The 71,841-nt window shown below is 36.3% G+C and overlaps 5 protein-coding genes and 1 long non-coding RNA gene across 8 annotated transcripts; 3 read left to right on the top strand and 3 right to left on the bottom strand.

The window, feature by feature from the left end:
- Positions 1–31,264: 31,264 nt before the first annotated feature.
- Positions 31,265–31,786, bottom strand: LOC118437135. The gene is made up of 2 exons (XR_004835892.1): positions 31,610–31,786; positions 31,265–31,536 (listed from the first exon to the last, which is right to left on the bottom strand). It is a non-coding gene; the product is annotated as an uncharacterized LOC118437135 (long non-coding RNA).
- A 4,467-nt stretch (positions 31,787–36,253) lies between these two features.
- LOC110855298 lies at positions 36,254–40,982 on the top strand. The gene is made up of 11 exons (XM_022103720.2): positions 36,254–36,462; positions 36,544–36,726; positions 36,998–37,277; positions 37,356–37,582; positions 38,053–38,148; positions 38,221–38,406; positions 38,486–38,798; positions 39,713–39,876; positions 39,965–40,060; positions 40,204–40,383; positions 40,464–40,982. Exons 1-11 carry the CDS (start codon positions 36,457–36,459, stop codon positions 40,737–40,739), a joined length of 2,007 nt encoding a protein of 668 aa, XP_021959412.1. The 5' UTR covers positions 36,254–36,456; the 3' UTR covers positions 40,740–40,982.
- Positions 40,983–42,299: 1,317 nt separating this feature from the next.
- On the bottom strand, positions 42,300–45,120 carry LOC110855297. Its single transcript, XM_022103717.2, has 5 exons — positions 44,915–45,120; positions 44,256–44,556; positions 43,236–43,897; positions 42,775–42,931; positions 42,300–42,696 (listed from the first exon to the last, which is right to left on the bottom strand). Exons 1-5 carry the CDS (start codon positions 45,049–45,051, stop codon positions 42,409–42,411), a joined length of 1,545 nt encoding a protein of 514 aa, XP_021959409.1. The 5' UTR covers positions 45,052–45,120; the 3' UTR covers positions 42,300–42,408.
- Positions 45,121–50,009: 4,889 nt separating this feature from the next.
- LOC110855265 (zinc finger protein 16) lies at positions 50,010–53,185 on the bottom strand. 2 transcript variants are annotated; one of them, XM_022103681.2, is made up of 5 exons: positions 52,971–53,185; positions 52,335–52,862; positions 52,174–52,239; positions 51,377–52,041; positions 50,010–50,694 (listed from the first exon to the last, which is right to left on the bottom strand). In XM_022103681.2, the coding sequence occupies exons 1-5, from the start codon at positions 53,056–53,058 to the stop codon at positions 50,152–50,154; spliced, it is 1,890 nt and encodes a 629-aa protein (XP_021959373.1). In that variant the 5' UTR covers positions 53,059–53,185; the 3' UTR covers positions 50,010–50,151. The 2 variants fall into 2 exon arrangements, with proteins under 2 accessions (XP_021959373.1, XP_021959372.1); XM_022103680.2 differs by having other exon boundaries at positions 52,335–52,865; positions 52,971–53,184.
- A 6,365-nt stretch (positions 53,186–59,550) lies between these two features.
- LOC110855455 (BTB/POZ domain-containing protein 2) lies at positions 59,551–63,468 on the top strand. The gene is made up of 7 exons (XM_022103862.2): positions 59,551–59,908; positions 59,989–60,203; positions 60,360–60,482; positions 60,932–61,120; positions 61,616–61,771; positions 62,362–62,651; positions 62,710–63,468. Exons 1-7 carry the CDS (start codon positions 59,633–59,635, stop codon positions 62,868–62,870), a joined length of 1,410 nt encoding a protein of 469 aa, XP_021959554.2. The 5' UTR covers positions 59,551–59,632; the 3' UTR covers positions 62,871–63,468.
- A 259-nt stretch (positions 63,469–63,727) lies between these two features.
- On the top strand, positions 63,728–69,427 carry LOC118437253. 2 transcript variants are annotated; one of them, XR_004835978.1, is made up of 6 exons: positions 63,728–63,897; positions 64,409–64,528; positions 64,944–65,123; positions 65,229–65,384; positions 67,787–69,040; positions 69,136–69,427. XR_004835978.1 is itself a non-coding variant. In XM_035856163.1 (5 exons), the coding sequence occupies exons 1-5, from the start codon at positions 63,824–63,826 to the stop codon at positions 67,797–67,799; spliced, it is 543 nt and encodes a 180-aa protein (XP_035712056.1). In that variant the 5' UTR covers positions 63,728–63,823; the 3' UTR covers positions 67,800–69,427. The 2 variants fall into 2 exon arrangements, 1 of the variants encoding a protein (XP_035712056.1); XM_035856163.1 differs by having other exon boundaries at positions 67,787–69,427.
- The last annotated feature ends 2,414 nt before the right edge of the window (positions 69,428–71,841 follow it).

The following is a 71,841-nucleotide window of genomic DNA, read 5'->3' as shown; positions in this document are numbered from 1 at the left end:
TAACTATGCACGCCTTAATAAAGGATTTCACTACTTGTTAACATGTATCGATGTTTGTAGTCGTTTTGCATTTGTTATTCCTGTTAAACGAAAAAATGCTGAAGATGTTACTAACGCCTTTAGTGAATTACTAACTAGATGCAAGCGGAAGCCTAAATTCATACAATCAGATCAAGGTCTGGAGTTTTTCAATTCTAAGTTTAAGGCATTGCTTAAGACATTAGGAATTAAGTTATATCATAACCATTTACCTCTGAAGGCTGCAATGATTGAGAGATTTAATAGGACATTGATGACCAGATTACAGAAGGTTTTCACTCATCGAGGGAAAAACGTGTACCATGATGTTCTAGACGACGTACTATTTTCTTATAATTCCAATGTTCATAGTTCTACCAAATTTGATCCTGCGAGCGTTACGAAATACAATCAAATGGATGTTTGGTTTAATAGCAATGCTGATTTGCTCACTAGGGTGCGACATGTTGCTACTTTGAAAGTAAATGATTTTGTTCGTATTAAGATTAATAAGAAAATATTCACTAAAGGATATGCGTCAACTTATTCGAATGAAGTGTATAAAGTTACAGAAGTAATTAACAGTAACACAATTACATATAAAATAAGTGACAATACAAAGACCACGGTTTTAGGAATATTCTACGATTCTGAGTTATCCAGAGTCAAATTGTAAAGTATGTATAGCCTATACGAAAGTTTAACCAAACAATTTAAGACAAATAAATAAACATAATATGAATAGTGTAGTACACAATTAATAGGGTCTTTTCTCAAATAGATGCATAAAATTTAAGAAGTGAAAAGATGTAAAAACGAAAAAGCATAAAAGCAAAAAAGCATAAAAGTGAAAAAGCATATAAAACGAAAACGTCAAAAGCTAAAAACAAGTTATCGCTCAGGGTAAGAGATCGCTACGCCCTCGCCAGAGGGCGTAGCGAGCTTTTAGTATCATCAGATAAGTTTATTGAAGTTGGGATGATTAGTAATGCACAAATTAAATAATTATTCTAAAATAATTTACGCATTGGAAAACTTTCAGGCATGAGAAGCGAGACGTGAAGAATGAGAAGCGAGTCATTGACCTAGTGAAAAAAATGAGAGTGAAAAATTCGCCGATTTTACGGCCCGTTTTGTCCTCTGTTTATGCAAATATCTCCGCGAAACCTGTGCATTGGCAGATAGTGTCTTTTGCAAATTTCATATTAATTAGATTTGTGATCGATTGACACTACTTCGGTCCAAATCTGTGAGCATACGTTGGGAGACCTCCATTGTAAGTACTTCCTATTCTCTCTCACTGCCCGTAAATACTTCCACTTTTCAACAAGAAGCTTCCCATTTTCGTAAATATCCACAATCATTGGCAGCATGACCTTAATTGCACCGGGTACAATGATTGCGACCACCAGACAGAAAACAGACGAACATGGGAAGCACCATATGAAGCTTGATGGAAGCGTAATTACAAATTATGCACAGCATCATGCCGAACGCCATAAAAGTACTAATTACCGTTCCTATTTCGGCTATCAGAATAATTATTCGTAGTGCGGTGTAGAAGTTGAGATATTTTTCTACCTGCATCGGATCGCGTAGCAAGATCTTTTTATACCTAATATCCAATGTTTCAATGCACTGAAGCATTAAATGCGCTAAGATCGTAAACATTATAATTGTCCAGCCGTACATTTGTGCTACCTGGGAGTATGGTACCATCTGTAGTATTTTGATAAGCAAGAGACCTCCATCACGTAAAGATAAATATCCTTGAAGCGCAGATAACCGTTTTTCAAACAGTGAAGGATTCCAATTGTTTAAGATGTTAGCTGATACGTGATTCTGTGCAAGATATACAGGATCCAGTCCAAAATATATGAAGGCGACCATTCCTAAAAATGGGATGACTTCAATAATTTGTACAGCAAAGTTTAAGAAGATTCCCAGGTAGTCTAAGTGCTTTGGTTTTGAGGGTGTAGTACCTGCGTCATTAAAGCGAAAACCTTTAACACTATATAATCGTGATACATAAGCATAAATATGACTACCTAGGACTGTCAAATCTGGATATTTCCATTTTTTTATTTCGAAATCCTCGAAACCCTGATTTCATTAAAAATGCCATTAAACATTTCATAATAATAAATTATTTAAATCCGGATTTCGGTCCAGACAAAAACAGATAATCTGGTTTTGAAAATCTAGAACAGATTTGACAGCCCTAATGGTACCATTAACTCACTTGAACGTAACTGTGGATCTAGCCTGATTAGACTATTTGTACAATGGACTACATTTGTGCCCCCACAAAGAAACACGACTTCCAAGATTAGCGCTGTTATCACGATTAAACCGATTCCTCCAGATGATAAGATATCCACCAGGGGAATTTGTGCCGTACTAAATAATTTGAGCATCAAGATGGATACGCAACAGAAAATTGCAAGTGGGATGACGACGAAGGTATCAATGCAGTAGGGAATCAATTTTTGGAGATGGGGTGAAATTCCACTTGTTTTTTTGACAGGGTCCCACCCCACTGTCGTCATCCACGTGTGCTTATAGAAAAACGCATGCTTAGCGAATGCTGCCCACATCAATGGTATCACACCCATGTTAAAATCAACTTAATAATTATTTCTAAAATTTGATTATGGTGTATATACTCTAAGAATTCTGGAGACAGACGTGACTCAATCGGCTTTCTTGGTACCTGTTTTTCTCGTGCTAGTGGTGGTATGCTTGTGCCTGGTGATCGAGAACTCCCCAGTGGGTTATGCGATATTTTTACTCGGTGAGCCAGCGGTCACATAGTCGATGATCGGTGATAATCTGATGGTAAAATTTCTGAAAGTTTGTATACGAAACTTAGGCAAATAAAGATTGCTCAATTCGTAGACTAAGAAATTGGTAACCAAGGAGCTGGTTGATGGTTACAATTCAAATCGATAGACTATGAATAAGAAGCATGTTTAAATATTTTAAACTTTCTGACATTCATTGCCCCAGAACTATTACTACTTGTACAAGGTAGACGTACAATGGAGGTTGCCAAACGTATGCTCAGATTTAGGCCACATGGTTCCAATCGAACAAATATATAATTAATATGAATCTTTCAATGTAGTTTTGCCGAAATCTGTGAGCACACATTGGGAGACTTTAGTTGTTATTAGACTATATACCATATCTACGTAAATAAATTAAAATTTTCTACATACAGGCAAGCAGTGAAATATGCAAATAAGATTTGGTTGGATAATATGATCAATATCAATATCCTGCCTTCAAATATTTTGGGCAATGCCTAACTTTTAAATGAATAAAAATATTGAGGTCGATATTTCGCGTAGGGTCCAGACCTCACAAGATATATATAGGTATTCTAAATCCTCTCGTCAATACTTTTCCAGCGATACCCTATTTCCCGGGTTTAAATGAGATTTGAGCTTGTTACCTTTTCCGTGAGTGACCAAAATTTTTTAATTTTGGAAAATTTTCATTTTTAATTACGAATCGGAAAACATAATCCATTAAAATCAATTTATACTAAATACTAAGCAAATATATTGAGGATTGTTGAAATGCGAGCTATTTAAAAAATGGGGATGGATGAGTTTCCTGTGAAAATTTATTACCCATTCATTATTTCTTTATATTGCTACCATCGTAAAATAGTTTACATAGAATAAACAAGGGGTCAAGCCTCGTAAAAATCTTAATTTTAATGACAAAATACTCCGTCGCTTACCAGATCTCGTAAGTGTCGTTACGTATTTTATGATGTACAATGGAGAGTACGATAAGATTAGTATAGATTAAATAATAAATCGCTTGATTAATATTTAGCAGTGGAATTTTTGTAATAAGTAGAATGCAATGGGAATGGAATGCCTTGAAATAATTTTTTGTTTTAGTAGTTTTGCATTTATTTGTTGCACCAATGGGTACAGTAGCCGTTGGCATATCTGAGAGAGTGAAAATTGAAGGATAGTGCAGAGATGATTGGTGTAACATGGGGCGATGATGGGGACAAGGTTTTTATGTTTCATAGATTGTAAACCAGTTTTGTAAACTTATATGCAACACTTAAATACTGCGCGTTCATTAGTAAAAACTACTCATTTCTATTAAGCGAAGATAGATATGTCCTTCTGTCAGCAGGATTAGGATAACGGGAGAACGCATCGAGATAATCCAACACGGTTTACGATGATCCATGGGGAGAATCCCATCAACTTTAGAGGTCAATCCTACCATCTCCTAGTTGAGGAGGTGTGTAGCTTAATTTTTAGGAGAATTCCTGTTACACCTATTGCTACATTTACCCACATCTACGATTTATTTGCGAAAATTTCGCAGTGTGCAACACCCCATCTATTAGGTGTCAGAGCCATCATCTTACAAAATCGCCTGTTTTGAAGCGATAATATTTGTTTACTGTACTATCTAAACAAACCAATTGCTATCAATCGACAATAAAGCAGTACATGTAAAATCGAAAATAGCATAATAATACGTCGCTTTCGTAGATTTTTGCAACATATATATCCTAAAACCAAACATTTCCGCGTACAAGCAAAGTATATTGGTGCATCGTACTCTCCTCACTAAATATTTCTTTTTCTCCGTCTTCGCCAGTAGATACTTCCAACTCTCAACAAAAAGCTTCCCATTTTCATAAATGTCCACGATCATTGGCAGCATCACCTTTATTGCACCTGGTACAATAATCGCGAGAACTGGACAGTAAACATAAATGGACATGGGAAGTATTGTTTGCAGGTTAATCGACCCGTAGTTAAAAACTATGCAAAGCATCATGCCGATCCCCATAAAAGTACTGATAATCGTTCCAATTTCGATTTCAGCTATCAGAATAATTATTCGAAGTGCGGCGTAAGAGTTCAGATACGTTTCTAACCCATTGGGATCTCGCGGCAAGATATTATTACAACCTTTATCCAATGACTCGATGCACTGAAGCATTAAATGTGCCAAGATCGTAAACATTATAATTGTCCAGCTATACATTTGTGCCACCTGAGAGCATGGTATCACCAGTAATAGTTTTATGAGGAACATACATCCACCAGAAAGGTTGAAATCTTCTGACGGTTTTGTAACTACGGAACGAACTGATAAATGCTTCTGTGTAAGATTCACAGGATCCAGTCCGAAATATATGAATGCAAAAATTCCTAAAAATGGAATGATTGCAATAGTTTGTAAAGCACAGTTTAAGAAGATCCCTAGATAGTCGAAGTGCTTTGATTTCGAGGGTGTGGTATCTACAGAAGTAAAATGAAAACTTTTAACACTAAATAGTAATGATACTCTCCATCCACACTGAATTGAAGTTTTACAAAAATTGAGTATTCTGAGAAATTACGCGACTGTCAGTCTCAAATTACCTCCAATTTTACTGACGGAGTTCCTGGAGACTGGCAATGGCGTCATTCTCAATTTCTGTAAGAGATAAAGTTTGTGTGGATCGAGAGTAGTTCTATGCACTGCGATGCACTTACTTGAACGTAACATTGGGTCGAGCCTGATTAGAGTGTTTGCACAGTGGACCACATTTGCACCCCCGAATAGAAACACAGCTTCTAATATTTGTGTTGTTATCACGGTTAAACAGATTCCTCCAGATACGAGGATATCCATCAGTGGAATTGGTGCCGCAGTAAACAATTTGAGCATCAAGATGGATACGCAACATAAAATTCCAAGTGGAATGAGGATGAAGGTATTGATGCAGTAGGGAATCAACTTTTTGGTCATTTTACTCATGGGGTAAAATTCCAGTTGGTTTTTGACAGGGTCCCACCCCGCCGTCGTCATCCACGTGTGCTTATAGAAAAACGCATGCTTATCCAACGCTGTCCACATCAGGGGTGTTACACCCATGTTCTCAATATCAAGAAGAGAATTATATCGCAAATTTGCATAAGTTATATACATTCTAATAACTCATACCGGCTCTGGTGATCGTGGTTTTTGTCGTGTCTGGTGATGGAGTACCAGCAAGTTGGTGGTGCAATATTTCCATACAGTCACCGCGCAGAGGTAACTCTACCACCGATCGGTAATACTCCGGTGGTAAAATTTCCCATCGTATACGAGATTCAGGTATGTTCATGAATAATGATTGCTTGACTGGTGGACTAAAAATGGCTAACCATGGAGCTCGTTGGTGGTTAAAATTTAAATCGATGGAGTATGCATAAGAAGAAAGTTTGAATATTTTAAATTTCCTGACATTCTTTGGACCAGACTTATTGTATTATTTCTTACATGTCTTAGAATGGAGGTCTCCCAACGTATGCTGACAGATTTAGGCCAAACCAGTGCCAAGTGATCACAAATACATAAAATTTTTGAAAGGCATCATTTCCCAATGTGCATATTTGGCCAAGATATTTGCGTCCAAAAAGGCGAAAACGGGCTCAAAAGCTGACTAATTTTGTAATTTCCAAATTTTATGTTTGTTTTCTCCTCTTTGGAAGCAAAATTCTCGCCAAATATCCGCATTTATAGATGCTGCCTGTTGCAAATTTCAAATTATATTTCTGGTCGATTTGCACAGGTGTGTCCCAAATCTGTGAGCATACGTTGGGAGTCCTCCATGGTTACTAGACTCCTTTGTCTACTCACTAATAAATTGAGATTTTCTACACGGAAGCACAAAAAATTTTGGAAGTAGGATTTGGTTGAGTAATATGATTTAATAATATCAATATCCTGTCTTAAAATATTTTGAGCAATGTCTAGCTTTTAATTTAATAATAGATAAAATATAGATCGATTTTGCAGTTCTTCCAAGAACCTAGACTGTAGAATGTTGATTTTAAGAGTATGCAAATTTAGGAATCAGAAGAAACTTTAAAAAAATAAGACTTGCAGTGGAAGCTTTTTGTTTTTTGGAGATGCAACGAGCTTTTTTAGCCAATTATATAAAAATCAAACCCAAAATGAGGAATCCCGTAGCACTTATCATTCCGTTGAGAGGCCCCTTTGAAGAAAAAGATTGGCGACAAAGTTCAATTTTTGTGTTAATTTTCTTTCTCTTTTTCCTCCACGGGGCGAAAAACAAGGAAGGCGCGTGACTTTTCCCCCCAATAAATATATGGAAATATGCATGTCACGTGATTCCACATTTTTGGCTTGATTGTTGACATAACTCCCTACAAAATTCTGGTATATCTTGAAGACAGGTTCCATTGTTAGTAGTAGGATCAGATTTAAATGATATTACTGATAAGTACTTAATACCGATTCACAGGATAATAATAAGTCAAAAGTGATTCAATAATTATGTATGTTCCGTTGAAATATGTACGTACATTCTAATATATTAGGTGAACTCTCAATCCTCCATAACAACCAAAGGCTAATAATTAATAATTATAATAATTAATGTTAATAATTATGTACATATGTTACGGATTTTGTTGCAAAAGTGGAGTAATACATACATTTTTTAACGAACTACATATTAAATTTAATTCACAAAGTCGGAAATAGATAAATAAGTACTATTATTAGTAACTCTAAGCGTGCAAACATACTCTTTTTAAAAAATTGGATAAGAACGATTAGTTCGTGTGTCCTTTGTCATAAAATAATTTTTTTATGGCAGGAACTCATTTCCATGAAAAGTTTTGGTGGCAGAAAACTCATTTTCTTTGCCTAACACTCATTTTTATGGCTTGAAACTCATTTCCTGAAAAATTTTCATGGCCTAAATAAAACGCATTTTTATAACATAATAATAATAATAATAATACATTTTCTTGCAATTCATCTTCATGAAAATTTTCATGGCATGAAAGATGAGGTGCCATCTGGCCGTCAGCCGACTCAAGCTAGCCGTCAGCCGACTCAACCTGGCCGTCAGCCGTCAAGCAGTCAAGCTAGCCGTCAGCCGTTAGCCGACTCAACCTGGCCGTCAAAAATTTTTTTTCGAATTACCCCAAATTGAAAATTTTTTCGAATTACCCCAAATTGAAATTTTTTTCGAATTACCCCAAATTGAAAATTTTTTCAACTTACCCCAAATTGAAAATTTTTTCGATTTACCCCAAATTGAAAATTTTTTCAACTTACCCCAAATTGAAAATTTTTCAAATTACCCCAAATTGGAAATGTTTTATATACCCCAATTTGAAAATTTTTCAACTTACCCCAAATTGAAAATTTTTCAAATTACCCCAAATTGGAAATGTTTTATATACCCCAATTTGAAAATTTTTCAAATTACCCCAAATTAAAATTTTTTCAAATTACCCCAAATTGAAATTTTTTCAAATTACCCCTAATTGAAAATGTTAAAAACATTAAAAAAAAATTTTAATTTGGAGTAATTTAAAAAAACTTCAATTTGGGGTAAGTTGAAAAAATTTGGAGTAAATTGAAAAATTTTCAATTTGGGGTAAGTTGAAAAAACCTACAGTGTGCAGTGTTTATATAGCCCGAGACAGGGACAGAGTCCACTTCTAACTGTTTGTCAAGTGACCGGTACCAACTACTAATAGTTGGTATTATGGGAAAATTTTTGATGATTGCGAATGATTCGCAATAGTCGCTACAAAATTGCAGCTTCTTTAACCAATTCCAAAAACCCCACTGGGTCCTCCTGGAAAAAAAACTTTAAAATTTACTTCACATTTATTAAGCTGATCTAACCCTGCAGGATCACGCCAACTTTTAGTCGTCTACGTCCGTTCTCTAAACCAGTGGGGGTGACTTCAACTTTATTCGTCTATTAATCAATTACTGTCTTGCCTCGTTGAGGGCCCCATCCTGAGCGTTCGGGAGCCATAGAGGTCGGCATTGTTGCTGATTGAGTTAATAAGCGTGTACTGTTCTAATTGTTTTGTTTGTTGGATTTGAGATAACATCATGGATCGACTGAAGAAGGCGAGGGCGAGGCCCAATCCCAATCTCAATCCCCAATCCTTAATCCGGGATTGACCAGTCTCTGTTGCTGAGTTGGCGAAAGATCCAAAGGACTCGAGAGAACTTACCATCAAGTTAAGGAAGTTGGAATCCCTGCAGACGTAGATCAGAGAACATGATGAAAAGGTGCTTACCCAGATGTTGGATGATAATTCCACGGCGGAGTCTTATGGGGAGGAGAGTGCAGTGAATGAAGAATATTCAGATAGAATCAGAGTTTCTATCATGGATATTGAGAAGATTCTTAATGCAGAAATCCGTCCACCAAGTCCGAGTGCAAGTAGCAGCTATGTCACCGTGAATGGGGAGCGTATCCAGAAGAATAGAAACTTCAAACTGCCCAAGATCGAGCTACAGAAATTCGATGGGAGTTGGAAGAATTGGTTGGGGTGGTGGGCTCAATACCGTCAGATTCACGAAGATGATGAATTGCAAGTAAACGTGAAGTTTCAGTATTTGATTCAAGCCATCGTCCCCGGATCAGAAGCAGAAAAAGTGATCAAGATTTATCCACGGTCGGATCAGAATTATCCTTTGGTGGTTGAGAAGCTGAAGTCCCGGTTTGGTGATGAGAAGATTTTACGCCAAATTTATATCAGAGAATTGTTGGGCCTGGCTATCAATAGCGCCGCGGATTCAAGAGAAGATGCCGACGTGGAAGAATTGCATGACCAGTTGGAAGGTCATTTGAAGAGTCTCGAGTCTTTGGGGAAAGTTAGTGATCCATGTGAACTCATTTATCCATTAGTGGAATCCAGTCTGCCTTAACAAGTGTTACTCCGTTGGCAGAATAGTAACTTAAGGGTACGCGAGAAGAAATCGGATTCAACTTCTGCTACCAATTTAGAAAATTTGATGGAGTTTTTGCGGCTGGAGGCACAGAATGCCAAAGAAAGGAAATTTGTGCTGTCAACCTTCAGGCAAAGTCCAGTCAAGAATAGAGAGAAAGTAAACGTGTATGCAGAGAGTGAATGTGAAGATTTCCCCACTGCTGCCGGTCTCTATTCAAGTCATCAAGCTGAGCAGCGATGTGTCTTTTGTGGAAAGTCGAATCACAAAAGTCAGAAGTGCTATAAGGCTCAGACATTACCTCTCGAGGAGAAGAAGGTCCTGGTGAAGGAGAACCGGGGATGCTTCATCTGCCTAGGGAGAGCAAATTATGCAAATGACTGTACCAAGGAGGTCAGTTGCCAAACTTGTGGACGGAAACACTACTCTGTGATGTGTCCTGGTCAGGTCCGAGATGAGGAAGTGACGTCAATTAATGAAGACGAATCAAGTAGTAGTTCGGTGGAAGAAACCACCACAAACTTCAGTCAGGGATGCAAGAGCAAAGTCGTCCTGATGAAGACGCTCCGTGTTATGGTGAACGGAGCAAATGGAGCCAAGAAAGAAGTCCGGCTACTTTTCGACGAGGGAAGTCAGAGGTCATACATCAGGACGAAAACTGCCCAGGAATTGAAATGTCAAGTAGTGGACAAGTTGACTCTTAGAATAGTTTGTTCGGTGGACATGTGACCAGCACCGAAGAAAAGAATTGTTATCGGGTCAACGCCAGCGGTATCGATGGGAAGGATTGCGCGAGGATGAATCTCCAGTTAGTCAACGAGGACTTTATTTGTGGAGCATGCCCAGCAATCCCACCTGGCCCTTGGTGTAAAGAGTTGGCTCGGAAGAAGATCCACACGACAGACACTTCAGCGTCGGAAGTCGACATATTGATAGGAAGTGATCTGTGGGGAAGTTTGATGACCGGAAGAATGGTCAAACTTAGTTGTGGATTAATCGCCGTGGAATCCGTGTTTGGATGGACTATCAGCGGAGTGGTTCCAGGTGGCAACAATAGCAAGTTAAATTACGCTGGTGTCGTAATTAGTTCAAGCAAGAGCTCTGTAGAGAAGAAAACTCAAGAAGAGCATGAACGAGTCAAGATCTCACAAGATAAACGTGTAAAGGTCGACGAGTTGAGACGGTGGGAGCAAAGTGTTGTGGGGGTTCCCAGAATCGGCCAGCCTGCCATGAGGGGGTGCGGATTGGGAAACGGCAACAGCTTTGCTCCAAAGAAGTCAAGATTACTCTCGACAACAAAGGTACTTGGTCTAATTAGTGACAAGTACACGAATAAGTCGTCGTGTGGGAAGATGGAAGCTTGTAACCCCATCGGATTCAGTCGTCCAGCCCCTATTAAGCCGAAGATGAAGGTCCAGAAAGTGGTGGAGAAGAATGCCGAATGGTGGGAGCGACCGACCCCAAATAGGATTTCAAGAAGATGTCAAGAAAGAAGCAAGTCCAGAAGGAACCGGAAGTTGGTGGTAAGGATCAATATAGGATCTCGAAGAAACCAGTGCGGTATCCGAAGTGGAATTTATAATTTATTTGTGTAATTTAATTTGAATTTGATAATTGCATAATTTGTTTTTAGAATAGTTCTTTTGGTCTCACAAAAGAAGGTGGGAGTATGTTAAATGTAAAATGATGTATTTATGAAATTGTTTTATGTATTTTTGTAAATTGTTGAATATGCGTGTAAGATTGCCCCGTGACGTGGTGGTGGTTGCCATGGTGACGTCAGAGTTGGATTTTGAGTGCGCGTCGTTCTTTGTTATAAGTCGTAGTAAGTAAGTAGGTAGAAGAATTCTACACAGTCGAGTTTTAGTCGTTGTCAAAGTCAGACATTTTGGATTTTTGTCGTCGTGGTAGGAAATCAAGAGTAAGAATTGTTAATTCTTTGTTATTGATGTCCACGATTAATTTGTTAATAGTAAGTCACCAATCAACTCGTGTTAGTGCAGAGCTCTGAATTGTGTTGACAATTAGTAATTTGTTGGAAATAAAATCTAGTTTAAGTAGATAAAATAATCGTATATTCACTCAAGTCACTTTCTTCAATTCCAACGAGCAAGGCACAATTAAATATACGTAAAGACACTATACTCCGGGTAGGTGATAGCTTGGTTTTTACATGCATAATTCTACAGAAATGGTTAAGCATAGTTTTCTGCAAAAAAATCGCACTGTGCAAAACTTCCTCAGCAGATCTCTAATTAGGCCAAATTTCTCAGGAAAATAATACTCATTTAATTCTTTATTTAGACACGGATAATTTTAAACATTTTAAAATATGTAACGATTAGTACCTTTATTAAAGAAACATGTATGTATTATGCAACTAAATATAAATATTTTAGCTGAAGAAAATCGAATAACCGTTAAATGGATGGAGTACAGACTGTTCGCCCTTGGAAATCTGGCCGTGTGCCTGGCCGTTCACTACTTTTGGTGGGTGGCTCCTCTCGGTGTGACCATTCTGTTTGGATTCGACCCCATCTTGCTCATCCTGGAAGAAGTCTTTTCAGTCAAGTATTCCATTTTCCAAGTTACCCCGACACGTGTTATAGTCACCTTGGTGCGGATCGGGCTCGCCTGTCTCGCCATGGATTCGTACCTGCGTACCGTGCCCGTACTAGGGATCTTGTCCGCAAACATATTTGAAAGCTTGGTCAACATGATACTCATTTCACTGCAGGTAGATCAAATTTATTTATAGTCATAAAATTTTTTAATGTACACTCTTAAAAATAGTGTTGTCGTTTTGAAAAGTAAATCCACTTCGAATTAAGTAACATGTATATAATAACTAAACAAGTACCTAGGTACAGAGTAAGGTTAGCTTGAAAAAGAGCAAAATTTGCTTTGGATTTAGTACAGTTTACTTTATTTGGAGTTCAAAATGTTTTTTTTTATTTTTCAAAGGTGTAATATTATTTGTATTAATAATTTTTGTAACATTTGAGTACCTATCTGGTCTTCTGAAAGATAATGATTTGCTGTGTTAAATATTTTAATTTTCCGATTTAACAATTTTATGTAGGTAACCTCCGATGCCAGAAGCATCGAAATGGTTCATTTTTGTATCAACCAGCTACGAATCGGAGAAATGCTGATTAACGATGTGCGAATCTGGACGTACATGTTGTGCGCAATATTCGTCGGAACGTCAATGATTTTATGGTCATTTGCCAACTTTGTAGCCCTGAAAGGATTTGGACATTTCCCTTTTTTAGTGTGGCTCGTAGCACCCGCTGCTTCAGCCGGGATGCTCGTATTATGCGACTTTCTGCTCAAGTCTGCCGTCCTGTTTCATGAAACTTGTCGCAAAGTTTTGGACAAGCTGAGTAAGAAAGAGGCACAAGTTTCGCGTGGTAATGGGATCTGTGAATGGAGATTGTTTCGAAAATCGGTCAAGGCTCAGAGACCACTTAGTTTTGGCGTGGGAATTTTCTATCATAGGATGTACCACTATAAACAGTCGACCATAGTGACGTACTATTATACGATAATGGATTACACGATTACGGCGATTTTGTCGTTCGATTTTTAAATTTTAGACCGAAGTCGAGGTATAATTTTTTATACTTGCTCTAAATATATACATTTTTTTACTTTTTGAAATCGAGCTAGTAATGTTAATTTGTCATGTAACAAGAACAATTAATTCCCCTGCAACGAAAGACCGTTAAGTGTGACCACCTCGTAAAAAAAGGTATGCCAGAAATCCCAAGAAAACGGGAAGCGAGACAAGCATAAATTTGCCGTGGTCAATACAACGTCTTCAAAATTTTACTACTCAGACACCAACCTGATCCCCAACTTTAGTCCAAGGTAACTAGGTACGTCTTACATATATATATGCTATAGAATTGAATTTATTTGGTATCACTGTCTTCAAATGATATCAAATAATTTGTAAATACACGTTTTATATTAAGATTGGATTTCTTACAGACATACTTTCATGGAAACATGATACATACATACATATATACACTCAAAATAACCTGGTGTCAATCCAGCGCGGTGAAGTCACATATAGACACCGCGCGGTGTTAATTGCCCGCATTAACACCCCTTGGTGTCTATATGTGACAACACCGCACTGGATTGACACCAGGTTATTTTGAGTGTACATACATACATGAATACATAGCCATGTAAAGTCGGGTCACCTACTTATGTATGATACAAGTAGAATTGTTGAAAATTGTTTGTCGGAAAAAGTAAGTAGTGCAATTTAAATTTTCGAAGTGTTATTGTGGTAGAAAAACAATTGTATATTTGAGATTCTGATAAAGACAACATTCGTTGTAGAAGCTTGCTCGAGTCGAAATCAAACTGTAAAGTTTTTAAAGTTTAGTCCTCATAACCGATCGAAAATCGTTTTTAAAGTACAATTTATATTGATCATTTAATTGAGTAATTAAGCTGTTTTCCGCATCCTCATGAGGCAGAAGTTCATCAAATCTTACGTTGCCTTGTTTTAGAAACCTGAGACAAATTAAGCTTTGCATATTTACTGGATGAAGTAAATACATACTCATGTGCATTTAGGGTCATATTAAATTACATAAGTAAAAACATTACCAACATTACCATTCAAATAAAATTGATATCATTTCCTGTTGAAATATAATGAATACATTTCTAAAGATAAAGATTAATCCATAGCAAAAAAGGTAAAAATCAATCTAATATCTCGATTTTAACAAACAGGCGAATACAGAAGTTGCTTAAGCATTATTTTTCCTACTAGTTTTCGTTAGTAGGAAATATTTATAGATAGGTATATTTAATGCAGTAATTTAATTAGGCTTACTCAACTTTCAAAAATATAGAAATCGCGTTTAGGTTATTTTCTAGATCTATCGAATTATTTATCTTCTTAAGGTTTAGGAAGCATAAATACTTATGTACATGCACAGGGTATATGCCCTGGGTTTTTGTGGCACTTAATCTTGGAGAATGCATAAATAATAATGCAGGGTTGCAGAAATCTCATCTCACTTTCGTAAATCTCATCTGACTGAGATATAGTGAGATAGAGGGTGTTCCGAAAGTAATGCAACTTTGGTAAAATGCATATATCCAAGGGTATCAATTTGCCCCAAATTCGAAATAGGGTGAATATTGTAGTCCATACGTTTATCTAGTAGAATCCGAAAACCAGAAGTCGATATCTCTATCCGTTCCAAAATAAGGTCAAATACCACCGAGCAACTCGCAACCATCGTCTGCCACTATAACGAAAAAGTGGTTACGCGCTCCAAGAAATTGAGCTGTGTTCACTTTAAAAAAGAACAAATTTCAAAAGTGGCAATTTGCTGTGTACTACTATGGTATGAGCTGCAAAAAACTACTAATCGCAAAAAAATATCTGGTCGGCCCATTCGTGTGGCAGCCCCGAAAGTAATAAACTTCGTCAAAACAGAAATTTGCAATGTCGGAGCGAAATTCGCTGAAGTACTTGAAGTTGTCACCTAACACCATACATTATTTTAAAGCTTAGAAGTTGGACATCAAATCCTAGAAGGTTATATAAGCTTATAAATATAGTGAAGAGTAAAATAAAAGTAGCAAGCAGGAGGCCAGAAAAAATCCTTGACCTGAAGTAATCAAAATAAATAAAAATTGATCGTCCTGTACAAGACGATTTCCTGCTCAGATTATCAGAATGCTTTTATTTGCACATAGTACAACTCTCCCACCTTCAAGAAAACCATTTATGCAAAACTGGGAAATAAATCTAAGCCAAAGTATCCCGTTCCGCCTTAAAACGGATCAAATGCAATTAACATGGGAGAGGTGAACAACGTTCCCAAATTTGTCAAATACAAGACCTATTGAACAATTTTAGTTTTTATCCAAGAAAGAATATTGTAATCGAAAAAATTCAGTCAAAAATTTGGACTTATTTCACCACATGTGGTCAAAAATCCCAAAATAGGACCAAAAACAGTGGCGAAGCACTAATGGGAAGCGCCCGACAAAAGCTTCCCTAAATTCGGCTGAAGGAGATGTATGGACCATTCGAAACAAAAAGTAATTAGCTTTAACCTTTGTATATTTCTGACCAAAATTTCGCCTAAACTAATGCATTGCTTCAGTTTATATGTGCATTTGACCAAAGTTGCATTACTTCCGGAACACCCTCTATGAGAAATATGAGATATAGTGAGATTTGTGAGCCATGCACTAGCGCCACCTAGCGGACGTGGTCATGAACTACAAGTTTATCTCATTATTTCTCATATTTCTCACTCAGCCCCAAGTGAGATGATTGATATATATCATTAAATCTCACTAAATCTCACTAGGTGATATATCACTTGTAACCCTGCAATAATGCTGAACTGGATTTTGGCAGGATTTTTGTCAGCTTTTCTATAGGTTGAGACAAACTTCTTTACACTACAGCATAGCTATCTATTTAAACAAGACTTATTAAGTTTTATGAAATTTTTAGCATTTTCATTTATGTATGCATATACGGCTTGAATTTCTAAGTTTTGATTAACATGAAAATCGTGGTCTCTTGCTTGGTTTATTTACATATTAAAAATAAACTTTTGACTTAAACGTATAAAAATTCTTTAAATTTGATGCTGAATTGAAATATTGAATTAGTTTTACATACATATATGTATGTATACAGTTTTCACATGTTTTTTCCTATGTATGAACCTCCCAGCAAAATCCCGACAAAACCTCGAATGGGGGAATGAAGTTTTTGTAGAAAATCCCGGGTTTTTCGAACCCTGTATTTATTTACATATTTATAGTTTGATAAATCAGACCGTCTGAGAGGTAAAACCTCCTGTCTTTATGCAAAACAACTTTTGCAATACCAGATATCGATCAAACCACCTCATTTTTATGTCCTTGGTTCAGTAATCGTTCAAACAGCAGCAAGTTCAAATGGGGAGAAAATACAAAAGATGGATTCAACAAGTGCAGGAAATTTATATCAAAACGTTGCAAACCTCGCACCCGCACATTCTTCGATTTGAAACCGGCGGGAAACTTGTGTATCGTCGGAATCGGCGGGATATCATTAGATGGAAATGTTGCCTGGTTTCCATGATTTTCCACGCAACTCTTTGCGGCATCCTGATCTTGCTTCATACCTTTTATTTCATAACACTTCCTAGCTGGAAACTGATCTCGATGTACGTCGGCGGCTGTGTCTTAACGGTGGAATCCCTCATGGAAATCTTGTGTCTGCATAACTTTGAATCGTTTCCTTACATTTATAACTCGCTTCTCGACTTGGTAGGCACAATACGGGGCAAAGGTAAATATTTATGGTCCATATTTCTCAAGGTTCATATTTTAAAATAATAACTGATGGTTTCCTTAAATTTCTAATGGTCAATTTTTTAATTGAATAAAATGTATGATTTTAAAAAGTCTGGCAGGTTTCAATTTTACAGTTTTTACAGCACTGGAAATTCAAGGTCAATATATTACGCAATATGATTTAAGTTAAAAGTCTGGTGGATTAAAAATAACCCATTTCTTAATGAGAGATGGATATTCGACAATTTCCCGAATTCCTGTATATTTTTTTTTACATAATCCTGCAATAAGTTTCCAAAGATGTTACCATACGTCCAACCATATGTGCATAATTCTACATGGTTCTGCATAGATTTCCGCTAAAAATCGTCCTGAATCGCACTTCTGTAGTAAATTAGGCCAAACTTCTGCAAAACATAAGGCCATAAACATTTCTGCAGAAAATGTTTCAAATTTTTCCTCGGGGAAGCCAACCACTTAATTAAATAGAGATATTCATTTCATTCTTCATTTTGAAATAGATGACCTTAAATAATTTATAATTTCAGCCTTCTTGGAAGAAACGTTTTGAAAAAAAACGCATGAATAATATTTTAGCTGAAGAAAATCGGATAACCGTTAAATGGATGGAGTACAGATTGTTCGCCCTTAGCAATCTGGCCGTTTGCCTGGCCATTCACTACTTTTTGTGGGTGGCCCCTCTCGGGGTAACCATTCTGTTTGGATTCGACCCCATCTTGCTAATCCTGGAAGAAGTCTTTTCTGTCAAATATTCCATTTTTGAAGTCACCCCAACCCGGGTTGTCGTTCTATTGGTGCGGCTTGGGCTGGTTTGCCTCGCCATGGATTCATACCTCCGCACCTTGTCCATAGCAGGGATCCTGGCTGCAAACGTATTTGAAGCCTTGGTCAACATGATACTCATTTTGCTGCAGGTAAAATGTACGGATGCAAAAAAAATATGTAAAAATACTCTTACCCTTTTGAAAAGTATGTATTCGCACTCAGGACTGGCACCTCATTTGCATATTTTGACGCATTCGCCTAGAGACACAGAGTTTATTCAACACGGAAAGCCGGTATCGCGGAAAATGGGCATAGTGAGATTTATGCAAATGAGGTACCCCACTCAAAATAAGGTAGTAATGAATCATTACCATGCGGAATGACTATGTGGCTCTACCACGTCGGTTACGAATTGTAAATAGTAGAAATTTTTGCATAACATGAGAGTGTTTATGTATTTATTTTCTTGTTTTTATATGTATCATTTTGCCCCATTTGTTTAAACATGCCGGTTGATGAGTTGGAAGAGAAAGAAGACGGCATCTACGTGACATTGAACTTGATCTTGAGAAGAAGGGGAGTTTTTAGTAGCAGTTAAGATGTTGAGTAGTTAAGTAGCTTTTAAGAGTAGCTGCCGAGTAGAAGTAGAATTGGAGAATTGTAATTCGACAGTTAAATGTGCAAAATTAATAGTTGTTCAATTAATAAGAAATAAGTTGGTGACAATAAATTGGGGTGTTGCTATTAATTAGAAATCATCCATTTGTTGTTCACATCATTATTACAAAGAGGATTTCGTAGTTCATCCTGTTCATTCTTCTGACGCACAAACATCACGCAAAACAGGGATAAGCTCGCTGCTGGTAGTGGGAGTCGTTATTCCAAAGAAATGGTAATAATAATTTCAGGGAAGGTTACTTAGCGCATTTATTTTTCAAAAGTGGAACACAATTTTTAAGAGTTACGTTGTTACCATTACGGTAGCTAAATAAATATGGTACCTAAATGGTTGCGAACTTGCGACGCCCTTAGTTTTGCGCATCTGCACAGGCGTTACATTAAATGTGGTTTGTAAAATACTGCTCTTTCAAACTATAACAGGGCCAAGTAATTAATCTGGGTTGAACATGGTTTGCGTTCACATTGTCAGTATTTTAAATTGTCCTATTTCCCTTAAATTCAGATAACCTCCGAAGCCAGAAGTATCGAAACCGTCTTGTTTTGCCAGAGAACTACGAATCGGAGAAATGCTAATGAACGATGTGCGAATCTGGACGGACATGATGTGCGCAATATTCGTCGGAACGTCCATGATTTTATGGTCGTTTGCCAACTTTGTAGCCCTGAAAGGATTTGGTCACTTCCCTTTTTTAGTGTGGCTCGTAGCACCCGCTTCTTCCGCCGGGATGCTCGTATTATGCGATTTTCTGCTCAAGTCTGCCGTCCTGTGTCATGAAACTTGTCACAAAGTGCTGGACAAGTTGAGCCAGAAAGAGGCGGAAGTTTTTCACGGGGAGAAGTCGGAATGGCGCAGATTTCGAAAATCGGTAAAGGCGCAGAGACCAATTGGCTTCGGGGTGGGAATACTGGATCATCGGATGTACCACTATAAGCAGTCGACCATAGTGACGTACTATTATACGATAATGGATTACACGATTACGGCGATTATGTCGTTCGATTTTTAAGTTTTATTCTAAAGTCAGGTTAGAATTATAGCGGCTATATACTTTTTTTATTTTTGTTTCAGTGCATTGCTATATGTAATTCTATGAGTATGATCATATTCTTATTTATCACTCATTATGTATGTAATTCAGATTGTAACTGAAGTTGACCATTTTCTCAATTTTTTATAAGTAATGTACATAAGACTGAATTTTTTTGTCGAAACATGATACAAACATACATCTGTAAAATATAATTTTTTTAAAGTTATTTTTCCGAAAAATGAAGGACTATACATAATTGACTGATATTTTGTAGAATAATAAAGCTAAAAATCTTTGTTATGGTGGACGAGCTTTAGTAAATATTTGTTTATTCATTGTAGTATAGATTATATTCGCAGAGATGTATGTATGTACATATGTGTACAATTATTGCTTTTTGAGAAAATTCTAAACGCCCAGCGCTTCATACAATTGCCCCATCCGAAATTTAACAATAAAAAACTTTAACCTATTTCGTATTCTTATAGTAAAAAAATCTCATCCAGCTCTCGTCCCGCTGCAAGAGATCTAAAAATTGCAGCAACGTTTCCACACTGCACTGCGATACTCATTCTCTGCATGAGGAAAGGTGTTGACCTCTTCTCCCCAGTGAGGACTGTGATCCGATTTCCTTGATAAGGGACAGACCCTCCTTGCCTCGCTCCCATTGTTTCGATGGCTACGGGTACAAAGATGAATCAGACGTACAAAGACGAGCTTTATGTATGTACATATGTACATACGTATGTAGACATTTACTGGATTAAGTATTTACTTACGTACGTATGAATGTATATACATTTAAGGGAACATGTACATACATACATATTTACATCAATAAATAAAAACTTTAGTCATTCAAATGAAATCGATTCCATTTCCTGTTGAAATGAATATGTACATTTTCAGAAATGAATTTCGTTCCATAGAAAAAATTGATAACAATCAGAATTTAAAATCGATTATAACAAAGAGGCGATTAAGTTGCTTATGCATTTGTTTTCCTTCTAGAAGGAAATCTAGTTAATGCAATCATTTCATTATGCTTATTCTGCCTTTAATAATATGTATACATAGAAATCGAGTCTAAGTTCTTTTGTAGATTTATCAAATTATGTACATAGGTATGTATCCACTTAAGCTTTAGGAAAGCATAAGTGCGTGCACAGGGTACAGAAAAACTCGGGATTTTTTGAAATCTCAGAAAATACTAAATCAATGCTTAGTTGAATGTTGGCGGGATGTCAATGTCAGCTTTCTAGAGGTCAAAACGTGCTTCTTCAAACTATAGAATATGTACATATCTACATATGTGCATAGATAAGACTAATTAAGTTTCATGATTTTTTTTTGCATTTTCATGTACAACTTAAATTTCTACATAATTGTAAGTATAATTAACATTCCTTAATTCCTGCTTGGGGTTCATGTTAAATGTAAACTTTAGACTTCAACGTGTAAAAATTCTCTAAATTGTATGCTGAATTTGGATACACTCAAAACAAAAATTTGTCAAATCAACACCGCCGGTGTCAATATATAACTTAACCGCATTGGTTACAATGTTGATTCCGAGTTATGATGATACCGGTAGTTATAATGTTATGACCGAACGGAAAAAATTCATTACTACTCGGAATCACAATTGTAACCAAAGCGGTTAAGTCATATATTGATACCGTTTTGTTTTGAGTGTACAGAATTAGTTATACTCTGATATACAGTTTTCACATATTTTTACTTATGTATAGACCCTCCTGAAAAAAACGTGCAAAACCCCCAACCGTCGTTTTTTTTCGAAAATACCAAGTTTTCCGAACCCTGTACATATTTGCATGCAGCTTGAGAAGTTAGAGTCTGAAAGTTAAAAATGCCCGTCATTTCGCAAAACAACTTTTGCAATGATAAATATCGATTAAATCTATCTTATTTCTAATCCTTTTGTCCTTGGTTTAGTAATCGCTCAATCGTTCAAACAGCAGCAAGTATTTACAAAATGGGGAAAAAATACAAACGATGGATTCAGCGAGTGCAAGAAATATATATCAAAACCTTACAAAATTCGCACCCGTACATTCTTCAATTTGTACCGGATGGCGGTGGGAAGCTGGTGTATCGTCGGAATCGTTAGGGATATCGTTAGATGGCGATGTTGCATAATTTCCATGATTTTTCACGCAACTCTTTGCGGAATCCTGATCTTGCTGCATACATTTTATTTCATAACTCTCCCAACTTGGAAAGTGATCGCGATGTACATATGTTGGCGCCTGTGTCTTGAGTGTGGAGTCCATCGTGGAAATCCTGTTTGCCCGTAACTTTGAATTTTTTCCGTTCATTTATAACTCCTTTCTCGATTTGGTGGGAAGAGTGAAGGGGAAAGGTAAATAAATATGAGGTGTATTTCTTAATGAAAAACAGCTATTCGACCATTTTCTCGAGTAAAAATAACATTTTGTGTCGAATTCTGCAGTAATTGAGAAAAGATCGATACATTTTGAGTTTTGAATACATTACAGGGTAGTTAAAATGTCATACTACAATGAAAAGTTTTTTGATGGGAAAAAATCGTAAGTTTCCATTAGTTACTGAAATTCTGTCACTAAAATTCAAAATTTCAAGAATTTTTGTCATTAGTTTCGATAATAAGTATAAAAATCTCAATCCCAAATCTTGTAACTAATGGACATACATATTTAAGTTTTTTCCATGGAGAATTTTTTCATTGCAGCGTGACATTTAAACCAATCTTTATAATCCTGCAGAAAATTTGTATTGCTTTATTCTGCAGAACCTTATGTATGTGCATAATTCTAAATTCTACAAATTTCTGCAAAGTTTTCTGGAAAAAAATCGCTATGCACAAACTTCTTTAAAATGTTAGGCCAAATGTCTGCAGAAAACAGTGCAAAATTTATGCGGACAAAATGGTAAAATTTCTGCTGAAAACCTTTAAAATTGTTTCTTTGGAAAGACAACTTAATAAAAGCAGATGTTCATTTCATTCCCCATTTTAAGCGTTTTGAAATTTTCATCCGTCCAATTAATTTTGGGCTTGTTTAAACATACGTTTTTAAAAATACACATAACTATTTTATATACATAGCTGTAGAAAATCGGATAACCATCAAATGGATGGAGTACAGATTGTTCGCCCTTGGCAATCTGGTCGTGTGCCTGGCCATTCACTACTTTTGGTGGGTGGCCCCTCTCGGGGTAACCATTCTGTTTGGATTCGACCCCATCTTGCTAATCCTGGAGGAGGTTTTTTCCGTCAAATATTCCATTTTTGAAGTCACACCGACCCGAGGGGTCGTCATCTTGGTGCGGATCGGGCTCGTTTGTTTCGCAGTGGATTCCTATCTCCGCATCATTTCCGTGGTTGGGATCTTATTTGCAAATATATTTGAAAGCTTGGTCAACATGATAGTGATCTTGTTACAGGTAAAATTTACATAAACATTTTGAGTATTCGTACACTTTAAATAAAAATATGTAAGTAAAATTTACTCAAGGTTGAGTAAAAAAAAGAGGATGATAAAGCCAAAAGGTAAGAATTAGCCAACTGTTGTGCAAAATTTGTCCAACGGGTGGGTAAATTTGGCAAAACGGTTGGCTAATTTTTACCGTTTGGCTGTCACCCTTTTTTTCACTCAACCTTGAGTAAATTTTACTTATTTTTATTTAGAGTGTATCTATTTATCGCAAATTTAAATTTCATGGGTTATACCAATTGGGAAAAAGAAAATTGCTATATTTTTTATTTAAATTCTTATTTATTTCGATATGATTGCTATATACTTCACATTTGGAGTCGGACAGTTTGACGATTTTTTTAAAATTCTAGTTTGAGAAAAATCGCATTTGGCGAATAGAAATTTTAACAATAAGTTTTGAACACTTCAGCATCCTGTGAATGCCTAATTATCTAGGAATTTACTTTAGTTTTGATCTACTTGACATGAGTAAATCCAGAATTTATGCATTTTTAGGCAAATGTTCTTATAGGCGTTTTTAATTTTAGCCATAATAATTTCAGAACCCGGTACATCTTAAGGGCAATTTTTTACATTTTGATACAAACTTGATTTAGCTTAATATCTTTTCGCTAAACCGTTTGTCAATTGTTACCTATTCCAGGCAACCATTTTTTTGGGTTAAATTTAATGCACCACCGAAAAAGCTGAAATCTACCACAAATTTTAGCTGAATTCGTCACCGGATGAATTTTTTCCAACTTTAGCCTTTTCAGCCACCGATTTAGATGGTGGTTACCGCAAATTTAGATGAGCTGCCATTACCATATTTAATGAGCATAGGATTATAAAAGCAATATAATTTACAATAATATGACTTATTTATTTCTATAATACGTCTATATACATGTCTCTTTTATAAATACACCTGAAATTAAATAACCTAAGCACTTTTTTAGCTTTCGCAACCCTACATTCCTACGCTTTTGACCAAATGGAACGGTTTTGGCTTCTGGTCTAACATCATAACGCGTATTCTGAACTTCTAAACCAATTATTTCCTTGCTTCAATTTTTCCAGGTCTTCCAACAGAAATTTAAAATTGCTAGATGTCTCTCCAGCCGTAACGGCAATACTGATTGGGTGAAAAGTTCGGTTTTTTAAGAGACCCCCACTACTATCACAGGAAACCAGAGTGTAGTCGGATCGATTTTTTTAATCCGATTCGATCCGACTTGGTCGGATCCTTATAAAATCCGATCCAATCTGACCTGGTCGGATCCTAAAATAATCCGACCCAATCCGAGTCTGTCGGATTCGGATTGGACTGGATTAATCGGATTAAATTCGATGGCCTACTGTTCTATAGTATAGTCGGATTGATGTTTTTTCAAATCCAATCCGATCCGATCTGATCCGACTTGGTCGGATCATAGAAAATCCGATCCGATCCAACTTTATTGGGTCAGAAAAAATCAAGCCAATTATACCCTGTTGGATTCGGATTATATTAATCCGGTAAAGTAAATATCCTAGGACTCTATAAAGGAATATTAGACGCAACTGAGCTTAAGTTTCTAAAATTCGGGAGAATTTTCCTCAGAAAGAGAGGATTCGGTATCACTGGTCTAATTAAAAACTTGCGAATACGTCGTTTCTTTGGTTTTAGAAAACGTTGTTCAGATAGATATATTTTAACTGCAGGACAACTGTGAGAGTAGTGATGACCACCCGAAAGGTAATACATACTACATACGCCACTTCTCCTGCCCAGTCTAGTCAATGATATACAAATATCTACACAGGTACAGGCAGCAATAAGGTTAGCAATTAGGAAATCAGCATGATTTCTTGAGATTATTGTGGTGCATTAAATTTAACCCCATTTTTTTATCATTTTAAATATTTTAATTTCCCAATTCCACAGATAACCACCGAAGCCAAAAGTTTCGAAATGGTCCATTTTTGCCTTAGTCAAATACGAATCGGGGAAATGCTTATGAACGATGTGCGAATCTGGTCGGACATGTTATGCGCCATCTTCGTCGGAACGTCCATGATTCTTTGGACGTTTGCTAACTTTGTGGCGCTGACAGGATTTGCACATTTCCCATTCTTGATCTGGCTGATTGCACCCGCTTCTACGGTCGGGATGCTGCTCTTTGTCGACTTTCTGCTCAAGTCTGCCGTCCTGTTTCATGAAACGTGCCGCAAAGTGTTGGACAAGTTGAGCCAAAAAGAGGCAGAACTTTCTCATGGTGATGAGAAGACGGAATGGCGCCGATTTCGAAAATCGGTAAAGGCCCAGAGACCAATTGGTTTTGGGGTGGGAATTCTGGATCATCGGATGTACCACTATAAACAGTCGACCATAGTGACGTACTATTATACGATAATGGACTACACGATTACGGGGATTATGTCGTTCGATTTTTAAATCTTATGCCCTGGCTACACTACTGTCGTAAATTTTTTCAGAGTTAACTCTAGAGTTTAACGCTGAAATAAATACTCCAGCTACATTGCATTTTGTACCGTTGTAATTTTCAGGGTACCAAATCTCAGAGTTATTTCTCAGAGGTGGGACTTTTAAAAATTTACCATCTAAAAAATAATAATTTAGTTTAAAATACAAGTTTGCGATCCCCAAATCCGTATTAATGCGAGGTTCTATTCTTGCGAAAAATGATTTGCCTTTTTACCAACGACTTCGATAATTATTTGCGACTCCATTGATTTAAATTTTCTTATAAATTAAATGAAGACGAAGAATTAATGTTTGGAAAAATAAGTGGACTCTTGTCAGTAAATAAGAAATCCCGCGTAAAATTTCAATGTTTAACACTGAAGTAGCACATTGGTATAGCTGGAGTTCGTAGTAAAACTCTGAACTCTAGAGTTTTACTAGTGAAATTTTACTAGTAAAACTCTAGAGTAAACTCTGAACTGGTTGCAAGTTACACATGTAGCTGGCCTTATGCATTTTCCCATATTACCAGTAAACTCTAGAATATTACGACAGTAGTGTAGCCAGGGCATTAGAGGGAGAACAGGGTAGAAAAGTATACCTGCACTAAATATATTTTTCGATTCATTGAAATCGAACGATTAATGTTTTTGGGTTATCCCTTTAACGAGTATCATTGACTACAAGAATAGAATACATTAATTCGGAAACGTTATAAGAATGTTGTGGTCATGGTGCGGGAGAAGTAATTCAGGAGTTTTAATAAAACTCGAAAAACTGATATACCAATAATTTAGAATTGCTTTAGATTGGGAAATATCCAAATTTCGGGTAAGAAAATGTTCAAATTTAACATTTGGTTGGCATAGAAGAAATCCCTAAAATTCCAAGAGATTCTAGGGCAAGGCGAAAAAATGTTGAAAATTAATGACCAGCTGGAAACGTCTTACTCCCGCACAACGGCCATGATTTTTCAGTACGACTTTTGTCTTACTCCCGAATTAAACCATTTGTTACATACACTCTAAGAAACCTGGTGATAACTATCACCGCGCGGTGGTCATATGTGACTCTACCGGAATGGTGACAGCTGCAACCACCGAACGGTGACAACTGCACCACCGCACGGTGATTGATCATCACTAAGCTGGTGATGGGCATCCACCCTCCGGTGGTCTTCTGCCACCTGCCGGTAGAGTCACATATGACCACCGCGCTGGTGATAAAATTTCTTAGAGTGTACAAAACCACAATTGTCTTATAGCTACACGAGTTAAAGGGTTAATAGCAAATTAGCTTAAAGCAATAATGATTATGTCAATTACTTATAATCGATTACGATTATAAGCTAATAAGTAAAAGTACTCATACATATTTTTGCAGTCTTCAGCACTGCATGAGCACTTTTTTGAATTAATAAGAAAAATGTTGCTAAATTTGCTTCTCCCAGAGGTGCTTGTATTGCAAACTGAGGAATTTAACACTTTTTAGATGAGACCAAGTAAAACAAGGGTTCCAAATTGCAAATTTTCGGCCTCGCCAAAAATTATCTACTATGTTACAGCCTTATCCTCCATTTACTTTTATGGAATTTTTGTTATCATTAATTCCGTACATTTAAATACATACAAAACTTTGCTAAGGTTTATTGCTCCATCGATGGACCAATTTTTTTATGATCCATTGTGAGCTATGATTTCGGTACAGATAACTACGAATGACCAGATATGTAGAATTTCAAGAAGGAATCTAAAGTGCTTAAAGCAATTACATTTTATAATTTCTAATCCATTCTATGTAGTCAAAATTAATAAGGAAAATGTCAACTAAATAAACAAGTTGTGTCGCACAATGAAACTATAAATTCCTATGCAAATTAGATAATTATATATATATACCTGAAAATTGTACTCATCTCCGTATCAGCAATTATATGACGCATGTATCCGTCACATAAGTTTCTCGCGAAAATGCAATTCAATTACTATTTACACAGAAAAGTAATTAAAATAGGAAGTTATTGTTTTAAGTGGTATCTTAATTGCGCCAGTATTTGTAACTAATGACGCAATTTGCGCAATACGTAGATATTATATAAGTATCATAGGATATTACGTATATGTATAAATAAGTGTTAATAATTTTTAGTAAAATACGCAATAAAATAATACCTGTAGAAAAATATGGAGTATAAAAGGAGTCAACTCGACCATGGCATCGAATTACTGACGTTTCCCGTTAACATAAAACCATAGTGTGGATATTTAGGTAGAGGGAGTTACATACTCTGAGGCAGAGGTCAACGCCGACAGTTTACGTGAAAATATATATTGGTCGGCGGCGGCGGTGCGTACATAAATTGCTAAACGTATATACGCTAAAGAGGAAGGATCTGAAGCACGCTAAATTAATATTGCTAATAATCTAAAATTTGCAATATTTCTTGGAGAATGTATCTTTTCATTAACTGTTTCTTCGTGCACTTTAAACAAGTTTAAGAGAAAAATTGAATATGTTATATTTGACGGTCAAATTTTAAATATTTGAGATGAATATTAAAAATGTCAAAGATCACGGCTTTTTCATTTCGCGCAGTTGGTTGTCACATTTCTTACATAATTTTATGATACATCCCTATTTTAGGTGTTTAAACTAGGTAATAAGTCTATGTCCCTATTTCTTGCCTGCAACTTGAATTAGATGGTATCGTAAATGGGATTTGGTAAATGTCAATACGAAAATTTTTAAAATATAAATTTTCAAAGTTAAACAACAATAATGTTTAAAACACTAAAAATTTTTAAAAAGTTTAAAAAAATATTAAAAAAATAAACTAAATTAAAAAATTCATCAGATTTAAATCTAAATCGGCGGCCGCATATTGCCGCCGGCGCGTCGACCAGATTTTCGCGGCGGCGGCGGCGCGTCAAAACGGTTCGGCGTCTGGCGGCGTAAGATCGACGGCGTTGACCTCTGCTCTGAGGATGAGTAAACATGGCCAGATTTCAACGAAGAAATATGGATAATTGATTATTAAAAAATTCCGTTTGGTAAAAAAATTCATAAAAATTAAGTTAAAATTTCAAAGTTGAAAGCCAATAAAAAGTACTGTTTTTTTGTAAAGTAAAAGGTAAAAAGTTAAAAAGTTAAAAAAAAAATTTAAAATCCTACATTGGGTTTGAAAGCTTCTGATTATCCAATTTTTCTTTTGAATGTTGACATTGACGTGGTTAAATTTTGTCTCAATGTGCCTCAAACTCTGCCCTGCTTTACGCTAACCAACAGTGAATCCCTCTATCTAAATATCCAACTCTTTGTTTACAGCTAGATTTAGTTACAAAATTCTATTAACATGAAACCGTCAAAGTACCGACCTACCCAATTAAGTGGATCTGTCCACTTCCGGTTCCCCGCCATAAGCCATCCCAATTTCGGCATGACTAAAGTAACGGGGCAATTTCGACGAATCCAACCAAATTTCTTCCGACTTGAAGTTGACCCAAGTATAATTGACAATTTGGCGAATAGATATTACAAACTGGCGAATAAATGTGGCTTCAGAGATCATCACTTTAAACGTTGCTCTATTAAAACGATCATTTTGACCGCGGTACAATGTTCCCTTTATTGGATGCCAGACGTTGAAATTGACTCAAACGAGATGGATTTTATGATCCGGTTCTGCATCTGGGTTTGGTTTCTGGACGATGCTATCGAAGAAGATTGGACGAATATTTCTGGGAAACCGGACATCACTGAACTCCGAGCGGTGAACGAAATATACGTGGGGATCTTCGGAGGTGTGAAAAAATTTCGAAATGAGGCAATGACGTTTCCAGGGTTTCCAGAATTTGGGCCAATGTGCGTTTTAGCTGAGGATGTTGTGCGGGTAGGAAAACAGATTTTAGGGAAGGAGACGTACGAGAAGGATGTCACCATAGTTACGGCCAGTTTGCAAAAGTACTTTGAAAGTAATCACTGGTTCACGGTGAATCCGGTGTATGGAAGGTTTGTCATTTGCAAAAATAATTGTATGCACAGTGCAAAAAATCTGTGGTAAATTTACTTTTTTACTAAAGGGTGTTAATTTAATTTGTCCCGATTTTCCAGTTTATTTTAAAACTTGGTGAAAACAGGTTCTTCTGGTCAATATTAAGATTCTCATGATTAGAACTTACCTTTTTTTCTATGCATGATATGTAAAATTTTGAAAAATGTTAACTTGCTTGAAAGTTATGCTTGCATAAATATGATTTAAGCCTAAAAACCCATCAACGAATTAAATCAACACCCTTTAATTACAGTAAATCGTAGTAAATTCTCATCAGCAGGTTACAAACACTATCACCACGTGGATTTGCCACATAAATATGTAACCCTGGCATTTTTTTCTAGAGTGAATATAATCACAAATTATACGTTAACTTAAATGTTTAATCACAGCTATTTTATTAGGTACAATATCGCTACATTTCAATCCTGGCGGTACCACGATTCGGGTGCACCTTTAGCCTTAGCTGCAATCGCAATGATCAAGCAGATTCGAATCGCACAAGACATTAGTACACATCCCGCCTTTTCCCGGATGGTGGACATAGCCGTGAAGAATACCCATATGGCTAACGACATCCTCGGGGTGACGAAAGATTTCGCATATGGGGAAGGTGACGTCGACAGTGAAATCGTATTTCGTGTTCTCTTAAAGAAAGAATCCCTTCAAGGCGCTGTTGATGCCGTGTGCGGTATGATTAATGAAGATCTCGAGGACTTGATTTTAATCAAGGAAACGCTAATACACCTTATCAGCGAAGAGGAAAATCTTTTCCGGTTTTTTGACGTGGTTGACTCGTTTATCGACGGGCAGAACTGGCTCTACGTGGATAATGTGCGGTACAAGTGTGAACGAGGGTTTGTTCGATTATCGAGAGATGAAGAGGATCTTAAGATCAGAGATGATACGATCTGTCGGGACCTAAATTATATAATTAACAATTAACTTAAAGCTGAAATGTATCATATTTGAGCTCAATTTTCAGATTTATAAAATAATGATTTTACATATTATTGACGAATGTTTATGATGATTTATTATCGATTTTGACTAATTTATTTGTACTTTACCAAGTAATAGGCATTAAGCAGGCCAGAAAGTAGATTTAAGAGACACTACTTCATTCATGAATACCTTCACGGAAGGTATTCACGATTCCTTCGTTTTCTTAGCATCATCATAAAATATTTTCAGAAGCAAATATGAATGGGGATCCGGCTTATATGAAGCAGGGCGTAGCAGTTTCTTCTATGCAGTTTCACGGGTGGACTAACGCCAAAGCAACCCGTAGCAGCTCACATTTAATGATTAATTTATAGAGGTTTACCTTTATCTGGATTAAATTAGCAAAACATTTGTACTTCTTAAGGCTCTACTTCATTTTCATAGAGTGTTTACACGCTTAAAAATTATTACCCTAAAAGGAGTAAAATATAACTAAATATAAACGTAAAAGTGACTTTACCCGATTTGGGGTATACAGCCACAACATAGCAATAAAGTAACGGTAGTTACCCTTCGCAAATAGCCATTTACCCTATTCTCGTCTAGGTGCTAACCCTGGTTGGGGTTACTATTCTAACCCCATATTAAGTAAAATGAATAATGGTCGCGGTATTTATATAGTGTCTCAATAAAATGAATGCGGTATTTGTAAATATCCTCATTAGCATATATTTATTTCAATTAAATCCACTTGAACTCTTTAAATCACAATTACAAAACAACCAAAAATAATATGAAATAATTGCCTTAACTTTGATAACCTATGCACATATTTAAAGTGATCGGAGAGTAATGGTGATAGGAATTTTTGCATTGAAAACATACGTAAATCGTGCCATTTTTCTACTTCTGAATTCCTTCCAAAGTTTCGTATTGGTACAATTGTTGCCAAATCTTCTCGCGTCGCGTCTTCCGTTATTGCATTTTCTATTTTAAAATAAAATGAAATGAGCAAAGTGTCAGTTATGGTACAGTTATGGACAATTGTAGATAAACTTACCCTTGAAAGTATCAAAATAGCAATCCAGCCCACATTGCGATAGTAGTCGAGCAGTTTCTTCCATATCTAGTACAGTTGGTGTGGAATTGTGGAATATTTGAGCTTCAACTAATTAATTATTAGGCAAATTAATTAATATATACTTTAGTTTTAATTCGCACTCGGGCACTCACTCTTGTTACAAGGACGATGGAAAATTGGAGCGTGGGCCAAGCTTTTTTTTGGCGGGACAAAGTACCCGGAATGTAGTAAATGCTAGTACAGTCTGACCCTGATTGGTGTAACGTCTAACTTAGTTTAAAGTAATATACCGACTTAACTAAAATTATGGCTAGATGATGCATAACTAAAATTGAAGTTATCCATTTAACGCTAAATCTAGTCAATGTTACTTTATATATAGTTGTCTACCAGTTTACTTCTTGCAAAGTCGGGAACATTTTTAAGCGTGTAGTCTCACTTAACCCGTGCTCAATGTATTTAAATGTAATTTCTAAATGGCATCAACTTCATGAGTATTGAGATAAATGGGACTTTTGATATTTTAATGTAAAGCTAATTTTTGGTACTACAAAACCTTGGTGTTTTGAAAAATTAGAAAATTCATTTGCTATTTTTGCACACTAAATTTCTTCAAAGATGAATTTTCTAATTTTTCAAAACACCAAGGCTTTGTAGTACCGAAAATTAGCTTTAAATTAAAATATCAAAAGTCCCATTTATCTCAATACTCATGAAGTTGATGCCATTTAGAAATTACATTTAAAGACATTAAACACGGGTTGAGTGAGATTGCGCGCGAACGCGTCATCCACAACAGTCTTAATTGTATTCTGTCCAATTATCAAATTAGTTTTGTATGCACGTATGTATGCATCAATTAAGGAAATTTCAGTCAATAAAAAGACAGCCCATTTTGTCAACATCAATGTGTATCAAGTTCATACATACATAACTATATTTATTGAGGGACCAGGAGAAACTCTACGCTATTTGGTTCGTCATCACGCTTTAACATTTGTGTTTTCCTGTCCATAAAATACATAAATAAGCAATGGATAATACAATTGTTCCAGGAAAACCTCAAACTTTTCAAACACTACCGCCAAAAGTGACATCACAACTCTTCCCACTTGTAAAACTTCTCTGCTTTTATGGTCGATGTCCTATATTATTTAAAAACTATGGAACTTACACGGAGTACGATTTCAGACCGACATCCGCCAAATGTATCGTATTCCCCGCGACAATGGCGGTTTTGTCAATTGCCTTCATAACTTTTGGCATGCTTCAATTTGGAGCGACTGGGCGACAGCTATTTGCAGCGGGGCGAATGTAAGAACATGCCTCATTAAAAGGGAGATTGCGAATTTATGGAATTAAACTACCGAATTTTCTGACGTTAACACTAAATTTTGATTCGCGCCGAGTTTGGGCGATGCCGATATTACGATAACGTTAATTCTGTTGGTGTTTTCGATATTTTTGTATTACTTTAAGAAACTGATTTTAGAGGAGAACAAAGTTTTTAACCGTACACTAAATATTAAGCTGGTTAGCCTAAAGTGAAATTAAGATACAATTCAAATTTCGGGTAAATTTTTGCATTAAAATTAATTCATACATCTATGAATTAATTTGATTTGAAAATAGATTAATCAATTATGCAGACCTCATATTTATGAATAAACATCGAAGCTAACAATAAATTTGAAGTTTGTTTGCAAATTTATTTTCTGTACTTTAACTCGCAATCTCCTTAATAACAATACTTTGCTGTCTAATTTTTTAAATACGTCGAATTATTTTATTTTAAGTTGGCCAAACATGGAATATCCCAATGTAACTTCCGCGCCCCCTGGCATCCGTCTGACCTTTATTTTACTTCAAGCCGCCCAAATTCTCTCCTTGGAAACATAATTGTCGAATATTTTATTTCTTGGTGGACCACGCCCCGCTTCGTGGCTTATCTAAATGCCTGGAATCGAATTCAATCCCTAGAAAGTGACGAATTTGTCCATCTCGGAAACATAAACGTTTCTAAATTCAGAAATACCTTTGCTCCGACCTACTCCCTCTCGATGGCGTTACCTTTCTGTGTATTCATATTAATTGCAGATTTACCGTTTTTGTTCGACTATCCGGTTTATTTTGTGCTGCATGCTCTCTTCTGTATTCTTAATACGACTTCCTATGTAACCGACGATATTAAGGTTGTCCTCATGTTGAAGTGTGTTGAAGTCGGGTTTTCAGAGGTAATATATAGATTACGAACTAAGATGCTTACAGTAGACAGATTGCGGATTAATGGTACTTACACAAAATTTTCACGTAAACGCTAAGTTATTTTGCATATAGTAATGACAAATTTAGCGTTTGCGTTAAAATTGAGTGTAAAAACCATACTTCACAATCTCTACTAAATTTTGACGAAAATACTAAATTTATCACTAGCGTATGTAAATGAGAAAGATACTTTCGCCAAAATTTAGTAGAAACGTGGTTCGCAATAAACCTAATGAAGAACTTTATACAGGCTTCGGTAACATTGTAAAACTCTTAAATTCTTAAACTAACAAGCTTTAGCAATATTTCTAAGGAAAATTGGCTTCAACCTTTTTTTAAATTTATTCAGATCAAATGCGTCTTTTTATTTTGCAAAGGTTTATAAAATTGTTTCACAAAGCGCATGAATCTTACGAGTTACCAAGGACTGCGTGAATTGCCTCAATGTTTTTCATAATAAATTTAACCCTATGATTTACTAACTTTCTGAAAAATTCACACCAGGTACGTCAAATCATTCAGACTGTAGTTATGGACGCCGTGCAGTTGCGAAATTTGAAAAGACTACTCCTCAGCATTCGGGGGCAGGCTGTTTTAGCCGGGGAATATTTAGCCCCGTCACAATTACTGTCGGTCATGTTGTCGATTTGGTTTGCCTCTTCGACCGTTTACATCTCCTTAATGTTGTTGATCGAGGGTAACGCCGATTATTACCTGTTGGTGGGTAGTATGTCGGTTTTCAGTATTTTTTCACTGTATCGCGTCTTCTTAAAAATTCGGGCAGGAGTGCGAATTACGGCAGAGGTAAATGAATTGGTTGGAATGTGTATGCAATTTTTTTGATGGGACGTCCAAAAATTATATAACGTAAAAAGGGGCGGAGGATATGCTGTTTCTGTGACACGTGTTAAAGGGGGGAGGGGGTCTAGAAAATTGCGATTTTTTCGTTACATAATTTATGAACATCCCTTAAAGAGTAATTGCCAATTAAAAGACGTAATTTTACAGGAAAAGGGAATTGCAGACATTCTAAAAGAGTTAGAACTACAAGAAATCAAGAATCAAGTCTGGACGAGAAATGAGGTAAGAAAGCGGCATCAATTTGGCTCAGTGCAATTTTATTTGGCAACGTTTTTCGGACACTGCGCTATTTGTGTACAATACGGGGGGTATTTTTGTAATAATGCAGGTATTCCCAATTGTCTTGGTAACCTTAAGGTTGCAAAGTATAGTTTATTCATATAAATAAAAATATTAACCTTATTTACGCTATTTTTGCTGACTGAACTGTAGTATGCTGGCAAAAAGCTTTCTTTGTCACTTATGTATGTATTTTACGAATGAACAATGAATACCCCGAATGATCCCGTAATGGGGTTTAATGAACATTAGGTAATAATTAAAACATTAATAGTTTTAAAAGATTTATGTATGCACTTTATTTAATCCTAGATAAAAAGCATTTACACCGAATTGTCACTTTTTCCAACGGAAATTTCACTAAGTGGTTATGCCAAGCTGAACAACTCATTAACCTTAAGTGTAAGTACATATGTAAGACATTTAGTTAATTAGTAATTTTATTTTTTAAGAATGTGCATCATAAGAAACAAGGTCAGCGGTGACGACATGCCTCTTTACCAGTATAGTAATACATAAATGTGTTATCCTGCTGGTAGTAGCTGTCCCACAGAGTAAAAAATATATATTAGTGTGGTACCCAAAGTTAGTACCAGTCGTGTATAAACTTATCACCATGGTGGCAGGGTAAAACTACCGGCAATGGTACATATATATGTACATATTCATACCTACCGATCTATTTATTTATATAGTTTGCATAATAATTTCAGATATTTGGCCAAGTCTTTACTCTGTTCATTGTATTTATGCAATTGAACATAAACTGATGTCAGTACAATCATGTTACCAAGGTATGTTGCACTTAAGGATTTGGACCCAGCAATTAATACCAGTCACCCAATCCATTTACATTTCCGTGTAAAAATAACACCACGTCATTAACAATCATGCTATAAAAAGTAGTAAATATTCATACACAAATACATGCCAAACTTGCATGTGTAATTGCATGCTTGAATAAAACCCAATGTCTCATATCTGCTTTGTCTCTCATATCTCTGCACCACCACTTTTCCACACGATAAGGGATATATGGAACTATAAAGCTACATTCTAACAAAGCTACATTTCTCATCTGTGCCACTTTTCAACCATATGAACATACTTCCATACAATAAATGCATAAAAATGTATTGTATGTAATACGTAAAGAAATACCCACATGTATACATACATACAGATATATGTGCATTGTACATATTATACCCACCTATAATTCTGTGGGTAGCTGCGTCAAACACATGTTCGAGGAAAGAACATTGTGTACATGTTGCTACAAAAACCGGCCATACGTACGTATTACATAAGTATTACTTTGTGTCACAAAGTTTGTGTATACATGTGTTCATTCTTAAATTCGCATTTCTTTCGGTTTCGAGTTAATTAAAATTACTAGTCCACATTCAATCAGACTCGTCATGGAAGTAAGTGGATATTTATATTGCATATTTAAATGACTGTTTAAATTTATTTTATTAGCGTGATCGTTTACGTATCAATTTCAGAATTTCGAGCTAACAATTCGTCAACTGTTTAACAAACTTCGGATTGACACATTCGACCAAGTTTTAAGCGAGTTTATCAATTTACGATTAGAAGGGAAGGATCCCTTAATAAACGTGGTGGTTACCGTTATTCTCGATAAGGTTGTCAGTAAACCTTATACGTCTGGGTTATATGCAAAATTGGTGAGTAAACATTTCTCAAACAATTATTACTGCGGCGAAACTAATATTTTGAGATGTGCACTGTTAAAATAATGTTACCCTTTTAAAAAGTTAACTCTGAATGATAAGTATGTTAAGTAAACTATCCTAAACCCAGAGTAAAGTTAACTCTAGATTTAATATATTATTGTGTACATAGCTTACTTAATACAGTATTTAAAGTGGATTTACTTTTCAAATGGGTAACATTATTTTTTACGAGGGTAACTTGCATTTATTGTTCCAACTTTAGGTTCACAAATCTAACGTTGTGCTTAAAACGTTAAGGACAAAAGTACTTGACAGACTACAAACAGATTTACAATCGGTCCTAGTAAATGCAAAACAGATCGATCAAGTTTGTCGTGCTGGGTCAGGCCGTCAAGATTTTGAAATATTGGGAGCACCTTTGAAACTCATGAAGGCCAAATGCATAAAAGTAATCGTTGGTAATGTCACACTTATCGGTGAATTCTTTAACATGGCTGTGATACCGAATCAAACCCTGATGGACACCGCTAATGCAATTTTAAGTAAGTGTTATCGTTTTCTGAAAGGCGTTTTCAAAACTGCCAACTTTTTTGTAAAAAAGTTCTTTTTTTTAACTCCAGAACAAACTGATGACATAAGTCTGGTGGCTTTGTGCGCCTTGGTTAACACAATTGGACCCTCACTAGACGAGAAAGTAAGACTGATAAAGGTTTCAACCGTGGCGAATAATGTTGCAAAATCGGCAAGAACTGAAAACTTTGTGGAATGGGCGACAAATTTGTTCCTAAATCTTGAAAAGATTTATCGCATGAAAGGTGTCTCAACAGAATCAAAAAATGAGATTTTAGTAAGTTAAGTACACTCTTAAGAATCATGTTACCCTTGTGAATGAAATCTGAATGCTATATACATATGAAATTAACAAAGCACAAGATGATTTAAATATCACGCTACAATTAAAAAATTTGCAGTGGGAAAATTTCCATTAGTTACCGATATTTTGTCTCTGAAATTTAACATTTTAAGAATTTTGTTATCAGAGTGTTGATAATAATTAACAAAAATCTTAATCCCAAATCTTGTAATTAATCTTCTCACATTGTAAGTATTTAAACTATACTAAATCCGGGGAAATGTTTATTTGATAAGGAGCAAAGCTTATTCACGATTTAGTGCAAATAATTTGCTTTTAGAAGAATAGACTTGAGGCTGCATTTACATTTCAAAAGGGTAACATAATTTTTAAGAGTTTATAAGTACATAAATATATGCATAACTGTGATCCATACATACAAATAACTTAAAACCTTCTGGTAGGATGTTTTAAAACGAAGAGCGAAAAACTGGAAGTCTGAGGAAGGAAATCCTGTAGAGCTTGATAAAACCGTGGGGGTGGAGTCAAAACAAACTTTGGTAACTACAATTTTTATTAAAATGTAGAAAAAAATGTTGCCCTTAAAATGTATTCGTTTCCAAAAATCATAGCATCTTAACGGAGATAAGATTTGTCACATCCTAAATAAACTAACGATCGACAACGTTGACAACATTGCGAAAGACTTTCAAGGATTATCCCCGCAAGAATTTGATAATCAAATTACTGCCATAATCGACACAATGTTTAGCAAGATTATTCACACCGTAGCACTCACGAAGGCTTGTGCAAGTTTGGTAATAGGTTTACTTCATAATTACAAAATATTCCCGAAATTTTGAAAACAATTTGTCAATAATAAATTTATGGTTTTAGGTTCAAATTTTCTGCTCTAAGTCATACCCATCGCGTAAAGTTTTCCAGTCAAAGATACGAATTCGATGTGAAGAAGAGTTTTTGTACAATACAGAAAATTGTGTAAGAATTAAAGAAATCGAAGACCAATTAATGCGTGCTCAAACCACTCAAGGCTCTAGTCGCCAAGCACAAAAATCCATGGGGTCTCTTGAAGATGAAGTTACTATTTGGAGGCAACATTTCCGTGCAAATGCGAGGTTCATAGGGGAACTATTCAATACGAATATCTTGGAATTTCAGTTCGTCGTGGCGTGCACTAACAAACTTTTGGGTAACTAACTGTAAATACACTGTTAGAAATTTGGTATGGTCCGGGGTATTGATTTCTCGGTGTTAAAGTTGCTACCGTTTGGTATTAAAATTAAACCGATCCATGATAATTTGTCACGAACAGGATGACACTTGAATACCGAGTAATTACTACCCGGTATTACTTACCAGTACTATTTTATAGTTATATATGAATGCTGCTTACAATGCAAGTCTTTTACGTGTACAACTCAGATCTGGTTGGGACCAATTTTATTTTGTTCGCCACAAAAAATAAGCATACCCGTATTTTTTCATTTTTCATAATGCGCTAATTTGAGCGCGGGGCGCGAATTTTGAAACATTTTTCAGCCAAAACCTAGGTTTTTAAAAATTCTGTAATTTTCGAATTTTTGCGCGAATCCAAAAATTCGAAAACATGTCTCTTCAGAATGACTTACCTGACTTATGAAAAATCCAGTTGTCTCGAAATTTGATTTTCAAAATTTTTTGCCAGTTTTTGAAATTCATTAAAATTATAAACTCTTTCAAATTTTTAATTTTTCAAAAAATAATGCATGTGGATTTTTCATTAGTCAAGTAGGTCATTCTGAAGCCCACATGTTTTCGAATTTTTGGACTCGCGCAAAAATTCGAAAATTTACAGAATTTTTAAAAACCTAGGTTTGGGCTGAAAAATGTTTTAAAATTCGCGCCCCGCGCTTAAATTAGCGCATTATGAAAAATGAAAAAATACGGGTATGCTTATTTTTTGTGGTGAACAAAATAAAATTGGTCCCAACCAGATCTGAGTTGTACACCTAAAAGACTTGCATTGTTAGTATCATTTTAATCCTATATTTCTAAGAGTTCATAAATATTCCAACAATTTTTCCCAATTTCGTTTGATGAATTGATAAATTTTGAAATTTTTAGCGACAAAAGATGACGAAAGCCTGAAAAGTCTTTGCGTATTGTTGAAAACATCAGGAGAAAAATTGCACAAAGATTGTGCCAAATGGACGGGAAAAACGTTGAAATCCTTACAATTGCTGGCCGATGGTGGGGAAGTATCCAACACTACGAGATCCACTATTCTGGTTAATACTCAATTTCCTTAATTATACTTGAGATGTGATTTAAATATGTATGTATATGAGTCTGGTTTAAAAATGTGTTTCATTTCAGAACCTAATTGAGCATAGTAGAAAGAAATGGGAGTTAGTAGACACATCTAAAACTTCATTGGCTCTAAATTCTATTGCCGAAATAGCAAATCATGACGTAAGTATAAATAAATATGCATATCAATATATGCTTTGTGATGATACAAACATAATAATTTTGCACAAATTAATAATAATGTACAAATTTTTGAGTAAATTTATTCACAAGCTGTAATAAGAAAATAATTACGACATTTATAGGCAGAAATCGGTTTACTAGTGGAGACTATGAGTGACCAGTGTGCCATGTCTAATGCCAGCCATTCCACGTTGATGTCTGCAAATTCTACCCTGGACAAGAACGGGTACGAATTTGTGCCACGTGGCCATAAAAATTCAATCAGTACTGCAACATCAACCTCAAGTAGAGAACAGAGCGTGGTAATTCCAATCTGCTTAAGTAAATTAATTTCTACCCGAAAAAATTCTAAATTGCGTCGAAATATTTATGTTTCGAACAGGGATTTCCATCGAATTCCAGTATTTTAAACTTAAGCGCTTCCAGAAAACAGGATATTACTCTAGATAAAATTACACCGTCTGGTCACCTCAAGTATTTATCAATGTATGAAAATTATGACAGAATGTTGTCCAAGTTGCCACCCGATGTTGTGGAGGATATTAACATGGAAATTTCTACCCTTATCTACCAACGCTTAAAACACCACAATGAGCTGCAGAACCTTCTAGAAAATAAGGGGGATGAGTTCGAAAACGATATGTTCACCATGACTTAAAATTTCTTAGAATATAAAGATTATTAAAAATGGATATTTATGTACGTATGCTAAGAAATAATGCAATTTATACGGGTTTTTATCGGTAAGCATCACCTTGAGAAATTCAGGGTATGACGTATTACTTAATTTTCTGGGTTGTGTTTAATATTTCAACCACCTTTTCCTCCAATAATGTAAAATTACCAATTCTATATCAGGTCAAAATTATAATAAGAATTAAATTTTAGTCAAGACTTTAATTATGTATGAAGTTGCAAGCAATCAAAATATTAAACCCAGGGAATGTTAAATAAAATACATAATGCCCTGGCTACACTACTGTCGTAAATTTTTTCAGAGTTAACTCTAGAGTTTAACGCTGAAATAAAAACTCCAGCCACATTGCATTTTGTACCGTTGTAATTTTCAGGGTACCAAATCTCAGAGTTATTTCTCAGAGGTGGGACTTTTAAAAATTTACCATCTAAAAAATAATAATTTAGTTTAAAATAAGTGTCGAGAAAGGGTTGAACTTTCGACATGGATTTAACAATAATTAGCTCGTCAATTTTTCATTCTTGGAATTTCATTAGACGTCCAGGACTGACTATATTATCACCATTTCCCTTCCATCAAGTGAAGACCCTGTTGAGAGTGCGAAACTCTGGAAAAGTAAAGAAGAGAAGGTCTTGCTGGGCTTATCGAGTTTCGCTTACGTATCTACATCCGCAAAAGAAAAACGTGACCATATGGCACGCTCTTTTGCCAATGAATGAAAATCTGTGGCCCTTTAATTACTAATTAAATAGCGAATGAAGAGTCGTTGTTTTCAACTGTATTTACAATTTGTTAATTATCATATTATAGCAGAAAAATAAATACGTACATAAAACTTTATCATATTTAGTACATGTTTATTGCTCTCTTTCACTCTTCATGGCTATCAATTTTCAGGGCTTTCAATTTTCATTTAATTTTCGTGTCTGAATTTCAAAATATGTCGCTCCACTGTCGAAGAATTTCGTCATGGCCTGTAGTCTGATTTTCAGGCGATCCCCAAATCCGTATTAATGAGAGGTTCTCGTCTTGCGAAAAATGATTTGCTTTTTTTACCAACAACTTCGATATTTATTTGCGACTCCATTGATTTAAATGTTCTTATAAATTAAATGAAGACGAAGAATTAATGTTTGGAAAAATAAGTGGACTCTCGTCATTAAATTGGAAATCGCGCTTAAAATTTCAATGTTTAACGCTGAAGTAGCATATTGGTATAGCTGGAGTTCGTAGTAAAACTCTGAACTCTAGAGTTTTACTAGTGAAATTTTACTAGTAAAACTCTGGAGTAAACTCTGAACTGGTTGCAAGTTACACATGTAGCTGGCCTTATGCATTTTCCCATATTACCAGTAAACTCTAGAATATTACGTCGGTAGTGTAGCCAGGGCATAAGTTATGAAAATTTTACGATTGTTTAACTGTTTGGCATTATTGGCTAACAGACTGTTTTTTAATGGAAATTTCAATGCAAATATAATAAAAATAACTCCCCAGAAATGCGAACGATGATGCAAAATCATTAAAATTTACACCTTCACTTGGAAATTTAATTTCGAAATTGTATACGTATTTTGCAAAAATTAGCAAGCATTTCAATTTTCTCCTTATTCATTGTAATGTATCCACATTAGACGAAACATTTCTTTGAAGATATCTTGTCATCTTTACAATTTCCTTTAAACAAGGTGTTCGTCGTGGTGGCCAGAAAGCCGTGCAGCGCCCCGTTTGCCACGCTCCGATAGTTCGCGCTGTTCATGAATTGGGGCAAGTAGGAATCCAACGTGCTGTCAAGATCCCGCTCTTTCTTGGTCATCAGCGCTTTCAGCCGAGGCGCGGGCTGGTTCAAAAAGTTGTGGACGAAACGATGCAGCAAAAAGGTGGGCGATAAAAGATCTCGTGTTAGGGAGGACAGACCCTGAAATTATAACACGAATTAATTCAATTGGGGGATTTTGAGATTTAACTACAAAAATTCCCCCAAAAAATTTGAAACCTTGAAAACATTATCCATCATGAGTCTCGACTGTTTGTTGAATTGGAACAAGCTCGGAATGACGATCTCCTCATGCATCTTTTTATAGTAAATCCTAGCCGATTTGATGTCGGGTTGAAGTAAAGCGTTGTACTTGTCATCGATCCCCAGGCCGTAGCTAAATTGTGGAAATTAATTATATGCAAATTATACCAAAAAGTTAAATTGGTTCATTAAGGTTCCATTGTATGCGGATTTAGAATTCGGATTTTTTTGTCCAAACTTTATCTAACTTTGGAGGGCTAAAAATTATCCATTAGTAAATTCAATGAAATCTTCACCATGTAAAAACCCACGGAGATGACAACATTTCACAATCGCCATTTGAATACATAGAAGAGGGGAAAGTTGAGACAGACAAAAATTCGAATTTAAAACCCGCCTACAAACAGAACCTCGACAAATTGTTAGCAGTGACTTACCCAACCGCAGCAAATAGATGATTAAACGCCCACAAATCCGCCTCACACGCACTAATCGCCAAATCCTTCCCAAACAGAACCGGATACGCCGTAAAAAGATACACCACAAACAGCATCGATTGCTGATTGAACATTGGCGGGACGAAATTCAAACATTTCTGGGCGCTAGTACAACTCTTACATTCCCCGCAATTTCCCTTTTTCGCGTCACACATGCACGCCCCGCAATTATACGACTTGACCTGATCCTCACAACCCGCCGCGGCCTTCTGCTTGCACGCCTTACATCCCGCGCATTCCGTACATTTCGTCTTACATTTCCCCCCGCCTCCTTTACAAGGTTCACATTTTTTGCAAGCTTTACACGCCCCGCAGTCCGTCGGGGTCGGGCAGGTCGGCCAGTTCGTGGGGGACGGGACACGTTGCGACGCCGGGATGTTTGAATTCTTCAAATCAGATTCGAACGCGTCCCACATAACGTCATTCGTCGTTTGGTTGGCGTACTCGTGTCGGGGCACGATGCAGCCTTCCTTCGCGAATTTAGCGTTCGCGCGCCGCGCGACGTCGGTGTGGATCGCGTGGACGTTCTGGATGGAATCGATGAAGGAGGAGTTTCCCTCGATTGGCATGGAATGAAAGTAGTCTCGCGTCCAGACGACGCCCTGCATGACATGTCATTGATAAAATCGGTATGTCAGAAATGTCAAAATTAAAATTTGTGACCAATATGGCAAATTAAAAGTGTCATAAATGTCGTTTTTTTAATATTCGACAAATTGGACATTTATGACAATTTTAATTTTGACAAATATGATATTTGCCATATTTGTCAGGGTATCGGACATTTATTTTCCGAAAAGTGCTCAAATTTCCAATTCATTGCTTGGATTACAGCAGTAATGAGTACAACTAAAATATCGTATATATCATAAATGTCGGTCACATTGGAATTGTGACAAATTGGACGGTCAAAATGTGACAAATATGACATATATTGGCTTGACACGGCTCCATCCTTACCTGCATGAGGGTGGCCATGTCGCGCTTCGCGTTGTCCGCGCCGGTCGTCTGCTTCTTGTTGAACATGAGGGGGTTCCGAACGTCGGGCATGTTGAGTTCGACGAGGATGCCGAAAAACATGGAGATGTACCAGGGCACTCGGAATTCCGAAGCGACCTGTTGCCCGCGAAGGGCAAGAGCCCGATTGAACCAGGGCGGGATGGAGCCGCCGGGGCGGGGAGAGTTGCCCGGCACGGCGCGGGCAGCTATGGACCATTCGTTGAAGGGGAGCGGGCACAATGGGACGGAAGGGGTTACTTGACTGTAAAAAAAATAGCACAAAATGCAAATAAAATATGTTTGGTGCAAAATTTTTGAAATTTTGTATTAAAAATTTGCAGAAATATGAATATGTGTACGTGCAACGGAAGAAGTAAATAAAACTAAAAGTTTCGGAATTTGCTCAATTGTGACGCATTTTAAACAAATTTGTCTTAAAACGTGTTCTTCACTTAAAGCAGATTTACGAATCTGGTATAGCTACACACATCCGCTTAACGGTGAAAATTGGATCACATTTCTATCAAAATGTTCAAAATTATGAACAACAGAAGAATTAAAAGTTTCGAAAATTTGAAGCAGTTTTACAGCTTTCTATCTCAAAATTTTATCGATTTTACCTCGCTTTATGAGTGCATCCTGGTGTCATCGGTATCTTACTGCAGGCCGGGTTTAAGTGAGCGATGGACACTTGAAAAACTCCGAATATGAACGCCGCCAGCAGAGCCAGGCTTGCCCAAATTGTACTTATCTTCATTTTTCCAATTTTGAAAATTCCAGAAATTATTATCTTGCTTGACTAATCTGAAGAAACTAATGCTAATCGTCGCAATTCGGAACATTTTATATAGCATCGACTGGAATTCGGCAGAGGTACTACTGTCACTTTTGACTCCAGATCGCAATAACGCCGGTACATACGAATTAATGCATCTGCTTAAACAGTCTAATTTATAAGTCAGTATCAGCCTGGCTAAGAAACGCCCTCGCTGGACATCAAATCAAATATCAAATTTAATTAGTTATAATTAAAACTTAATCCAAGTACCACAAAAATGGATAAGCTAAACCTTATGGGTATACATAAGCCAAGCAAATACGTACGAGGTTTAAATTAATAATTGCATATGTACATAGTCTTATTAGTACAGATGTGCAGATCAGTAGTTATGCATGACATTGATACGTGATATTTTGGGGTACCAATCATACACAAATCGGATCAAACAAGTAAAAAAGTACGTAAAAATGGAGAGGATCTTGTTAAAGGACCGCGTACAAGAAAGAGGGGACAGATTTAAGCTGTAAGACCCTCTGAATATCTCCCAGGGTGACTTATTCCCCAGTTCGTAGTTCATATAAGGCGTTAAAACGTTAGTTTTCATGTCGTATTTTATTTTTGCACGATCCCGAAAGAATTTCCCATGCTGGCCAAATTTAACAATCATTAACTGTATGAGACAATAATTTGTAGTCTTTCGATTATTGTGGACCTGGAAATTATTTCATCATATGAAATTCTCAAAAATATTTAACGGGTAGAAATTGGGTGTAAAAATCTAAATTTTGCGAAACCAATTATTAATTAACTTCAAATGGATCATTCTATCGAGTCAATGACGTCACGTTTAGCAGTATTTATCAGCCATGTAAGAAAGCATGTGATGCTTTTCTTAGGCAAAACTCGTCCATCGGCATCAACCTACCTCAACTTTTGTGGAGGTAGCCAGCCGATTAAGGAACAAGTTCATTTACATATCACAACAATCGTTGAGACCTCATCCGCAAATGTGTAAAGTTGCACTGGAAACTTACCAGGTATGTAATGTACCTGAAATTGCTACTGGGTCTATTTATGGGTACCTGCATATTTGCATGCCTAGGTAACTTCCTATAGCAAAAAAGAAAGAATTTGCATACATATTTATGTACAGATGTACTTCATATTAGGCATATTCACGCCAAACTGTGCACATAGTGAAGGGGATGTCGGAAAAAATTAGCGTTGTTGCAAATTATTATGGGTCAATGTTGCACCGATTTTAACATACATATTTCATTAATAAATCTGACAAGGGACACTCACGACCATACCTGTGCAAGTGAATTTATCTTCACTCAACTTCACTCATTTTCACATCGAGCCAAGTTGCCCTTCACTCCCCTCACTCGCGTGAAGGAAGGCTGAGTGAGGCTTCACTCACTGACAAATCTGATTCTCACTCCTTCATTCCCTTCACTCCTTCACTAACTCTCACTCACTCATTCCCCTCACTCAGCTATTTTCCTCACTCTTTCTTTCATTCAATTAAATCCCTCGTGTCGTCATAACTTAAGCATTTTGGCGCCATCTAGTGGGGCAATGTGAGAATAGGCTGGGGCAATATGAGACTGGGCTGGGGCAATGTGAGACTGGGCTGGGGCAATGTGAGACTGGGCTGGAGCAATGTGAGACTGGGCTTGGGTAATGTAGCACGAGGCTGGGGCAACGCGAGAATTTCCTGGGGTGAAATGAGACTAACTATTTTCATATGCCCGCGGTAACTTCAGTATGTAAACTAATTATCTACCCTATATTACTTCGCCCTTCTTCCCCGGAGACGAAGGAGTGAAAAAGATGAAGCCTTCATCTCCTTCACTCCTTCACCCTTCATTCCACTCATTTCTCGTCTCACAAGGGACACTCACGACCTGTCGTTTGAGTCCAGGGTACCCACTATGTTTTTTAGAATCTACTAGGACCCCAGATGAAGGATCCATTCATATTTCCGTGTAAAACTCATATTTGGCGCCATGGCGTGGCGCCAAACTTAAAAATTTGCATTTTCGACCAACTTCAAACCCTCATAACTTTTGCAGTTTATGTCGGATTTTCAAAATTTTATGCTTAAAATGATCACAAAAGTCGAAATTTTTGACAAAAAAATAAAAATAAAAAATTTCTAATTTTTGCAATATTGTTAGGATTTTTTCGACGAACCCCCATTTCGAAGAAAATTACGAAATTTTGCGAAAAGTTAAAAGCAATAATTTTAGAAAAAATTTCATGGAATAAGAAAGTTGAACTCCTTGTCATGATTTTTGCCAAAAATTTTGAAAATCCGTCCAGGATTTCAAAAGTTATGGCGGTTTCAAAAATAAAAACATTCAATTTTGGCGAATTTGGCGCCACGCCACGTCGCCAAATATGAGTTTTACACGGAAATATGAATGAATCCTTCATCTGGGGTCCTAGTAGATTCTAAAAAACATGGTGGGTACCCTGGACTCAAACGACAGGTCGTGAGTGTCCCTTGTCAGCTTCCCTCACTCACCTTCACTCACTCGATCAAATTTTTCAACTCCCTCACTCAGCTTCACTCTCCTTCACTCCCTCATCGTGAATGAAGCCTCAATTTCCCTAAATTGAGTGAAGCTGCACAGGTATGCTCACGACCTGTCGTTTGAGTCCAGGGTACCCACTATGTTTTTTAGAATCTGCTAGGGCCCAAGATGAAGGATTCATTCATATTTCCGTGTAAAACTCATATCTGGCGCCATGGCGTGGCGCCAAATTCGCCAAATTTGAATGTTTTTATTTTTTAAACGGCCATAACTTTTGAAATCCTGGACGGATTTTCAAAATTTTCGGGAAAAATCATGACAAGGAGTTCAACTTTGTTATCCCATGAAATTTTTTCCGAAATTATCGCTTTTAACTTTTCGCAAAATTTCGTAATTTTCTTAGAAATGGGGGTTCGTCGAAAAAATGCTAAAAATATCTCAAAAATTATAAATTTTTTAATTTTATTTTTTTTCTCAAAAATTTCGACTTTTGTAATCATTTTAAGCATAAAGTTTTGAAAATCCGACATAAACTGCAAAAGTTATGGGGTTTGAAGTTGGTCGAAAATGCAAATTTTTAAGTTTGGCGCCACGGCACGACGCTAAATATGAGTTTTACACGGAAATATGAATGAATCCTTCATGTGGGGTCCTAGTAGATTCTAAAAAACATGGTGGGTACCCTGGACTCAAACGACAGGTCGTGAGTGTCCCCTATGAATTAAAATCTTTCCTATGTTATCGGTAAGCTTATACAGCAAATTTCATCACGATGTACACTATGTCCGCTTGGCTTGAGCAGATCACGTTAAAAATTCAGAAGCCACGTGAACGTGCAGCGTTAATCCGTATTAAATAATTTAATCAGTTAGTAAGCATTGTGACAATTTGGACATCTGTAGAATTTTTCCCAAAAATTACGAACGATGGGATCCGTTACAAAAATATTTTGAAAACTTGGATGTGATTTTTTAAACAGTTACCTACCAACCGAAAACAAATATCAAATATGAAGAAGCAATTTATTAGGAACTAGTAAAATCTGGAAATTTTGTACAATTATTTTACAAAATAGAAAGACACCTGAGCAAGCTCACAAAAATGCGCAAGTTATTTTTTTCTTAAAATATTTTTTAATTTTGCAAAAATTTTACAAAAAGTTTACAGAATTTTCAGATTTTACAATGTTAACAAAACTTGCGTGAATTGCCTGAAATTATATATTTCTTCCAATTTTTAAATTTGTGTCAAAAGTTTTACTTTCACAAATATTTACGTGCGTTGAGTGCACCTATTCAACTGCCAAAATCACGTTTTCACATTGTGCCACAATGTGGATGACCTCACTTTGTTAATGGTCAGTTATATAACCTACCTCAAATTAAACTATGTATGCGTCAGGCCTGTTGAAAAAAATTGTGCAAATAAAAATGTTTAATACTGTATTAATTCAAACTTCCACTTTATCTGAATAATATGTAATTACATATTTAGGTTCATAATTTCGGATGAATGTTTGTCAGCTAGTTTGATGTACCGAAATTGTTTTACCATGAACTATGTATGTATGTACCTCATTGTTAATCCTAACTACCTGTAGTGAGCAGGCATTAATCCAATTTAATCAATTTGAAAGATAAGACAAGTAATTTTAATTACATTTGTTGTCATTATTGTCACTGCGAAGCAATGAAGTGATTATGTCGGATTTCGACGTTATCGTAAAAAAATTTAAGTTTTCTAAAATGTACGTGTCTTGGTGGGTATTCAAAAATCTGGTCAATTAATTCAAAAATCCACTTGGGTGCATTTTTCAAATTTTTGACTGTTTAAACCTTGATCGTTCGTAAAGCCCATTTCTAAAAAAATGTATCATGGGCAAAAAATGTGTTGGAAATCACCTATTAAATTATGTATATACATGTTCACCCTGCATGAAAATTATCTGTAAGCTAGCGATTTATTTGTTCATGCATGTATGTATGGAGAAAACATGAAAAAATTGGGTAGAGTTGAAGTCTTACATAGATGATCGATCACAACGAATACCATCCCATACGTGAGATTAATATTTATATGTATGTAGATATGTATGTACAACATAGGCATAATGCGAATACATATTTGCAGACATAGGTAAATAATGTATCTAGTTAAGTCTTAATCCGATCCGAATTAAATATCCAGATTTGCAATACAATAACGCGGATTCCATGCATAATAACGCATGCATATAGTTACTCACGAGCAGGTTTACATATGTATGTAGGAGTTAATATCAATCAAAAGTGTAATTGCATATTGAATGGAAGAAAAGAAATACGTAAAATAATAAACGCATGGAATGTTAAATTATTAAAATTATGTAGTAATTGGAAATTTTTGAAAATGTATATTTGAATGAACATATTTATTTTGAAAATTCGTTCTCGAAAATAATTTTTCTACCATACATAATGTCACTTTACGACAATTATCTTCAACTTGTATTTCGTCATGGAATTATTACTAAAATACAATTTAATAAGTGAACTTATAAAGAATACATCTGATGATGAGTTACATGATGACCACTTTGATAAGCGTGGTGCTGATATTGCTCATAGTTATTTTCACTTTCCACACTATCGTCATCTCTCTCGTACTCCGTGCCCCTCTGATCCCCCGAAATCCTCCCGCGACGTACACCACCACCTCCAGCTTTACTCTTCTCTCTGGGCGGCCTTAGCTTGACCCCTTCATGCACTCCTTTCACATGCAGCCGGACGTTGGCCCTCCTGCTAAAAATTTTTTGGCAAATGGGACACTCGAAACTCTTGCTGGAATGCATTTTCACATGTTCCTTCAAGTTGTGTTCTTGGCGATACGTTTTTCCGCAAGTTTCACAAATCCAGCGTTTCTCCGCCTCCTCGTGAATGTTCTTCATGTGGTTGTCGTAGGCCGATTTTCGTACAAAAGTCGTTCCGCAGATGTGACAGGAATATTTTCTCTCTCCGATGTGAACGTCGTTTATGTGAAGGCGGAGGATTCGTGAGGTCCGGAACAGTTTTCCGCACGTGTTGCACAGGTGATTTCGCTATGGGAGAAAATTGAATTTTTTTTTTTAGAAATTATGGGTATTTTTAGAAAATATTGAGCCAATTCACTTCACGCAGTCATTGGTAACTTGTAAAATCTGTGCGCTTTGTATCATAATTTTGCAATTTTTTTCCAAATTAAGGAAGGTAAAAGAAGAAGGTACGCTCTTGATCTGAGATCTGAGTAAGTTTAAAAAAAATCCCAGCTAATTTCCTTTAAATTTTGCGTAAAATTTTGCAAAAGTTTGTAAGTTTGCGGATTTATAATAATATGGCTATTCATTACAAACATTTAATAAATAAAAATTTGCGAATTAAATCCTAGTTTGGACATGCACAAGTTCGTACAGGAAGGAGTAGGGTCTTTTTTGGGTGCTGGGGGGCCACGGGTTTTTATTTTTTAATTTTGAAGGTTACGATAGAGTAATAGTAAATAAATTGCGCAAAGTTGAAAAAAGTTACTTCCAACCACTTTTGGGGCAGGAAGTCAATAGTTAAGCCCGAATCGAGTGCAAAAAGATCCGTGGCCTACCAGACCCCCAAAAAGACCCTACTCATTTATAAACCAAAATTTTTTGTAATTTTTTTTGCTAATGTTGTTAACAAAGCGAGCTCGTAATGAGTACCCTAAATTTCTGCGTGAAGTGTATCATTCATAAAATATGCAAATCATGCGTGTACCTCATCCGTGTGCGTTTTAATATGCGTGTTCAAACTGCACGCTCTAAATTCCTTGCCACAAACGGGACACGGTTTCTTAATCCTGACAACTTTCTTGCGGATCCGTTTTTCCTTGACCTTTTTCACCTTTGGGGTTACCGTTTTTCTTGTCTTTCCTCTTCTTTCCGTTTCTATGGGAACTTCTGGATGCACGGCACGCATGTGGAAGTGCATGTGGTCGGTGCGTGAGTACGTCTTGTCGCAGGTGGCGACACGACACGGAATTCGTTTTGCGCCCTCGTCGTCGTCGCTCTTCTTCTTTTTCTTGTACGTTTGGCGCTGCAGATCTGGAGGAAATGGAACGCCGGGATGTATCCTCGTTAAGTGACTCCTTAAGTGGTCCCTCCGCTTAAAAGTGAGGTCACAGTTATCGACAGGGCAAGGTAGCGGGATAAAGGTTTCGTCGTGTTGTTGTCGAAAGTGACGGTCTTTTGTTTCCAGGGAGACAAATGTTTTGAAACAAATTGGACATTGGTTCGGTTTTGGTGGGGCGTCGATGTCGTTATCAGAGTCGCCAGAGGAGGGGGACGATGGCGAATAATTAGAGGAGGAGGATTCATTTCCGGATAATTTGAGGGGATCGATTGCAAAGTCGTCGTCGTAGTCGCTTCCAAAGTCACCACCAGCTATAAAAAAAATTAGAATGAAAAATTGCACAAGAATTTGAATTTAATTTTTAAAAATAAAAATCGTAGGATAAATTTTGACAGAATTTACAAAATTAAAAGTGCTGAAATTGAAATTGTAAACTTAATTACCGTCTTCGGCCTCAATGAAATTAGGTTTATCTCCTCCAAAATCACGCGTTTCGCTCGTACCATGGTCTAGATAGTGAAATATAGAAGCAATTAAGTTGCAAGAGAAATTAATAAATATTTATACCGCGTGAAACTAGTGTACAATTTTCATGTGAATTTACCAAAATGTATGGTATCCTCCGTTCCAGGCAGAATCTTATCGCCACGGTACTGCTGAACGGAATTAATATCAATCGTCTCACTGGCGGATAAATTTGCCTCTTCGTCTTCCTCCTCCTCTTTAATATGAAATGCAAGGTCATGCTTATCATCAAGAAGGTCATCTTTAACTTGTGCTTTATCCTCCTTTTTCACGGGGTGACCTTGCTGCTTCTTCCTTTGACCTCGTAGTGAGCGCCTGACCTTATCTTCTTCTCCCTTAAAAGTGGGGGGAGGCGATGATAATCTAATTTTTTGGGTCAGCCTCAGCTCCGCCAACCTTTTAGCGACTTGGCCCTCCTTGCTGCTCAATTTTGCAAATTGTAGTGAAATTTTGTGAAGTTTTCGAAATATGTGGACACATCCGGGACAGAACTGGAGGACGAGAGGAGCAGTGAGGTCAATGACCTTATCGTCGTTTATCCCCATCCAGTACGAAAACAGGGAGGAAAGTCCGTTCGAAATTGAAATCGTTTCCCCGTCGTCCTTCTCTTCTGAAATGAGAGAAACATAAATTAGTAAGTTTAATGATAAGGCAATGATAAGGTCAGAAATTAAGGATGACACTGTGACACCATTAGGAAATCTAAAAGTATTACCTTGATGGAAGATTGATGACACTAAATTTAACGGGTTCGTGGTGGAGCAACAATTATCACAAAGGGTGGTGGTGGTTATTGTCGCCATAATTATTTTCAATTTTAGTTATTTTTTACGTTAAATATTTCATTTTATTTTGCACGAATGCAAAAAATAATAAATCGCCGAGCAGCTGAGCAATGTGCAATGTACATAAACAAGGAGCACGAGATAAATTTCAGCTCTGGCCCGCGCGGTGGTGGTGGCTGAGAAATCATTGACACTGCGTCATCATCACGTATGAAAATTTTTGCAGAGATGATTACGATTTTTCCATGAAAAGCTATACTATTTGTTGCAAATAATTTGCTTCCTATGTGTAAAAATTTGTAAATAAATTCAGTTTCTACTATGTTTATTGTGTAGATGGGCACCATATGGATATACATACATGTCTGCATAATAATTATAAGTACGTACATTTATTTTCCTTATTATGGCATTTAATAAGTTTATTTATCTATATTCTGTGGTAGCGAGCAATTTTAAACCGAAATTTTAAAGCGAAAAACAGTTCAATACAAATTTTTTCGTTGTTATGTATTTGCCTCAATAAGAAAAGGCTCGAAAAAGCCACACGTATCATAGTCTGATTGTTAGGAACATATAATTAATTAATTATGTGTATTACTTTCATCATTTGTAAATTGTCTTTGTAAATTTGGGTTAGGGACGAAATGTGGAGAGGACGGAATATCACCTCTGAAATATGGCTGAAAAATATGTGGATGACAGAAATATGGATAGCAATATAATATGGATGAAAAAAATGTGGAAAATTTAATTCTTTAGATTAATTAAAAATATAGCTTTGACTGGTGTAACAATTTTACATGGAGCTATCATTAGATTTCTGAGAGCCGGATTACCGACTTCAAATCGGACCCAAAATTTCCGATTTCCGTCCTAAAATTCGATGTAAAATTTACACTGTAAATGGTAGTCTATAAGTATAGTTTATATAAAAAGTTGCTTACATTCTCCACAGCAGATTTTAAATAGGAATTACATAATCTTTATGCGTAATTTTTATACAGAAGACGAGGCTTATTTTTTGGTGTAACACCGAAACTGAGACATTTTAGGACATTTTTGGACAATGTGTGCGGGTTTAGATCTCAAATTGTAATGAGAACTTCCAATGTTCTAGAACAGACATGAAACAGTATAATATAATACCAGAACACATCCCAAAAGTCCATGGGGGTGTAACTTGAACAGTATATGCATATTTATAATCAGGGGGACTCAACAAATACGTCAAACATTTTTACCGACGACACCCCCTGTTTGAGGAGTTAGCCCTCAGGGGCGTGGTCCTGAAATTTTTATAGTTTGCACTGTGCATAGGGACAAATTAAATTATTTAGGATTAGAAGGGCGAGTACAAGAATATCACATAATCCCCATAACCAGTTTTCCACATTCAAGGCATCCACGTTTTGCCCTTTCCATATTTCTGGTCATCCACATTTTTCCACCCACATTTCGTCCAATCCACATTCATTTTATACTCATTTTGTCCGGATCCCGGGTTAGGGACGAAATGTGGAGAGGACGGAATATCACCTCTGAAATATGGCTGAAAAATATGTGGATGACAGAAATATGGATATCAATATAATATGGATGAAAAAAAATGTGGAAAATTAATTTAGTTCATGTTCTCATATTCACCACAAACCTATTTACTTAATCGCCAAAAGTAGCGTTAACGTGTTATCCGTCACACAAGAAAAAAACCTCAAAAAGAAATTCGTCTCTACCCCATTCTTCAACGTATCCACGGACCTTATCAACTCTAAATTAATCGAATTCGGCAACAGTGCCGAAAACACTTTTCTCGCATACTTATTATCCCCATGCAACCTTTTCGATCTTTGAAGAAACAGCTGTGAACCCGCGCCTGCGCGTGCGATCAAGCAAATCGCGAAAAATTCAATCATCACGCAAATCCCTAAAGCCATACTGCACATTCCAATCAGAAACGGCGACGCAGTTACCGTTTGCGGCATAAATTGCAGAATCACGTGGTACAAGGCTAACGTCGAAACGACCACGCAAGTCGCATAGTGCATGCACGGATTCAAAAACTCGCGCGCCAACTCAGACACGATTAGCGTCATGACATGCAGCTCGCGGTAAATTTTGACCGAATCGAAGAACGATAATCCCCCACGAAGTTTCATGAAGGATGGATTTCTGCAATAAAACGGGACCAAAAACAGCGTCCAGACGTACAAACAGCTGATCCCGTAGCATAAAATGAGCACGCAAAGGGAAATCGTACAAAGTATTCCGGTTCCAACGATAAGTGTGGCCGCCCCAGATAAGATCAAAACTATAAAGGGAACATAATGAGGTAAGAATTTTTCGAAGTTGTAGATGGCGCGGAGCAAAGTGTACAACGGGGAGGATTCAGATAGACCGACGATCAAAAACATGACTGGAACTACGTAGTCGATTCCGTGGAAAAATACCTTGGGGAATTAATTTAAAATTGAGCGATTTTATATTTAAATTAATAAATAATTTAACGTAGGAATTCTGTAGTTATACCTTTGGAAACAAGGTTACCATGGCGACTGCTCGATCGACGGAGGCGCCACGGTCGTAGTATAATTCTGGGATGGATTCTAAATACATGGTTTGAAATTTGTGAATATGACAATAATAGCATAGGTATTAATGGTAATAAATCGCATGGTAAAAAAATGTCACATAGTGTAAGCACCCAAATAGAAATTTTCATAGAAACTCTAAATAAGCTAAGCACAACAAATTTCAAGTTAGTTCGAAAAACTTAATTTCGTTCAAATCCTTAAGTATAAGATTAAACTAGATAGTTTCGTACACTGCCTTCGCTCAGTGATAAGTTTATTGCCATGCGATAACAAAAGAACTATGTATCGTGTCCATTACGCTGCATGTCCCGTTCCAAATTCAAGATTGCTTCGTAACAGTTCACAAAGCTTTTCTGCCCGTCTGGCCTTATCAGCACTGCCGCATGTTGAAGAAACGTTATCATCAGAAAGGTCGCCACGAAGGTGTAATTGATCGCCATTTTACTTTCGACGGGTGGATCAGTCACGTAAAGTTGGTAACATCGAAGGAATAAAATTGGCAGAAATAGAAACATTCCAAAGGAACTGGCCGCCTGGAAAAGTCGATAGTTTAAGCCACCCCGTAACGGAATAGCGCGACCAATCTGGTCATCCCAGTCTAAAAAGTATCCGAGATAAAGTCCGGATCGTTTAGTGACGAGGATGCCACGTCGCAAATGGTGACGAAAAATTTCTTGCAGCATTTTTTCCAAAAGTTCAGAAATGTTTTGTTAACTCTTTTGTTTTATGGAATGAGGGTAGCTGATACAAGTCACGTATGACTGTATGTAAGTAAGGACTCCCCGATTAATAAGGTATGTCCAACCCTTTCTGTGTTTCCAATTTATTAATTTTGTCTTGACCTTTTCAAAGCTTTTGATAAGATTATCTAATGAAATAAATTTGTGGAGGATTTGGAGTTTAAAATGTTATTCACGAATGTTCTTATTCCAAATTATAAAATCTGCGGGCCATTCAAGTATTACGTTGCGTGATAGGAAATTATCGACAAAGAGAGAATAGTGAATAGTCCTCGCATATATGCCACCAATGTGTGCACCAGATTACTACATATAAAACTGAACAATTAATCTGATGACGTAGTATTTGTGCGGGTCTTACCTAGATATGTATTTATTTATTACAGAGACAGAAAAATTGTGATTAGTTTATTTTCTAAGTTTTCAAGTTTTGTTTTAAATGATAGAATTAAATTAACGATAATTAATTCCTTGCGACTAGGTATTCACAATTATTAATAATAATTACTTATTAAATTGTGACCCCGATTTATTGGGGTTACTATGTTGAGCGAATAGAAAATCAGGTTTAGCGGTGGGGGCGAGCATAATGCTATCGGCAAACCGGATCGATCTGCATCGGATGGGTCGACCTCTTATATGTCAAAGTATGTAGCTTGACATTATCAACTGTATATTAGATCACATCCTTGTTGCACGGTCCTTTTACATTTTTCTCCTGTTTGTGATTAAATTAATCTACCCAGCTAAATAATAATATTTTTAAAACAGGTATACGTAAATAACTTATTTTTCTCAGATATGAATAAAGCTAGGTTGAAAACCTTTGTAAGGTTTTCGTCCAGTGTTTTTCCACCGCGAGAAACTTTGCTTTGCTATACTGTAAATGAAGAACAAAAGAACGTTTTACTAAATATGTATGTACATATTTATATCTGGGGTTTGTTTGAACTTAGGATGCATACTGCTGTCTACATAAATATGTAAATACGCAGGGGCTTCCATAAACTGTGTAACGCTCAACAATCCCGATTTTCTACATACACATCCCTTGCCTTACGTCGCTTTAACATGGGCTTTGAGCATACCCTCGTGTATGACATAATTTACGGATGGTTCCTTCTATATTCATATAAACTATTTATAAATGCTACAACACTTTTGTGACAAAAGTGTTGTATCATTTATATGTACATAGTTTAGACAAAAGTTTTGTCTACTTGAAAATGGTTAACTCTTTATCTCAAATGATTTCAGTGTCAAGCAGACTGGCAATACGTACTCACACGTAGACAAATATTAATTAGCAAATACACAACAATTGTGCCCTGTATCTTTTAGAAGGTAAAGATTTCTTAATTCGGCGCTTGTACATATTTTTCCGCTTAAATTGCACCATTGGTGCAAGAAAACATAAAAATTATGATATATTTTGTCGGCTTATACAAAAGGCGTTAGGACATGGTTTTGACGAATTCGCGGGTGAATATCTCTGGCGGGGAGTTCTTAAATCATTAAGGATAATTACTTACACGTAATTGCGTCGCATCAAAAGCATATCGTGATTTATATACTCCGATTTTATCAAATCTAAATATTTTTGACTTGGATTTGCCAACGCTTTTTGCTAAATGTATTTGTTACCAATTTTTTTAGAAAACCTGATATTCTTTCTAAATTCCAGATTCAGACGTAAAATGGCAAGATACTTTACCGGTCTCCTCTTATTTCTTACTTCGCTGGGATGTTTTCTTCCTGGAATAGTGGAAGCCGAGCTAATTTGCCTTTGTACGGCCCCCAAGTGTAACAGCCTTAACGACACTTACACATGCAGCCATGCAGGGCTCCTAGGACAGCCAACCAGTGGAGGTACCTGCCAGTTTGTAAACCAATCATGTGGCTATCGATGTCAAGGAGGGTTCCTTGATTTGTGTGTCCGTCTAAAAACAACTGGTAGCAAATTATATAATATGTAATTTACATATTATGTAATCATTTCTAGTAACTTGAAAAAATGTGCTGTCAGAATTTAAAAAAAAACTCAATAAAGTCTTAAATTTCCCGATATTAAAAACATGCATTAAGGGTATTCATTATTTCTTCGTAACCTAAGTATGTATCTTAAAATGAGTTTAGACCTTAATAGGAAATCTTAAAAATGATAGGTTTATGTGAACGGAAGAAACGAGCATGCAGATGGACGGATAAACAGTCTGGCGGACAAGCGGAGCACAAGCAGATCGCAGTAACTACATACATATGCTTCACTTATGTATATACGACTTCCGCTCATTTCGTTAATTATTCGCAGTATTCGTAAAGACTGTAATCATTTGAATTCGGCTATGCTAGACAAATTATTCTTACCAAAGTAAGCCAGCCAGTAAGCCACTTTCTTTTAAATGTATGTATTTTTAACCCTTTAACGTGTATGATTAACGACAAGAAAATGCATTAAATCGGGGACGCTATAGGTATGTTGTGGTCATGGCGCGGGAGGAGAAATTCAGGAGTTTTTCATAAAACTCGAAAAACTGAAAAATCAAAAATTTAACATTGAGTTGTATAGGGAAATATCCAAATTTTTGGGAAGAAAATCTTCAAATTTAGCATTGTGTTGGCATAGGAGAAATACCTCAAAATTGCAACGAATTTTAGGTCGCGGAGAGAAAATGGTGAAAATCAATGACCTCCTAGAAACGACAATTGTCGTCCTTCCGCGCCGTGACCACGATTTTTTAGGACGACTTTTGTCGTACTCCCGAATTAAACCATTTCTTATAAAACGACTATTGTCGTCGTTACAGTTTAAAGGGTTAATTATAAAATTTATTTTACTCTTGCCATTCCAATTCTGAATGATAATCATGTTTAATTTACTCTACAAATTCGTGAACATTCGGCTACATTTACATATGTAAATTGGAGGTCGATCGAACCTATGAATTTTTACGGAGAATTTGATAGCCATCCAGACAAGTTACGTTCCAATGACAACCTACGCAATTAACTTCTTAACACCTTATCATCATGTAGGATTAAATCGCTTATCTAATCGACATACTTTAGTATTGCCTCACTTTCCGCATATTATTTTTGACTCATTTACATATGTATGTGTTTAGCATAGAAACCGGCATTTATTAAATATCTATGTAGTTCCACGTCAACCGAATACTTGACTACAAAAATAAGTTCATATGGTAAAAATTGTCCTTTAATTTTCACCACCAATAAAACAAATTTCCCATTAAAAACATGGCTGATCGTAGTAATTCTCAATCTTTGGTGGCGATGGTGGGTCGTCTTTTTGAGACCGGGCTTTACTCCGACTTAGCAATTTTAGTCGGGGAGGAACAATTTCGATTTAACGTGCATAAAGTTTTTGTCGCGGGGAGGTCCTCCGTTTTCGATACGATGTTGGAAAAACGATGGATTGAACAAAGTCAAGGGCAGAGTTATACGGAAGAAGAAGGCAAAATAATTGTACACCTTCCGCAACACGGGGTTGATGCGTTTCGCATATTTTTGCAGGTTATAACCAATCATTTTTTGCATAAAAAATTGAAAATTTTAAAGAGTTTACATACGTAATGAGTTTCCTTAATTTTTAGTATCTTTACACGGACGAGTTAAAAATGGATGAAAACATTGACTTGAGCTTGGAGGTTTTGGAATTGTCTAATTTTTACGATGTTCCAAAACTACTGGGGGAGATTATTGAGCAGATTAAGGGTCGAATTGGGGTGAAGAACTGCTACGAGATTTACAGAAGGACGAAGCACATAGATAGCGCCCTGAGTGAAGAGAGTTTTGAGTTTTTGCTGAGGTAAAATTTTTTATTTAAAAAAAATTAGAAAAAATAAAAGATAATTATTTATTAATTTTCTAAATGCAAGCATACATACATGTACATACATACGTACCTAAGTTTCGTATTATAACTACATACATACATACATGTGTAATATTAATCTCTCTTCAGAAACATCAAATCCTTTGGGGAAACTGATGCCTTCCTGTTATGTGATTATGAAACCGTGAAAACCGTATTGAAGCAAGATGTCTTAGATATCGGTGAAGTGGATTTGTTCAAAGCTGTGAAAAAGTAAATTCATTTAATTAATAGGTATTTCTACGGTTTTCGGGGAAAATGTTTTATTTGGTTGGAAAACTATGAAGCTTTCACTGACTAACAATGCAGTGATACAAGGTGGTTATTTCCGATTTTGACTCGACTAACTTAAACTGTTCACGTTAAGAAATAAGTGGCCTGGGTTTTTGTTTTTCTAGAATGCCCGTGTTGTTGCCTGAGACGGAATTTTAAAATACATTCTCAGCTAAGCTCACAAAAAGCTATCACTTTTCGAATTTTGACCCGATTTCAAAACTTAGGCACAATTATTGCTCAGAATTTCTGAAATTTGAATATTTAATATTTGGAATCTAAGTTAATTATTAATTTTAATTTTAACGAATTTAACCCCTGGAATTTTAAACGTTACCAGACTTCCTGCAAATCACAGTTTATTAAAATAAATTAAAAATATTTTGCAGATGGGGAGATCATGTTTCAGATACGGATGAAGATGAAGATCGCCCACGCTCAACCGTTATGCCAGAATTATTGGAAATGATCCGTTTTCCGATCATTGGAATGCAGGATTTCGCCGCTGAAGTCGTGCCAACAGGAGTGCTTGCAAAGGACGAAGTTATTGAGATGTTTCTGTACTTTGCGAAACCCGAGTATGTATGAAAAACTAATTTATCATGTTAAAAACTTGGATGGAAATTTGACTCGACTCGGTTGTATTTACCGACTACACATAGTGTAGTCGGTAAAACTACGTGTTTATGAAAACATTTGGAGCTTCAGTATGCTCTTAAAAACAAGGCCATCCTTTCGAAAAACCAAGGCATTCTGAATTAAGCTAACCATTGCAAAAAGGTGACACATTCCCACCGATACGAATTCGCAACTGGCATGATGTCGCATTGTTATACGCGTACTAATGAACTGGTATGCTCAATGTTACAAATGCAGGTAGAGTCATATACTTATCTACATACTACGTATTTATGTATTATTCCGGCTGGTAGTAGTTTCTTATTTTACAGTTTACTTCCAATTAATGCACTAGCATCTACATACTTATATACATAATCAGCAACTAGTAATACATACCGACTAGTATTGAATTATCACCGAGTACTTATTAATATTAAAATGTATACTTCCAGAAAGACGAAAACAAAGTATGAAAGTTCTCCAAGGGTGAAAAAGTTGGTCATGGCGGGTCCACAAGCTCTCAGGTTTCCAGTTGATACAGGTAGCAGCCGTGTTACCTTTCACATCATGGAAAAAAAGATGGTCGAAGAATTTCCTGCGGAGCTACAGTAGGTATTGGGTTTAATTTTGCTATAATGTGGTTCCGCCTGAGGGAAGGGTTCGAGAAACCATGGGGTTTGGTTTTCTGGAAGACGGGTTTTTCCTTAGGGTGTTTTCCTCATCATGTCACATGCTCCATGTTATTGTCAAAGGATAGTATCCATTTCCAAATATGAGGGATGAATGAAAACCAGTTTTTACAGACCGGAGGAATTACTTCTGCATATGTACAACTGGACAATTTTTTGATTATTTATGACTATCCCAGATTTTTTATATATTTTCTTCCTGTTCAACATCCTTAGTTATGTTGTCATTTTTAGAAATCCAAGACCAATTTCGGGAATTCAGTTTAACAAGTTTATATCCAAAACTATGAAAATTTAAACACTGCGTTGTAAAGTTTGAAGAACAGTATAGATCTTGTCCCCATTTGATATGTAAAAAACTCAAAAATTTCATGAAAGTATGAAATTCCCAGCTTGAAATAGTCTTCATACATTTTATGCACGATGAATGCTTAACAATAATATTTTGCCCATAGAAAGAAATAATATTACTGTATTACATGTATTTCATTTTACCTTACATATTTCAGATTACAAGTATCCAATAGAGTAAGCTTGAGCGGAATTGTAGTTAACAGTTCGGACATCTTTCAACTTATCCAAAATCCACAGACGGTTACATTTCAACTGTTTATTCAACAACCATTATGCTTCTATACAGCACGTTTGAGGCAAGATTCCACTCAAAGATTAACACCACCGTTAATAAGCTCAAATCTCGAAATTGCTGCACAGTTTGAACTAGAACCAGGTACAGTGTATAATTTCACAGTGAAATGCTCGACAGACACGGTGTATGGGGGACCCTTGAATTCATCACGTAAGTAAAGTATTAACTAAAACATACGTTTTACGAGTACAAATGTAAATTGATATAGAGGAAAAAATATACCAACGGATTAAGCCCTTTGGCCGACAACCATGCAACGGTAGGATTCATGATGGCGATGTCACAGCCACCTTCCACACGCCAAATTTTGGCAATGCATGCCCCAATGTGAACTCGTGGATTCGTGATTTACTTTTCAGTCCAGTGTAAAGGTCCCTCTTCGGAGCCATGCGTCGCGTTATCGGATTATAACTAATTTGAATTAATACACTATTCTGAACCAATTGTAAATATTTCATGTATGTACATACATGGGAATTATTTGTGCGTGTAACCTCATTTCCATATTTTGACCCATTCGTAAAATACATAGAGTTTATTCAACACGGAAAGCCCGTATCGGAAAGTGGGCATAGTGGGATTTATGCAAATTAGGTGACAAGCGTACATAAATGCGATCACCGTATGCACAGTTATAAATCTGGTAGAGTAACGAACTTCTTACTGGTATTGACTTGGCATTAATTACCTTCCTACCGGATTCTTCGTAGTTTGTGTCTGAATGGTATGCAAATTTTATATTTACATACCACAACAGTACTAAACGGCAATTACCGTTATTATTAAATTGCCGTGACCTGCAGAGTCATATGTATAAAATGTATATCTACTCCTGCCAGTAATGAACTACTTAATACCACTTTTCTAAAAGCATGTTTGCATAGAAGCGTGGGATATGGCAAGGTAACAATTTGAAATTTTTATGTATTTTCGATTAGTTGCACTATTAAATCTGCGAATAAAACTAACGCACGCTGGTATTTCTTTGGTTGTTGATTGTTATTTCATAATTTTGAATTAAATATTATTTCGCTGAAAGGCTAGCTAATTTAAACTCGAATATGTACATGAATTAAATAATATTCACTGCAGAACATTTTATCAGTACGGCTCAGCTTATCTAATTGACATAAATTACTCGTCTTATCGCTGCTCTGATGCACTACACAAAAAGCGGTTACATCATCTTAACATAGCAACAGCCATACATTAAATTAGTAGTTCCAGTCAAGCGAATACTTCGCTACAAAAAAGTTCCTGTAGCAAAAATTATTCGTTAATTTTTGCCATAAATAACAAAAAATAGCCCAGTCAAACAAAATATGGCTGACCCTGAACGTAATAACCCTCACATCGATCGTGCCCTGAGCGAGGAGAGTTTTCAATTTTTGCTGAAGTGCGACTTTCGCAATTACAAATTAGTTTTATTATGTAATTGATAAATTGGTATCAAATTTGCGCCCACCTTATGACGAGCAAGTTGTACAATTATTGTCAATTGTATAATTCTTATCGAGGCGGTTTTTAAAATCGGATTTCCAAAACACTGATTTTTTAAATGTAAAACCGGTATTTGGTTAAATTTAAAGTTCCAATGCGGAAAGCGATGTTTATTTTAAAAAAATCGAAACACTGATTTTGGATATCTTAGTTAGGGAACATAAGCATGTACAGTGGAATTACATATTTGGGCTTGTACCCTCATCTACATTAATTTCACTATGCCATTTTCGGCGATACGGGCTTTCCACGTTGAATAAAATATATTCCTATAACGAATGTGTCACTATATGCAAATTATATGACTGGCAAAATCAATTCCACTGTACACATTTTTTTTGCACAGAAGTACCTATTTACAAATTTACATACTGTGTTACATAAAACTAATTGGATCTGATCGTTAGAAATATTAAGTCACTTGGAGAAAATGATGCCTTGTCGTGTGATTATGAAACCGTGGAAGCAGTACTGAAACAAGATGTCTTGGATGTTAGCGAAGTGGAGTTGTTCAAAGCATTGATTAAGTAAGCTATAAGATTATTTATGTAAATTAGTATAAACGGAATTAATCGGGGTTTAATGGGTTCAAATGGTGGTTTGGGTTTTATTGAGTTTTAATGGGTTTTGAGTGTTATTGGATTTTGTGCGTTATTGTTCTTAGGTTTTGTTGGGGTTTATTAGATTTAAGTAATACACTGAACAAAAATTTGTATCTGGTGTTGGTAAAAAAATTATCTACTGTTGCCTCGTCCATCTTAAAGACTGTTTCGGTTCCGAAATTATTTTTTTGTATCACTTGAAGCCTGTGATTGCAATACCTGTTGATATACCTGTAGAATAACCGTAACCATAACGATTTTGTCATAATCGTATGTTTTCAATACACTACATATAATTCACGAATATATGTAATAGAGACTAATAACAAATATTTTACAGATGGGGGAATCATACCTGCGATGAAAAGGATCCCCCACGGTCAACCGTTATGCCGGAATTACTGAAAATGATCCGCTTTCCGGTAATCGGGATAAAGGACTTCGCCACTGAAGTTGTCCCAACAAGAATATTTTCAAAAGATGAAATGCTTGAGATGTTCCTATATTTTGCAAACCCCGAGTATGAAAAACCAGTTTGTACATAAAATCTTAAAAACTAGGTTGTCAATTGACCTGCCACTAAGCTATTTGCCAATTAGTATTTATAATACTTTTATGAACTTAGGAAGAGCAAAACAACGCATGGAAATTCTTCAGGGAGGAAAAAATTACCCAAGTTGGGCTCCCCAGCGCTTAGATTTCTGGTCAATAAGACTTCTTGCCCTATTAGCTTGCGCATCATAGGAAAAGCGCCCATACAATACTTTCCTGCGGAGTTAACGTAAGTCTCCTGTTTAAACTTGGTATGTTGACATTAGGGCATCCAAAACCGGTTTTTTTCGATTTTGTAAGATCGGTTCTAGATTTTAGTTTTTCATGTACATAATACCTGATTGTTCTGAAATCGTTTTTTTCTTAATTAGTGTATAAATATTGTTACAACACATTTACACAATTTCGAAAATTTGGTGTAAAACGGGTTTCAAAAATCGGTGTAAGGCTGGTTTTTGAGAAAACCGAAAACTTCTAAAACACGAAAAATTGGAGATTGACCAAACACGACAATTCCTTCCCTAATTCTGGTTTCGTACATTAAATGACATTTCAAACTCTGCCCTTGAATACCCCAGCAGCATGTTTAGCGGAAAATCTACCAAGGCTGAATAAAATTTATTTTTAGCCGCTTTTGTCATACGAAAAATTCTAAATTGACCAAATGAAAAATTCATATTCATCTGTGGCATTGCTATTGCTCTCTTCCTCTGCAATTTGTCGTTCAATTGTTTCCAATCATCCAGCAATTTCAGTGAAATTCGATTCGTATCAACGCAAACTGGGATAGACGTCGTCATGGAAGAAATGGTCATGACAGCAACGCCGACAAACATTGAGTATACGCCGAACGGTAGGACACGATAACCTTGAATGAGAATGTAGATGACAAACCCATTCAGCGAAAAACCAATGATTAACAAGCCAGATGCGATAGAGTCTTGTAGCTTGGCGATGTCTTTGAAAATCAATTGTAACTCGTTGTAGTACATCATGGCCGATATTTTCCTGTAGGTTTTTCCGTTCATGCGATGTATGATTTGCAAAACGTGTCGCATCCTTTTGAAGATGACCAAGAGCGAAAGCAATACTACTCCGGTGAGGCGGCAAAATCCGACGGCGAAGGTCCATATGAATCCTGCTCGGACGATGAGGCGGTTAAGATGATGATAAAGTTGGAGTGATAGATTTTTTAAAACACGGGGTGGGCTAGGACCAAATATAATGTCGAGGATATACATGGCGGGATCAATGTCCATGTAGAGGAAGGCAGGCAGCATGACGAGTGGGAGGGTGACGTAGTAAAAGGCCAGAGAGAGGACGAGCAGGTTGAAGGTGTAGATTTGTGAGGGAGTACGACGATCGTAGTATCGATAGGCTGAAAAAAATTGAAAATTTGAGTGATTTTTGAAGCTTTTAGCTTGAAAATTAAGATTATTCAAAACCAATTAGCAGAAAGGTACGTTCAAAAAGGATGGTTGTTGAGTAGAACTAAAATTTATGTAGCTAACCTTGGACCAGTTCATCCTCCAAACGCTTCAGAAAATTGTACCCTCGTGCATACTCTGTTCCATTATTTTTTACCAAGATGGCTCCAGAGGCACCATAAATGGAGACTTGTGCCGCCGAAAAAAAGGAGATAAGGCTGAGAAGGGAAACTTGAGGGATTGAGGAATCCTCCGACCGTGCGATTTGTTGCAAGAAGATGGTGACATAGCAAATTGCTACGATTCCCATGCCTACAATGCACTCAGCCCGAAACCACCTCGTTTCACGGGAATCTTCACATGAGACGAATTCTTGGCGAGGGATGTCCCACATTATCGGCATTTTGGTGTACCGCTGATAAACTAAGGTGTACATGTCCAAACCGAGTAACCTCGTGGTCAGTAAGGGTTTCCAGTTCTGGTTGAAATATGTTTGGAAACTTTGGGGGAATTTGTTTTTTGAAAATGTTGGAAGCATGATGAAAAACAAGGTTATTTTACGGAGCTATTTTGTTGACTTGTTCGCTTGAAGTAAAATAACAGAATGCACAACAGAATGCAACGCATAGGATTGACATAAATATTTTTGTGGCGACGCGACTGATATTTTTTGTCAATTGGATAAATATGTGTGTAAAAGTTTTGTAAAACAAAATTGGACACAAAGTAATTTGTTTTATTGTAAGATAATCTGCACAAAGAAACCTTTGTATGTATGCCACCGAAAAGTAATATCTTGGCTTGAGTATTTTTTTGTATTGCGATAAAACGGAGCGTAGGCGAATTTAAAATATGTATTTAGTCCTGCAACAAGCACAGATATTTCAGTTATTGAGAAATTTTCCTGCATTAGTTTATTTTCATGCAGTTTGCTACGTCAGTATGTAACAAGTTCTATTATTTCAACTGGATTGAAATAAAACAATGCATGTGCGAGTACTTGGCGAAATTTAGACTAATCTTGTAATTTATTGTAAGTTTATGATTATTGGGAGTGACCATAAAATTGTGTCTCAATAGACGATGTACTTAGGTAGGGACACATTGGACATTTATTTATAATAAATACATTTGACAAGAAAATTTGAAAATAAAACCTGAATAAAACCTTGTAAAACTTTGGAATATTTGACTATGTGCCTAGGTCCAGATATTGATGTGATAAACAAGACCACAAAATGGATGTTAATCAAAATTATGGTGTTACTCCCATCAAATATCTATCAGCATGAAAGACCTTGATAGATTTTTTTAAATTTTGACTTATGACCCAATTAGGAGGATTATGAACAGTTTTACTGTAAAAATGCACAGCGCTTATAATGGTAAACTTTTACATTAAAAACATTTCAATGAATAATATTATATTTGGACTACTATTTTTTTCATAATTGTTAGTCGTTGACAATTGCAACCACTCGATTACAAATTTATAACGACGGCGGTAGAGTCGCATATGTTTACTTTTCGGTTATAATCGTAACCAAATTTCTAATAGTGTAGTATTAAATTGTCACCAGACAGTATTAAGTTCTTAAGTGGTAGTGACATGACAAAATTTATACTTTCAGAAAGAACCAATCAATGTATGCAACTTCTCCAAGGAGGAGGTTAAATACGGTGGATTTACATGCGTTAAGATTTCCGGTTAACACAACCTATTCCCTGTTACCTCTTTCATCATAAAAAGAGGATCTATAAAAGCATACCAATATCGCAATTTAGTGATTTTCTTAAAAGTATAGGGTATTAGTAAGACCTTATCAGTATGAATGAGGTTCCATCATGGAACTTCCATGGCTGATCTTATCGACATAATCGCCCTATCGCCGCACTTTCCGCATATTGTGATTGAATCATCTGCCTTTAGCACATCAACAGTGCTAAATGCAGATACTACTTCCATTCAGTAGTTCCACGTCAGACAAATACTTCACCTATGAAACTTTGTCCATATGGCAAAATTATTCTGCAATTTTTATAATAAATAACCAGCCCAATCAAGCTAACTACACTCTTAGCAACTTGGTAACAAAACCAAGAATTTTGTTGACACCAACCCTCGGTGTCAACCTCAACTCCACTAAATAGTGTCAAACCGTTGTGTAAAAGTGACACCGAGCGAAAAAAACGCGTTGACACGGTACCGGTTTCAGCGATATTCCGGCAATGGTGTCGAATTGACACGATGCGATGTTACCGCAGTAAGCAAGACTTGGGCTTAACACAAAATTGTGTCAGTCTTTTCCTTGTGTGCTCGGTTCTGCTTGGCGGCCATTGTCCTTCTTCTCCACAAAAACATCAACAAAGTGGATAAATTAATTGGTGTGTTCAATTAATTTCGAAAAAATTGTTTTTTTAAAACGTTTAAGAACTACTACCACTTTCTTGACTTTAGGTGAGTTAAAATCTGTAACATATATTAATTTTCCCTCATTTAATTAACATTATTTTACTGTGTGTATTTTTATTTTGAAAACTTATTGTTTCCAGCAAGCTAAAACTCAACGCTGAACCCAACGAGGGAACCGACGAGTAAGGATTTGTCCACCCGACAGCCTATTTAATTATGATTAAATCTCTTGTTGCCAAGCTCATTGAATTTTAAGATTTACGCATATTTTAGATCACCGTGTTAGATAAATGTAATCTTTTATCTATAAAAGTACATACGGTATGGAGAAAAAAATATTATTTAATTTGTGCGAGTACAATAACTTGTTACTTGTGAATATGTTTGAAATACTTGTTTAATTTTTTAAGTGCTTAATATTTTTAAATGTAAAATAAAATATTTGTTGCTAAAAGTTATATTTCAGTTGTCACAATCCGGGGACGATTTGCCACCGGCTGGTGACATACATATATTAAAATGCACATATATCGTTACCTAGTAGTCTCAAAGCAACATAACTGAGCACAACCTCTAATCCGTTCGCGGTGTTGGCATTGTTACAACGGTATGTTGGGTCGACACCGCGACGGTGTGCAACATAATTGACACCACGTTATGTCGATTTGACACCAAACCGGTAGAGTCATATATAGACACCGGCATGGTGTCAATTCGGTGTCGTTTTTTCTGTGAGTGTATGGCTGAACATAGTCGTCCGATGTCCTTGGCGGGGATGATGAATTACCTTATGGAGACCGGATTTTACTCTGACTTATCAATTTTCGTCGGAGAGGCACAATTTCGGTTTAACGTGCATAAGGTTATTGTCGCGGGACGATCTTCCGTTTTGGATACGATGCTGCAAAAACGATGGATGCAACAAAGTCAAGGGCACAGTTACACTAAAGAAGAAGGGAGCACAATTGTACATCCCTAGGTTTTGTGTTATAACTAATGTTGTAATATTGATCTCCATTTAGAAATATTAAATCCCCAGGAGAACAAGACATCTTCTTGTTATGTGATTATGAAACCGTGAAAGCTGTATTGAAGCAGGATGTTTTGGATATTAGTGAAGTGGATTTGTTCAAGGCCTTGATAAAGTAAGTAAGATGATTCAAATTTAGTGCACTCATATGAAATTAATTTGATTCCTAAATAAGTAAGGTCTAGCATTTATATTTACATATATATACCCATACTTATACCTCATTGTAGGGTACGAATCGTACCATCACATAAAATATTTAACTTTAAAATGTGTTCATCTGATTTATTGAGTCATTACTAATGACGTTTAGGTTAATGACATGTACAGTCAATCCAAGAAGTATTGGCAACCCTCACGGAAGCTAAACCTAATTGGCTATTACTTTTGAATGCAATATCCAATTAGCTTGAAGTTTTGCATATATTTGACAAATCTAATGTGGAACTCGGTGATAATAATCCTTTGTCGATTAAAAATAGATTGACACGATTTGTATATAATTTGTTGGAAAATTGGCGAAATTAACCCACAAAAAGTATTGGCAACCCTCAGCTTAAAAAATCATGATTAAAGATACTGCAATTTTGTTTTGATAAACTACTTCTAGTACCGCGTAGCACCTCCCCTCGACGCAATAAGAGCAGAAATTCGCCTTTAAAATTGACTCGACCAGTTTCTTTATAACGCTTTTTGATATGGCTTTGCAATCGTCTTTGGAACTTTTGGCAAGCTCGTATTTGGACGCGTGATTTCCCACTAGTCCCTCTTATCTTAACCCGGACAATCAGAATCATATCGGGAGACTGTGCAGCCAACGAAAGAAGCTTAACTTTTTCGGTCTCCAAAAATGTGCATCGTTAATTTGGATGCATGTTTGGGGCCACTGCATTTTTGGAATATGAAATTCCTTCCAGGGTCATGTTTTTTGTCAAATCTTTTCCGATTATCGTTTGGAATGATTACTTAGACCGCCTTGGTCATGACTTGATCGATAATGACCAGGTAACTACCCAGCGATCTGGTCATTTAACCCCAAACCAAAATCTCCATATGCACATATTCGTTTTTCTGAGCCTTTTATTGCATCCGGCAGACTTGAACCATTTAATTTGCTCCGAATAAGTAAAATTTGCCTATTTCGGACCAGCAGACCCTTTTTCAGTCATTGAAAGTCTATTAAAGATGGTATTTAGCCCGTTCCCATTTATTGAATTGGTTCGTTTCAGGGACCTTCGCGCCTGTCGGGATACTGGACCCTGAAACCCCATGGCATGATTTTTGATTGATCACCATATTGCATGCTATGTTGACCCCACATTTCGTACTCAAATTCAACATGGTTTTGGAAGCTGAAATCTTCCGATCTCGCGTGATAATTTGCTTAATTAATCCGTTGATTTTAGGATTAGGAGACATTTTTAGCCATATCATAGGAAACCAGGAACTAAAATTATTGCATCATGTTCTTTGGCTACGTTTCGAATAGTAAATATCACGGAGCATGTTTTCTGTCTGAGTTATCGATATCCAAGCTTGATTGTGAAGGAGGCAAGATTATTTCTCGCTCCGCCAAAAGTAGCCCGTTTGGTGTCGACATTTTGGCTCTAGACAATACCAATCTGGACTTATAAAGCACATAAAGTAAAATTCTTTCATCTGATTAACTTACCTTGACAAGACGCAGAGGTTTGTCGTGATAAAAATTTCGCACAAATAATTATGACACAGGTTGCCAATATTTTTTGGAGGTTCGTACCTGACTCGTTCGTATCAAGATCAGGATAACGTGCTGGTTATTTAATTTTAGTCGGAA

This window comes from Folsomia candida, unplaced genomic scaffold (genome assembly GCF_002217175.1).
Source record: "Folsomia candida strain VU population unplaced genomic scaffold, ASM221717v1 Fcan01_Sc012, whole genome shotgun sequence".
NCBI classification, from domain to species: Eukaryota; Metazoa; Arthropoda; class Collembola; order Entomobryomorpha; family Isotomidae; genus Folsomia; species Folsomia candida.
Note: the sequence above shows the minus strand (reverse complement) of the source record. Positions and strands in the feature narration are given on the sequence as shown.

Coding starts and splice junctions, on each gene's coding strand:
- LOC110855298 (XM_022103720.2), top strand. Junction 37,278..37,355: donor CACCGCTAATGCAATTTTAA/GTAAGTGTTATC, acceptor TTTTAACTCCAG/AACAAACTGATGACATAAGT. Junction 40,061..40,203: donor CCGAAATAGCAAATCATGAC/GTAAGTATAAAT, acceptor CGACATTTATAG/GCAGAAATCGGTTTACTAGT.
- LOC110855297 (XM_022103717.2), bottom strand. CDS start 45,051: ATGAAGATAAGTACAATTTGGGCAAGCCTGGCTCTGCTGGCGGCGTTC. Junction 44,557..44,914: donor GGATGCACTCATAAAGCGAG/GTAAAATCGATA, acceptor TTTTTTTTACAG/TCAAGTAACCCCTTCCGTCC. Junction 42,697..42,774: donor TGATGGATAATGTTTTCAAG/GTTTCAAATTTT, acceptor TTATAATTTCAG/GGTCTGTCCTCCCTAACACG.
- LOC110855265 (XM_022103680.2), bottom strand. CDS start 53,058: ATGGCGACAATAACCACCACCACCCTTTGTGATAATTGTTGCTCCACC. Junction 52,866..52,970: donor GTCATCAATCTTCCATCAAG/GTAATACTTTTA, acceptor CTCTCATTTCAG/AAGAGAAGGACGACGGGGAA. Junction 52,240..52,334: donor GGAGGATACCATACATTTTG/GTAAATTCACAT, acceptor TTCACTATCTAG/ACCATGGTACGAGCGAAACG.
- LOC110855455 (XM_022103862.2), top strand. CDS start 59,633: ATGGCTGATCGTAGTAATTCTCAATCTTTGGTGGCGATGGTGGGTCGT. Junction 59,909..59,988: donor CGTTTCGCATATTTTTGCAG/GTTATAACCAAT, acceptor CTTAATTTTTAG/TATCTTTACACGGACGAGTT. Junction 61,121..61,615: donor CTGTACTTTGCGAAACCCGA/GTATGTATGAAA, acceptor GTATACTTCCAG/AAAGACGAAAACAAAGTATG.
- LOC118437253 (XM_035856163.1), top strand. CDS start 63,824: ATGGCTGACCCTGAACGTAATAACCCTCACATCGATCGTGCCCTGAGC. Junction 63,898..64,408: donor AGTTTTCAATTTTTGCTGAA/GTGCGACTTTCG, acceptor TCTGATCGTTAG/AAATATTAAGTCACTTGGAG. Junction 64,529..64,943: donor TTGTTCAAAGCATTGATTAA/GTAAGCTATAAG, acceptor AATATTTTACAG/ATGGGGGAATCATACCTGCG.